Source organism: Trachypithecus francoisi, unplaced genomic scaffold, assembly GCF_009764315.1.
Source record: "Trachypithecus francoisi isolate TF-2019V2 unplaced genomic scaffold, Tfra_2.0 Lachesis_group2, whole genome shotgun sequence".
Classification (NCBI taxonomy): Eukaryota; Metazoa; Chordata; class Mammalia; order Primates; family Cercopithecidae; genus Trachypithecus; species Trachypithecus francoisi.
Genome location: NW_022681465.1, coordinates 79,496,820 through 79,568,908, shown reverse-complemented (window position 1 = coordinate 79,568,908; position 72,089 = coordinate 79,496,820). Strand labels below are relative to the sequence as shown.

The 72,089-nt window shown below is 36.6% G+C and overlaps 1 protein-coding gene across 1 annotated transcript; it reads left to right on the top strand.

The window, feature by feature from the left end:
• Positions 1-43,949: 43,949 nt before the first annotated feature.
• Positions 43,950-52,167, top strand: MRPS30 (mitochondrial ribosomal protein S30). Its single transcript, XM_033179511.1, has 5 exons — positions 43,950-44,598; positions 46,039-46,184; positions 46,926-47,031; positions 48,219-48,395; positions 49,959-52,167. Exons 1-5 carry the CDS (start codon positions 44,016-44,018, stop codon positions 50,246-50,248), a joined length of 1,302 nt encoding a protein of 433 aa, XP_033035402.1. The 5' UTR covers positions 43,950-44,015; the 3' UTR covers positions 50,249-52,167.
• Positions 52,168-72,089: the final 19,922 nt, after the last annotated feature.

The following is a 72,089-nucleotide window of genomic DNA, read 5'->3' as shown; positions in this document are numbered from 1 at the left end:
TTACTATACGTCTTCAAAAAGCATTTAAAACAAGGACAAAGTTGGTCCCCATCCATGAAGTGCTCTATCTGATAGTTTTAAATAGGTTTGATCTTGACAGTTCCATATTTATTCATTAACTGAGAAAGAATTACAAATATTTATTGTTAACCCACTACATTTTAGGTCTTTTATCTAGTTCCTATGGCCATAATGATAAATAGAAAGAAATAATCAAAACTACAAAGTTATTAGTACAATAATAGAAAAATATGAAGAAAGCGCTGATGTTGCAGGGCAGAATCTTATGTGAACCAATGAACCAGTCCTAAGATATTTACATTGTCCAAAATTGAGTGTAATCTCCTGAATTTACTTAGTTTGACCAATGGGGTATATGCAAGCATAATTCAAGCGGAGACTTGATGCACACTTGCTCATTGGAGCTTGTTGTTTAGGAACTCTTACTCTTGAGATCCAGACACCATGTGAAGAAGTGCAAGCTAGTCATGCGGAGAAACCCAAATAGAGAGGGAAAGAGTTTCCATACTATTAAGACATAGCACTTGGGTAAACACATAGACAAAAGACTGTCTCTACGATATCTATTAGCATGACTTCTGATCCTGCTAAAGAGCTAAACATGGAGCAAGCTGTCTTGAATGCTCCAGCTCCAGCAACGATCTGACCACAAGCAAGAGCAGCACAAGAATGGTGCAGCTTAGCCCCTGCCAACCTACACAATTGTGAGCAAATAAAATGGTGGATGTTTTAACCCACTAAGTTTTTGAACTGTTTGCTATGCAACAATAGATAACTGAAATAGAAATTAGTATCTGAAAGTAGGATACCACTGTAATAATAACCGAATACAGGGGTAGTGGCTTTGGGACCGGGCAGTAAGGAGATTGTTGAAAGAAGCTTGAAGTGCAGGAAGGAGATTGCTATTAAAAGGTGGAGGGGATTAGAGTTGTATATTGGTAGAACAATTGGGAGGCTATCACTTGCAGTAAATTGAAAGTGACTGTCAATCTGTAGTCTAGAAAAGGTAATTTTCAAGAAGAATATTGCAGATATAAATGGTCTTTTTAAAGTCTTTCAAAAGAGAAGTGAACTAAAGAGGGAAATGTTCAGTTTTTGAACATAATTTAAAGGAATTTTTTACAAATGAGAACTTGTTGGGTTGAAAAGCAAAACTGTTTTTCATTCCCAGGCTTTCCAGTTGGTAAAAGGTTTTCAAGGTAAAAACAGGTCTCAGTGCATGTATGAAGCACAAGGTAATGACAGTAAACCACGACTTCAGAATAGTAAAAAGTCAAGGAAGGGTACAGCTATAAGACCTCTTTCAGAGAACTGAGAAAAATTTAAGATGGTGCTTTATAAACTTCTCAGTCATACAAAAAACTTATAGGATATTAAGTGTATGTGTTTTATATTCATAATTTGATACTCAGGAAACCCACAAAGCTTTGAAAGGAATTATATTAGTTTATACTAAAAGGAACGAAGACATTTAAAGCAAAAAAAAAAAAAAATTTCTAAATCCTACAGGCCAAACATAGTCTTAGAAAACTATTCACATGCAAATGCAGGATATGATCATAGAAAATAAAGACTCCAGAGGGTGGAACAAAGAGCTGCAAAACAAAACAAACAAACAAAGAAAACCACTCTCAGAGAGTAACACTGAGTTGTAACGAACTCACTATTTTTGCCCCGTGAACAATAAAGAGGGCTAGATTCCAGAATTTCAACATTAGTGACTGTCATGTGCCTCTCACCACCCGATCGATCATTTTTAAAGATGATATTCCATTGTGGTTCATCTGTCCCTATCTCACCATTGTAAATCCCTATTTGAACCTCAGTGTACAATATGAGTAATAGATAACTTTAGTTCACAGATCTTCAGATCAGGGATAACTGCACCAGAGGAGTCTTATCCATTATTCGAATGTCATTTCAGCAATGACATTCTGGACTCTGTGCCTGAGACTAATGCCATAAAGGAATGAAGCTTTAGCAGTCTTCTGCGAGGGGCAAGTAAGTATATTTTATATATACACATTCTTGTGAACAGTGAAAAATGAGACAAGTTAGCCTACATGGTCTCATTGATGCTGTTAGAAGACATAAAACTCATGGGTGAGAGCTGAAAGATAGATTATTATTCCTAAGAATAGAAGTAGTCAGAGCATTTGCATTTTTGTGCTAGTTGCACAAGTCTCACTTCTCATAGGGTGAGGTGAAGAGGGCCACATTCCACCTGCACATGCAGCAGGTTGTGTTTACAGGAGAGGAAACCCAAGCCTAGGGAACCTAAAGCTTTCATCATTGGCAGGATGCTTGCTTGACCTTGCTCTGGATACAGACATCAATTTTATTATACCGGCCTTTTGCTCCAGATAGATACACTATACTTGCTTCAGAGAGTATTTATTATACAGGTACTCTCATAAAAGTATACAAAATCAATGTGCAAAAATCACAAGCATTCTTATACACCAGTAACAGACAAACAGAGAGCCAAATCATGAATGAAATCCCATTCACAGTAGCTTCAAAGAGAATAAAATACTTAGGAATCCAACTTACAAGGGATGTAAAGGACCTTTTCAAGGAGAACTACAAACTACTGCTCAGTGAAATAAAAGAGGACACAAACAAATGGAAGAACATACCATGCTCACGGATAGGAAGAATCAGTATTGTGAAAATGGCCATACTGCCCAAGGTAACTTATAGATTCAATTTCATCCCCATTAAGCTACCAATGACTTTCTTCACAGAATTGGAAAAAAACTGCTTTAAAGTTCACATGGAACCAAAAAAGACCCTGCATTGCCAAGACAATCCTAAGTCAAAAGAACAAAGCTGGAGGCATCACGCTACCTGACTTCAAACTATACTACAAGGCTACAGTAACCAAAACAGCATGGTACTGGTACCAAAACAGAGATATAGACCACTGGAACAGAACAGAGCCCTCAGAAATAATAACACACATCTACAGACATCTGATCTTTGATAAATCTGACAAAAACAAGAAATGGGGAAAGGATTCCCTATTTAATAAATGGTGCTGGGAAAATTGGCTAGCCATAAGTAGAAAGCTGAAACTAGGTCCTTTCCTTACTCCTTACATGAAAATTAATTCAAGATGGATTAGAGACTTAAATGTTAGACCTAAAACCATAAAAACCCTACAAGAAAACCTAGGTAATGCCATTCAGGACATAGGCATGGGCAAGGACTTCATGTCTAAAACACTAAAAGCAATGGCAACAAAAGCCAAAATTGACAAATGGGATCTAATTAAAGTAAAGAGCTTCTGCACAGCAAAAGAAACTACCATCAGAGTGAACAGGCAACCTACAGAATGGGAGAAAATTTTTGCAATCTACTCATCTGACAAAGGGCTAATATTCAGAACCTATAAAGAACTCAATCAAATTTAGAAGAAAAAAACCAACAACCTCATCAACAAGTGGGCAAAGGATATGAACAGACACTTCTCAAAAGAAGACATTCATACAGCCAACAGACACATGAAAAAATGCTCATCATCACTGGCCATCAAAGAAATACAAATCAAAACCACAATGAGATACCATCTCACACCAGTTAGAATGGCAATCATTAAAAAATCAGGAAACAACAGGTGCCGGAGAGGATGTGGAGAAATAGGAACACTTTTACACTGTTGGTGGGATTGTAGATTAGTTCAACCATTGTAGAACACAGTGTGGTGATTCCTCAAGGATCTAGAGCTGGAAATACCATTTGACCCAGCCATCCCATCACTGAGGATATACCCAAAGGGTTATAAGTCATGCTGCTATAAAGACACATGCACACGTATGTTTATTGCGGCACTATTCACAATAGCAAAGACTTGGAATCAACCCACATGTCCATCAGTGACAGACTGGATTAAGAAAATGTGGCACATATACACCATGGAATACTATGCAGCCATAAAAAAGGATGTGTTCGTGTCCTTTGTAGGGACATGGATGCAGCTGGAAACCATCATTCTCAGCAAACTATCGCAAGAACAGAAAACCAAATACCGCATGTTCTCACTCATGAGTGGGAATTGAACCATGAGATCATTTGGACACAGGAAGGGGAGCATCACACACCGTGTCCTATTGTGGGAAGGGGTTGGGGTAGGGATAGCATTAGGAGATATACCTAATGTAAATGACAAGTTAATGGGTGCAGCACACCAACATGGCACATGTATACCTATGTAACAAACCTGCACGTTGTGCACATGTACCCTAGAACTTAAAGCATAATAACAAAAAAAAAAAAAAAAAAGAAGAAAGAAAGAGTCCAGAACAAAGTCAGCTGGTGCATCTACTTGTAAGAAGTACACAAATGCAAGACACTCATGGGGATTATCTCCAAGCAATTACTTTCACTTATTAGCAAAGATTTCTGTTTGTTTGTTTTAGTACTAGACATATTTCTTTTTATTTTAAAAACTTTAATCTCAATTCATTTCAAAAATGATCCCCTTCCCTTATCTACCACAAGCTAAAACATTGCCTCCTCAGCTCTTGGAGTAAGGTGGCAGAGAAACCTCATCTTCTTCCCTTTCCTGGCATTTAGTTTCCACAGTAGGGACTATGTGGAGAAATGAGGGTGGAGGACAAGTATCTGTGGTGGAGAGATTCTCTGACCTCACTCTGGTTTAAATTGGTCTCACTTTTTCTCCTAGTGTCCTATTCATATGATGCTTAAGTGCTACACAGACTTATTTTTTTCACCTTGCCACAGACTTTTTGCCTCCTCCAAAGTATAGTCCTGACTCCCTTTGACAAGTCAAAGGTACAAAATCCCCAATCCTTTCTCTAATATATACATCTAATCACTTGACCTCTATGACCTCTTGAGCAGCTCTGCAGCTCATTCCACACCACTGACCTCCATGGTATCCTTTCTTGCACATTCCCATAACCCTAAGTGGCCTTATTTTATTCCCAGACACATTACACTATGACCCTTTGAAAACTTGAAGGCATATCCCATTCCACTAGACCTCCAGGCCTCAGAAATCTCTATACAAGGAAAAGCACAAATATCTGTGTTCAATTTCAGAGGTTATTTGTCGAGTTATCCTAATTTTTCTGATACCCTAATAAAAGCAACTGAAGAGAAGAGCATAACATACTCTGAGATTTCAGATGTTTATTCTGAGGATTCTCTCACTAAAATCTTCCCTAGCGTTGGCCTGAGTTGAGATTTTAGTCTCTGCATCTCAGCAAGTGTCTAATTGGGAAAGACAAGACACCAGGCATCTCTTTCTGCAGGAATTCCCCAGTCTCTATGAAAGATTTACTTACAGTGCCTACCTTGATTTTGGAGAGGAAAAGCAACATTGCTCATATATATTTATCAACTGAGGGGTGGCAGTAAGACTGCTTCCAATGCCTCTTGGCAAGCCCTGCAGCACTGTGGCTAGATCCTACTCTAGGCTCCTTGGAGACATCTTTCTGAACCTGCAAAGTAGGGTGCTAATGACCCTTTGTTTTCAGCTTTATCTTTTCCCTACAATTTTTAAACAGAAAGAAAAGTCATAATCAATATTTTGACTGAAAAGACAATTCACAATATAAATTACATTATGATAATCTATTCCTATTGTGTTAATGTTGTATCATATTTTTGTTGATATTGTTATAACTTACCCCAAATATTTATTGGAAAAGTGGATTACAAAAAATTCCACCCATAAAACAGACATCTGTGTATATAGCATGCATACATTATTTCTGACCTCCTAAGTTTTCTTGTTTATCTGAGCTGCTTCTGGATTGGAGATTCACACGAGAATCATAATTACAATAGTAGACCCAAGGTGGAAAACTGAGGATGAGCTAGAATACTATGTATTCCAAGTATATTTTAGATATCTAGTGATTTTTTTTTTTTTTTTTGGTTCTCTTTAGAAGTCCTTTATTTTCCCAGGCTTTATCAATTCTTTACTCAATTTGTTGCCATAATGATGTGAAGCTTTTTCAACTCTCCTCAAACCCAGCTCAAATCCAATATTAATCACATATTGCTTCCTTCACTTATACCTCAAGATCTTTATTTTTAGTGTAAATAAGGACTACCTATGACCTTTGCTGAAATTCACATTCACAAATCTCTGGCATATAAATTTTATTAGCTCAAGAATTTAAAATTTTTAGCAAAACTTTTGCATAATTTGAATGTAAGTAATACATTGGGCCCTCTATTTCCCCACCTATATAAGGGGTGGCATTCTTCAAAGTATTATAAATACTTTGGAAGCAGCATAATCTATTAGATGAATGTACTGGTTTTAGAGTCAACCAGGTGTACATTCATTAAGTCTTTCTTCATTTTTGAAGGAAGATAGACATTTGTTGACAGCTAAGGGCAATAAAAAGTATAAATGCCTTAAATATGATAAACAGAGTGTCCAACACTTCTGCAAAGAGTGAGATAGTAAATATTTTCAGCCTTTCAGTAAATATTTGATCAGGCACAACTACCCAACTCTGTTGTAGCATCAAAGCAGTCACAGAGAATACATCAGCAAATGACACCAGCTGTGTTCCAATAAAAATTAATTTACAAAATCATGTGCTGAGCTAGATTTGGCCCACAAGCTATAGCTTGTTCACTCATCTAAAAGAACATGAAAATGATAAAATCACATTTATGAATGCATTAATTATAAAATATAATTCGGCTATCATTTTGTAATTCTTTAAATAAGTTTTCCTAAAAGAAAGAAAATGAAAACAAGACTTGATTATGGGGTTATAGATTAAGCACTACTGTGCCAGATTTTGTATCTCTAATTGCTACACATCTGTCCATATGATGTGGTGGCAGTTACTTTAAAAATGAGATTTGAGTGCATTACTTTCTGTCTGTAGTGATTGAATTATAAACCTATACTCTTTGGCATGTAGCTTTCAGTGCTTTCCTATAGTTTGTGGAACAAATTTTCCAACCCCTTGATTTTTTTTTTTTTTATGTGACTTTCTTTGACCAATGGAATAATAGCAGATGTGACATGAACAGAAGTTTATAAAGCTACAACATGATTGGCCCTGTACTTTTGAACCTATGGTAGGACAAGAAGGATTTGCTTAGACTAGCCTGCTGGTCCCAAAGGAGGATATGAAACATGTGAGGCAGAGCCATCCCCAAGTGAACTCAACTGGTTCCAGAGTATGAATGAGAAGACCAGTAGAACTATCCCAGCAAGACTGACTTGGACAAACTTCCACCAGTCTGAAGATCTGTTGGATAACTGATTCAGTGTTTTAAGCCACTGAGTTTTGGGATACTTTTTAATGCAGCATTATTTTGGTCAGAGTGAAGTGGTTAAAGAGTTAATATTCTTATGTATATTACACACAGTCAGACCGATACACACGTGTGCACATACACACAGAGAAATATAGGTCTAATGGCTTAGAATTTACACTTTAATTTCCTTCTATTACTTGACATATTTTTTATTTTTCAGTTTTCATTGCTGGTTTCAGGAAATGATGCTAGAGAGGTAGGCCAGAACCAAACAGAATAGGATATGCCAATATAGAACACAGTAGACATAAGAAGCCACTGAAGGATTTTAACCAACATCTCATATTTATACTATAGTTTAAAGTTGTCATATTTTCAATCAGATATGAATAAGTAGAGTTTTATTTTTCATAAAAGAATTATTTGTACGTATAGCTTCGTATCTGCTAATGGATAAAATAACTTAAACTTGGTCCTGCCAGGCAACCCATTTTCTTCCAGTTTAAAACTTAGTCTTTTTCAGGTTAGCTAGGCCAATTCCAGGTGATCCTCCTACCTTCTTTCTCCCATTTCCACACCACCCTTCTTTATCATCTCTCCCTGGAAGGTATCTGACCCTAAAGAAAAACTCGTAAGAGTGAGGATTGGAGAGACCTCTGTTCCACTAGTTGCTTTCTGGGCCTTTTCTGGTCTCCACTGTTGATGTATCCATCCCTTCTGGCCTTTGGGTGCACTGAGGCATCTTGCTATTTCCTATGGTTATGCCATAGCTCCTAGTCAAAAGGCTCATGTTCTTTTCTTTTCTTCTTTTTCATTTTTTCTTTTTTGACAGAGTCTTGCTCTGTCACCCAGACTAGAGTGCAGTGGCGTGATCTCAGCTCACCTCAACCTCTGCCTCCAGGATTCAAGTGACCCCAGCCTCCCGAGTACCTGGGATTACAGGTGCCCACCACTGTGCCCAGCTAATTTTTGTATTTTTAGTAGAGATGGAGTTTCACTATCTTAGCCAGGCTGGTCTTGAACTCCTGACCTTATGATCCACCAGCCTTGGCTTCCCAAAGTTCTGGGATTACAGGCGTGAGCCACCACACCGGGCCAAGGCCCATGTTCTTAATACTTTCCTAGTCTTACTCGCATGTGTCTTTGGATCTGCTTTATCACATTTACATACCCTTGGCAAATAGGAACTTATGAATGTTTCCCATTCACATGTATGCTGTAGGGAACTAGAACCAAGGGTTATCTTGAGCCCATTCTCTCTCCTTAAACACACTGCATACATACAGGTGTTCTTTGAGATGGTACTTTCCTAAAGGTCAAAAGTAAAGGGAAATACAAACTTCTGCTTTCAGCTGGTATGAAAGGTAAGAAGACAGAATCTAAGGTAATGCCTCTCAAACTTTAACTACTATGAATCATTTAGCAATCTCTTTAAAAGGGAGACTTTTATTTAGTAGGTCTGATTTGGGGCCCAAAATTCTTCATTTTAAACAAGTTTCCAGGTAATGCTAATACTGCCAGTCCATGGACCACACAATGAGAAACAAGGATCTCAAATTCTAAAGCACCTGAAGACTAACTAGAAAGCAAAGTTAATGTAGAAGAAAGGGCTTAGGATAGCTTACCATCCTCTCAATTGGCCTTGCCAACTCTTTAGTACTGTTTGACTTTCTTCCGCGGAAATCCTGAAACCCACCAAATTTACTTTCAAAGTTCACAATCATCACTCTGTGTTGTAGCTACTTTCTGTTACCCTAAATTGTTTAAAACAGTTTTCTGTGCCTAATTCTTTTGGTACTGCTTTTGCCTAATCCAGCTGAGCACAGAAGATTCTCAATAAATACACGATGAAGAGTCTGTGCTCTCAAATTAAAAGCTATGGAAAATATTCCAGTATCTTTATCAAATATCTTCATAAGTTTAAACACAACAACAAAATGTCATCAACTAGTTTACTTGTACTGATAATGTAGAGTGAACAACCTGGTCACCCACTTTCTGGTTGCTAAATTTAAAAAAAGGAGAGAAAGAAATTTACATCTACTTTGGAAAACTGAAAATATTATTGATATTTACCTTTCCCTCTCTTTTCTTCTCCATCCCCATCCTGTACTTCTTGCCCTATAATATCCATTGGCTAAGTGTTGAAGCACTAAAACTAAAATATTATAATCAATCTAAGATAGAATTTTGCTATGTGTTTATAAGATTGTAATTCATCTCACATGTTTACATACTATTCCTCTTAAATGATTAATAATACAAAGTAATATATATAATGTGTATTATATATTGTATTCATCTGTTTTTACATTGCTGATGAAGACATACCCTGGACTGGGATGAAAAAGAGTTTTAATGGATTTATAGTTCCAGATGGCTTGGGAGGCCTCACAATCATGGTGGGAGGCATGGAGGAGCAAGTCATGTCTTACATGTAGGGCAGCAGACAAAAAGAGGGCATATGCAGGGAAACTCCCCTTTTTAAAACCATCAGATCTCAAGAGACTTATTCACTCTCATGAGAGCAGCATGGCAAATAACTGCCCTGATGATTTAATTACCTCCTACCAGGTCCCTCCCACAATATGTGGGGATTCACAATGAGATTTTGATAGGGACACAGCCAAACCATATCATATATTATGGAAAGTTTTCTAACATAATGCTTCTAGAAGCCTTTTTCAAAACACAAAAATAATTATTATAGCATAAGCTGTCTGTACAACATTCAAACAACCAGTTGGTGATGTTATAAAATCAAATGAGAGAGGAGGAACTGATCCAAGCAGCAGGAACACATATCCAAAATAAATTTTGCAACAGAGCATGTTGAGATCATTGTTTTAATTTTTGAAGGACATTATTATCTTTAAACTATTATTTTCCAAGCTCATATATGGTCATTTTGAAGGTTGCCTGAATGTTACATTTGATTTTAAGGTCTAATCCAAATTGAAATATAGAATGTGCTTTGTTTTCTATAAAAATGTCAATGACTATCTCTTAAATTAGTCAAGGAAAGACAGATTACCAAAATTCAAACTTACTTGGATTATTTTTAAGTGATTCCAGGCAATACATATATAGAAGCCATGGAAAGTTTTGGCTTCAAATCACAAAACTGATATAAAGGGGGGTTATGGAAAATATTTGGTCACCTTAATTATAGGTTTAAATGCCACAAACACTATAATAATAGTTTTAATTTACTTTTTTTGATTGCTAAACAACTAAGCCAACTTTACAAACATTAAATTCAATAAACTCGATATCTCTTTAAAGCAGTGTTTCTTTCTCTCCCTGGGCATCATTTACTAATAGGTAAAAACAGAGTAATAAATAAATGGTTTCCCAAAGGCAGGTAAAGCCAGACCAGTTCTGAAAACAGTAACCAAAATTTCCCCCATTTTCTTGCTTTTACTCTCTATAACTGTTAATTATAATAAAACATATGGAAATGTTTTCCTTAAATGATATTCTTGCTCTGTTATTGTATTTTCATTAATATTTTTACTGTATTTAATTTATTAATATGTGGATGAAACAGTTTGGCATCTCTTTTCCACCACTCAATGTTATTTTCAACAGATTGTTTTCTATTTTGTGGCAGTGTTCTGGAAACCACCTACTCATTCATGTTTGATGTGGTCAGACCACTGTGGTGAACTGAAGACTGAAGACCACCGTTACTATTTGTTTAGTGTTTACATTTTGTTTAACAGGGGTTTCCTATTTGGGACTACTTTAGGAGATGCATTTCAGATAACTATGACAGGAAAACAGTTGAGAAAAGTCTACATGATGCAACCCTAGACTGGAATTCTTAATCTTGTCTTCCACTGAAGAAACATGTTTTCACTACATTTATGTCTTTCTCTCCACTATTTCTTAGGTATAGAAATATTTTTAAGGTAGACAAAAGAATGTATGTGTTTAGTCCTTAGATATTTTATTTACTGATTTCGTAAGTTGTGAAAATATTTTGCCTGAAAGCTCAGTTATATTATTCTTAGATTTCATTTGTTGGCAGCCACTATTTATTTTTTAAAAAAATATTTTACATAGAAAAAGGTGCTGTGGCTGTATCCTGAAACCTCAGGTGTTTCTCCCATTAGACTTATCTATTTTGTTTGTGACATGATAGCTTAGCAGGACACAGTAGACCATTAGGAAAATAAGCAAATTCTTATCTGGTAGTCATTAATTAGAATCACTCATTCTCATTTTTCTCTGGCCTGGAAGTGGGTTCATTTCTCATTCTGGAAAATATCTTGATAGAGAAGTAAGTGCTGGTGAAAAGTGAATATGTGGCAGACAGACTGGAACAGAGAAGGGACTACAACTACGTTTGTCTATGTAATCATTGACGAGGGTGAACAAAGACAGGGTCAATGACTAGCTGCTGGCATTGTCATATTTCAGGGCTTAAGTTTTGATGTAGAAATAGCAAACTATGAAACACGTTCATCGTCAATCTCTTCTGCCTTTTTGAAGGGACTTCTAAGCCCTGTCAGCTAATAGCTTTAGATAACAGAGTTTTAATATACCGTATTGATAACAACTATTATTGTTATCAATAACAAGGACCTTTTAGTCCTTTATCAATATCAAGGACCTTTTATTCCTTTTACTGAAAATGTCCTATAACATGCATCATTGCTGATGTTAAGTAGCTTTTGAGTAATAAAACTGACAGAGGAGTGGTTTACAGTAGTTTCTGTTTAGTCCTGTGAATCAGAAAAAAATAAGAATAACATGTTCTTTTTATAAAGTCAGTATCATTGAAATTAAATTAAATTACAGAAAACCTAAAACTTAAGAAAACTTAACAAATGTTTGCTACTTATAAATGCACTTTAAGTATTACTTGTCAAGCTTTAATAATGAGCAGATTCCTTTTATTTTTCTATTTTTTATTTTTTTTTTTTGAGACGGAGTCTCGCTCTGTCGCCCAAGCTGGAGTGCAGTGGCCAGATCTCCGCTCACTGCAAGCTCCGCCTCCCGGGTTCACGCCATTCTCCTGCCTCAGCCTCCCGAGTAGCTGGGACTACAGGCACCCGCCACCTCGCCCGGCTAGATTTTGTATTTTTTAGTAGAGACGGGGTTTCACCGTGTTAGCCAGGATGGTCTCGATCTCCTGACCTTGTGATCCGCCCACCTCGGCCTCCCAAAGTGCTGGGATTACAGGCTTGAGCCACCGCGCCCGGCCAGATTCCTTTTAAAGGGGAAAAAAATGCTCTCACAGACCAGTGAATAAGAGATTCATGAATCCAAATTTGAGATTCCTCAATTTAAGAAAACATCTTTGAGGTGTAAATTATCAATGAGAAAGAAAATATTTTGGCTTTAAATATAACAAAACAAAGTTTTTAAAGATTAAGATCAAAACAAAATCAGAGAAAAGTCCTATGGATCATGTAGATCCCTAAATAAGGGCTCTAACCTGAATTTCTGGATAAAAACCTGACAAGATACTTGGGAGCATCTGATTTATTTAATAAATTGCTGAAAGAATTTAAACATTTTCTAAAATTGCCTCTATTAAAGTTGGTAATGTCACAAAGCCTGTAAGTGAATATGACTCAATCTGCATTTTGGAGAACTCAGTAATACACATAATTTGTAAAAACATGTTTATGTAGTAATTATGACATGTTCCAGCATCATCATTTTGACAGAGATCAGTGGGAGCAAATCATTAGATTATCAATGTAGAGGAAATGGTCACTGAACCACAGCCAAATTTTATTGGGACAAAGTATTATAAGACATGGGCCCAAATGATTACTTTTTGTGGAAAGATTAATAAGTGTGGATATTGGCCATGGGAGTAGAGTCAATGACTCTTTAGTTTAATAACAGAGTAACGAGAAATTCATCATCTGAATTCTTGCTGAGCTAGTTACTTAAATGCGCCCATGGGAATGAAATGAGGTAATCGTGAAAGCCTTTTGAAATCCCCCAAATTGTCCTCATTTAGAAGAAAAAGTCCAGAGACCCTAATTTCAATTAACTGTTTTCTAAAATACTGAAGGAAGAAGGTGTGGTTTGTTATATGGTGGTTTTTATTTTTCTCTAGCAAGTCTCAGTTTTCTGAGAGCCCCAAATTAAAAAAGAAATTCCAAGTTTAGTGTAAGAGGCAGTGAGGAGAGAAGCAAATGGATAGTTACCTCCTTCTCTCATAAGTCTATGCACAAACCAGAACCAAATTCTATTACCACCACATTAAAGAAAAGAGGAAGAGTTGTTGGCCATGCTAATAGAGCTTCTATCAGACATTAACCCTGTGTGTGGTGGTTCCAGAAGCCAGTTCTCTAATTCTTGACAATTTTTTCATAAGCACCGACTAAGGATCACAGAAGGGGTCAGATATTCTGATATCACTGTGAATTCGTCACTCAGTTTATTTAAACATATCTCAGTTCTATGTAAACAGAAAGTACAAACATATTTGCAACCTGTTTATTATTCATCATATTTGCTATATTTTATGAAATGCCCTTTGTGGACCAGGTGCTATGCTAAAAGCCTTATATATCTCATCATAATTAAACATTACAAATAATGCTAAGAGCAGCTATACAGCCAAATATGTTCAATGTAGCACATGAAAGATACAAGATTTAAAACCCATCTGTTTCTTATTCCTACGTTCTAAGCCACTTCATTATACTACTCTTCCATTGTTTTTGCTTCTATATAGCCATTTAAGACTAGGTGATATATTCCAAAGGAGTTTGTTGACTCATAGGTTCATTTAGATTGTAGGTTTTAAATCTAGATGGTAATTCACACATTTGGGATTTCAATACCGGTCGCAACTGGTCTGCTTCAGTTGTTAATGTTTAAAAATCCAGCAAATATGATTTTTCCTTTTCCTGTGCTATGAATAATCAAGTGGACAGTTTCCATGTGAATAAGAACTCATTGTATGAATAGTATATACAATAACTATATTATGTTTAATATATTGTATATTATTATATAAATAGTATACTATTTATATAATGAGTACTATTGATACAATGAATATATACTGGAAAAATAAATATATAAATATATATGCTATAAAATATAGTGTATATGTGCGTGTGTGTATATATATATATATATCATACACTTCTTGGCTTGTGTGGTGTCTGACCTGTCTTATTATAAGAGAAAATGAAACCAAGAGGACAAATTTATTTATTTACTTATTTTGAGACGGGGTGTTGTTCTCTTGCCAGGCTGGAGTGCAGTGGCGCGATCTCAGCTCACTGCAAACTCCACCTCCAGGGTTCAAGCGATTCTCCTGCTTCAGCCGTTCAAGTAGCTGGGACTACAAGCATGCACCACCATGCCAAGCTAATTTTTGTATTTTTTAGTAGAGACAGGGTTTCACCATGTTGGCTTGGATGGTCTTGATCTCTTGACCTTGTGATCTGCCTGCCTCAGCCTCCTAAAGTGCTGGGAATACAGGCATGAGCCACCGCTCCTGGGCAACACATTTATTTTGTTACTTAATCAGCCATAAACTAGAGGTCATAGCGTTGCAGTTCAGTATAAGGCTGGAGAGTTAGATTTTGGCCACACACACAAACACACACATATCAGACATGTATAAATGCACACACTCATCAGACCAGTGGGAATCTGGGTCACAGTATTTCATGGACAAAAGGTTTGGAAGATTTGATTAATAAAGTAGGCAATGACATTAGACTACAAAAATTATTCTGGAAATCAATGATCTCAATGTATTCTTGATTCCTCCAACTATCTGTTGTATCAAATTCCAGTTTGAGCATCATATTTTAAGACTACTGTAAGCCTCTGACATCAGAGGACAGTAGCAAGATGATGGGGACCTAAAATTAGTACTAATATTAAGATGGCGAAAAACTGAAGGTGAGTTTAAGAAAATGAAAACAATGCTTAGTTAAATGACAATTTTCAACAAGTATTTGAAAGGTTGTTATGCAGAAGCAGGAAAGAACTTATCTCTATGTGGTTCTCAAGGGCAGAACTAAGACCAATGGCTAAAAGCTACAGAGAACGAGACATCAAGTTTAACTGAGGAAAAACTGTCTAGTGATTAATACTTTTCCATAGTTAAACAGGTGACCTTAAATTCTCACAGAATGGGAAACATGAAAAGTACCCTAGAACTCTTTTAGTCTTGTTTCTTAATTTTACGGATGAGGAAATGGAGGTTTGGCAATAAGTGATTTGATGAAGGTGATGAAAACTAATTGTGGATCCAGAGTTATAACTCTTTCTCTCCTCTTGTACAAACTAATGTTTTGGATTTTTTTCCTGTTGTTAATACTCCATGCCATCTCCAAAGCAGTGAACTTGTCATTGTTTTTCATTCATTCAGAAAATGCTTAATAACTAATCACATGCAGCACAATAGAGGATTTGTAAAAACATGATAACTTTGGGCAGATTTTCTTGAAGGAGACTTACTCAATTTTTCAATTAGAGATGACTAACACAGAGACTGGCATGCAGCTATTGTTAAATCAACTGAACAAGACTGAATAAAATGGAGGATGATTCAATACACTCCTCAAATCCTTCCAACTCTCAGCCTAATAGCATATGAACTAGGAAACAGAATTGGTTCAGAACAGAGGTCTAAGTGTGAGACTATGGTATACGCAGAGTCAATAGAAATAGACTCTAGAGAAAGCAGGAGGAGTAAAAAGCAAAATTATAACAGAGTAAGAGTTATGGGATCTGCTGTGGAAATCAAAACTTATATTAAGGAAGGTTTAAATATAGGCATGCTGGAAAGTAGGGGGTTAACAATAGACTTCTTTCTAAGTCACATGCAAAGTAATTTTTTAAATATTGTAGTGAAAAGGTAACAAAATCCAATTTAACACATTCATTCCTAAGCTATTATTTGGGGGTAAGACCAATTCTACTCCTTAAAGCATCTTCTCTGACACTCTTTTTCATCTTATATTAAATCTTTTCTGGAGGAAATGTTCGTTAGTTCAAATAAAGCTATTGTTCCTGGTTAAAAGAGTAATGCCAACTCGGAGTGGTTTTGTGGGTTTATTCTCCACTTGAGACTAGAGGCTTCAACTTCGTTAGCAAATCATATTGTTTTAAATTAAATTTCCAAATAAAGATACTTGGGTGTGAATTCAACTGAAAATATTTTGCAAAACTAAAAAAAAAAAAAAAAAAAATTCCAAACTCCAAAAACATTCCAGCGGTTTTGAAAAACTGAAACATGTTGAGGGTTAGTTATTGCCAAGGATTTTAAAATAATGGTTTCTAACCACACCTGCCCCGCAAAACCCAGCTGCGGTTCAAGGCACACTTCCCTCCCATACATAGGTTCACAGTGACATCTTGTGGTCAGTTTTTACTTAAACATACAGGCAAAGTACAGAAATACATACTTTCATCATTACAAAAATACCCAATTTCTCCTTGCTCTTCCAAATATTTCTATGGTACTTATCCACTATGCAAACACTCTTTTATATTTTTTATTTTTGTGGGTACGTACTAGGTGCATATATTTATGGGGTACATGAGATATTTTGGTAAATGCATGCGATGCGTAATAATCACATTGTGGAAAATTGGTGGATAGCCATCTCCTCAAGCATTTATCTTTTGTGTAGAGACAATCCAATTACACTCTTTTAGTTGTTTCAAAATGTACAATTTAATTATTATTGACCATAGTCCTCCTGTTGTACTATCAAATACTAGGTCTTTTTCATTGTTTCTATTTTTTTGTTGTTGTTGTTCTCATTAAACATCCTCACCTCCTCCCATTCCCCCCTACGCTTCCTAGCCTCCAGTAACCATCCTTCCTTCCGTTCTCTATCTCCATGAGTTAAATTGTTTTGATTTTTAAATCTTATGAATGAGTGAGATCACACAATGTTGCTTGTCTTTCTGTGCCTGATTTATTTTACTTAAATAATGACCTCCAGTTTCATCCATGTTATTGCAAATAATCAAATCTAGTTATTTTTCACGACTGTACGTATGTACCACATTTTCTTTATCCGTTTATCTGTTGGTGGACACTTAGGTTGCTCCAAATCTTGGCTATTGTGAACAATACTGCAACAAACATGAGAGTGCAGATATCTCTTCGATATTCTGATTTCATTTCTTTTGGGTATACACTCAGCAGTAGGATGGTTGAATTGGATAGTAGTCCTATTTTTAGTTTTTTGAGGAACCTCCAAACTGTTCTCCATAGGAGTTGTAGTAACTTACGTTCACACCAACAGTGTACAAGCCTTCCCTTTTCTCCACGTCCTTGTCAACATTTGATATCATTGCCTGTCTTTTGGATAAATGCCATTTTAACTGAGGTCAGATGATATCTCATTGCAGTTTTGATTTACATTTCATTGACAATCAGTGATGTTGAGCAACTTTTTATATGCTTTTCTGACATTTGTATATCTTCTTTTGAGAAATGTCTACTCAAATCCTTTGTCCATTTATTTACTTTATTTATTTATTTATTTATTTATTTATTTATTTATTTTTGAGACAGAGTCTCACTCTGTCGCCCAGGCTGGAGTGCAGTGGCCGGATCTCAGCTCACTGCAAGCTCCCTCTCCTGGGTTTACGCCATTCTCCTGCCCCAGCCTCCGGAGTAGCTGGGACTACAGGCGTCGCCACCTCGCCCGGCTAGCTTTTTGTATTTTTTAGTAGACACGGGGTTTCACCGTGTTAGCCAGGATGGTCTCGATCTCCTGACCTTGTGATCCCCCCGTCTCGGCCTCCCAAAGTGCTGGGATTACAGGCTTGAGCCACCGCGCCCGGCCTATTTATATTTTTTATTTTTATTTTTATTTTTTGAGACAGAGTCTCTCTGTAGCCCAGGCTGGGGTGCGGTGGCGCGATCTCAGCTCACTGCAAGCTCCGCCTCCCGGGTTCACGCCATTCTTCTGCCTCAGCCTCCAGAGTAGCTGGGACTACAGGCACCCGCCACCACACCCTGCTAATTTTTTGTATATTTAGTGGAGAGGGGGTTTCACCATGTTAGCCAGGATGGTCTCAATCTCCCGACCTCATGATCTGCCAGCCTCAGCCTCCCAGACTGCTGGGATTACAGGCGTGAGCCACTGTGCCTGGCCAATCCTTTGTCCATTTTAAATCCATTGTTAGATTTTTTTTCCTGTAGAGTTGTTTGAGCTCCTTATATATACCGGTTACTAATCCCTTGTGGGTTGAGTAGCTTGCAGATATTTTTTCCAATTCTTTGGGTTGCCTCTGTGTTTTGTTGACAGTTTCATTTGCTGCGTAGAAACTTTTTAACTTGATGTGATCCCATTTGTCCATTTTGACTTTGGTTGCCTGTGCTTGTGGGCAAGAAATTTTTGCCCAGAAGAATATCCTACAATGTTTACTCATAGTATTTTCATAGTGAGAGGTCTTAGATTGAAGTGTTTAATCCATTTGATTTGATTTTTGTGTATAGTGAGAGATACGGTCTAGCTTCATTCTCCTGCATGTGGATCTGCCCTACAGGATATCCCTTCATGATCCTAAGTGGTATATACTGAGTGTTATAAGTGAAAACTTTCCACAAATATGAAATTAATATGTGAGTGTTGAAGGAGAGTGGGAAAATCATGTCTGTTAAACTTGTTAAGATGAATGAAACTAAAAATCTTCATTTTCCTGATGCTTTCATCTTTCTTAGCCTTACCACTGACATTGCAGAGTACTAGGTAAACATAATAAACATAATAACAGTTAACATTTGTTGAACAGTCATGACACACCTGTTACCCCTCTAAGCACTTTGAAATGGTATTACTGCATTTAAACATAACAACACCCCCATCAAGCAGTTATGTCGTTATTTCCATTTTAAACATGAGTAAAGGGGACACAGAAAGGTAAAATGACTTTCCCAAGATGGCAAACTAATCATTGGTAGAACTATGATTTGCCCAAGGCAATCTGACTCCACTGGATGCACTTATCCACTAATCTGAAAAAGAGGTGCTGCTGGATCAGAACACATGGGTCTTTATCCTCTAGCTAACCTACATTGCAGAATGAATCATCATCTTAGTTTTTATTCCTAGTGTTCTCTGATAATCTTAAAGGCCACAATCATAAAAATTCCACCTCTCTTTTTATAGGAAGTCACTGTAGTCATAGTGATATTTTCTAATTAACTCAACATGCAACTAATTTAAGAACTTGAATGCAACAGACTGATTTCAAATTTCAAGAATGAATAAAGAAGATACACTAGTTTTTCTTGTAGATCTCCAGGTGCTATAAATTCTAAGGATCTTTCTCATCAATTTCTTGAACTAGAAATTAAAGTCTCTTCTCTTTTGTGATGCACTAAAGTTCAATTTCTCTATATAAATGCAATTTGAGGTATTAATAATTGGAAAATAATGTACAAAAGCCAATCAGAGTGTTGAGGGCTGCCTGTGTGTGTACATATATGTATGTGTTTGTGTATGTGTGAACTTATAAATACACACCCATAGACCCTGTTTTTATGCAACCCAAACCCCATTGTGCATTATTCTAATAACTCAATCTGTAAACCTTACCCTCTGATCTTCTCTTGATGTTTTGCATACCCTTTTGCATACCCTTCTGGGATATCCCTGGCTCTTCTACTTCATTGCTGGAAAAAAATTAAGCATTCTCTAGATTTCTGTCAGTAAATTTAAGTTTCTGCACTTGGCTACCCCCTTAGCAATATCTAAGCAGAGTTTAACATAGAAATTTAGAGCAAAAACGTTTTAATACAGGAAATTATTTTGCTGTACAATATAGGCAGACAGTTTGTCTTCAGAAATTCAGAAATGCAGCTTTTAGAGGGAGGTCAGCATCATTGGTTTCAGCTACCTGCAATACAGAAGGAAATAATTTATTTCATAGGGAAAAACATGAAAAAAACTCTTATCTCACACCACACACAGAAATGAATTCCAGCTGAACTAAAGACTAAAATGTGAAAAAAAACCCAAAATTATTAAAATTTTGGAAGATAATGTATCATAATGTCATATTTGTGAAATATTTCTTTAACCAGATTTTTTTAAATGAGCAAAATACAAATATGATCACATTGAAGTTTAAGAACTTCTCTTTATCAAATGTAATACTGAAGAAAGTGAAAAGTGAAGCCACAAACTGGGCAACGTATTTGCAAACTATTCAAAAAAAAAAAAAAAAAAAAAAGATGAACAAATCCTGAATAGGCACTTCACAGCAGAGGAAATAAAAATGACCAATAATTGTATTAAAATAAGCTCAAATTCATTAGTAGGCATGGAAATGCAAATTAGAACCACGAAAAGATGTCATTTTACCCAATGAATGAAAACTTAAAAGTCTGACAATAACAAGTGTTACTGATAATAAATTGCTAGTAAGTGAAAGAACTGTTCAAAATTGATATATAATAGTTAAACTAAAACACTGTTAGAAAACAGTTTGTCATCTCACTAGAGTTGAGGATGATTCAGCCATCTTTATTCCAGACACTCCACTTCTAGCATACACTACAGAGAAGTGTATATTTAAGGAGGGCTGTTTAAAATAGGTCAAAATGAGAAGCAATGCAAATGTTAAACAATAGGAGGATTATCTACTGAGATATATCCATGGAATGTAATACTATATAACATAAAAATCATCAAACCACAGCTACAAAATTCAACATGGATATATCTCATAAAGTTGAATGACCAAACACATTACAGAAGAAAATACAAAGCATGCCTTCATTTATATAAAGTTCAAGAACATGCAAAACTAAACAATTGAGAAGCCATAAAAGTTGTTCGCTGTGAAAATCCAAGGTTGTCCTTCAGAGAGGGTAGATATTTAGGAATATCCACTCATGACAAAACTACAGAGACAAAATAATAATAAACATAAAATGCAAGACAGTGGTTACCTCCGGTGGAGAAAAGGAGGTATAGGATTGGACTCACAGTGGAGGAGGAACTCCTGAAAGCAACTGGTGATGTCCTATTTCTTGAGCTGGAAAGTAGGAATACGATTGTTTATTTTGTTTAATTCTTAAATTTTACAAAAATTTATCAATATTATATGTATTCAATATTAAATTACAAAATTTAAAATTTAAAAGGACTCGCTGGTTCCATTTCCTCACCTGCATAACCTGGCCTCTCCTACTATTCTTCACTACCATCTGAGTTATCTTTCTTGTATGCAAACATTTATCTGTTTATAGTTTTACAGTGGTTGTCCATCTCTTACAGGAGTGTATGTAGCATACAAGGCTCTGCATAAAGATACAGTCATTAAAATATCATTAATTTTCCAGTTTATCCTCTCCAAATTTGAACTTGGGCACAGACTATTAAACTCAGTGTAGAAGATCAGCACAACCAGAACTCGACTTTGGAATCTGTACATGATCAGGAATATTCAGCAAGTAATTGTCCACTTGATGGAATAATATATAATGCATGTATTCAGATTCTGGTGAAGCATTACTTTTCTTCCACATTTCTTACTTCTAAATCAAGTTTTGTTCTGATTTTTAAAAGAAATAGGCTGACAGGCATGGTGGCTCATGCCTGTAATCCCAGCACTTTGGGAGGCTGAGACAGGTGGATCACCTGAGGTCCGGAGTTTGAGAGCAGCCTGGCCAACATGGTGAAACCCCATCTCTACTAAAAATACACAAAATAAGCTGGGTGTTACGGCAGATGCCTGTAATCCCAGCTACTTGGGAGGCTAAGGCAGAAGAATCGCTTGAACCCAGGAGGCGGTGGTTGCAGTGAGCTGAGATCATGGCACTACACTCCAGCCTGGGCAATGAGAGTGAAATTTTGTCAAAAGAAAAGAAAAGAGCAATCTGTAACCAGTAAAGATAAATTAGAAATTACAAGGAGAAAAAATACCAATAATCCCATCATTTCCTTACAACTTTTGTTAATATTTTATTGCACTTCTTTCCTGTTTTTTTTCTGTGTCATTATGTGTGTATGTCTTATCATGTAGTTTATACATTTTTTTGATCTTGGGTTTTAAACTCATCTTTATTTCAAAACTATTTTACTATTTTTTTTTTTTTTTTTTTTTTTTTTTTTTTTTTTTTTTTTGAGACGGACTCTCACTCTGTCTCCGGGGCTGGAGTGCAGTGGCCGGATCTCAGCTCACTGCAAGCTCCGCCTCCCGGGTTCACGCCATTCTCCTGCCTCAGCCTCCCGAGTAGCTGAGACTACAGGCGCCTGTCACCTCGCCCGGCTAGTTTTTTGTATTTTTAGTAGAGACGGGGTTTCACAGTGTTAGCCAGGATGGTCTCGATCTCCTGACCTCGTGATCCGCCCGTCTTGGCCTCCCAAAGTGCTGGGATTACAGGCTTGAGCCACCGCGCCTGGCCTTATTTTACTATTTTAAAAATGTTATTTTAGTGGTTTTATAGTAGTCTTAATTTAAATATACTACAACTTATTTTATCAGTCCTCTACTATTAGATAGATAAATGTGTGTGTATATATATATACCCCTCATAATAATTATACAAAATTGTGCCTAGAGGAAGGGGAAGAGGAAGAGTGGTGACTCAAATGCAAGGGAGAAAGAAGTTTAGAGGAACAAGGTTTCTTTCACTAATTGTGAAGAGAGAGAGAAAACTTCTGGACAGAGGACCAGGAAGCTGGATGGAAGAAACTCACCAACCAAGTGGTAGTAGAAAAACGACTGCCCCCACCTGCAGGTCAACAACCCTGGGTATTTTAAACTCTCGTGACTGGGAAGTAGGGACTTAGATCTGCTGGAGATTAGGTGGAAGTGATGGTGCCATGATCGGTGAGCTTCTAGTCCTTGACCTGGGCAAAACTAAACTTTTTCCAGAGACTGGGAAAGCAACCCACCATCAACACTAAAAGTTGTGTGTGTCTTGGATGCCATAAGGCATTCTATTATCCATGCCATGTAAATATGCAGAGACACCTTTGCATCAAATAACATAGCCCTTCTAATAAAAAAACAAAACAAAACACAGTTGTGTTTGTGTGTGTGTGTATGTGTGTGTGTGTGTGTATTTAATATGTTAAATTATATTGAGTCACTCTGATTGAATTATAAATTTTTTCCTCAGGGTCAGTACTAATGACCATTTTAATAGACTGAACTATATCACCAAAATACTCCCCAGAAAGGTGGTAACAATTTACTTTCCAATATCATACTTTTGATGCCTCTTCATAAATTATTTGAGACTATTTTAACTACTTGAGTTATTTTAGAAAAATATTAATTTTAGGCCAACTTATTTCAACATAAATTTGAAGGAACTATGTTGAATAATGAGAGGAAAATTATTGTTTTTCTCCTATGTCATCTTACAGACAAGTTTTCATTAAACTGGGTTGACTTTACTTGCCAAAGACATTTGATATATCAAATGCAGCCATATGTTCTAAATATAACAGATTACTGCCATGTGCATGAGTTAAGGAACATTGTATTGTGTAAGTTGAAAGAACATTTAAAATATATGGTTAAATTTCAAATAATTTATGTTGCATACATGTTCATATTTTAAAGACAGGGAAATAGGATAATACATAGCTTGGTATTTGAGGTATAATCAGTTTGATGGTACACCTAAGCCATATTGAAATCTGGTCATATCTCCAAAAGAGTATATTTAAATTCATTGGTAACTCCTCAAAAAGTCTTTACTGGGGAGGAGGAAGCAGAAGCTACATATGGATAGAGAGAATAGGATGTCAGGAAACTCATCAGTCTAATATTAAAGGAAGCGTTGTGTGCATGAGTTCTTGGTGCTTCACTTATAAACTGTGAATAGATAATGAGTGGACAAGCATTTCTACTGATCCTAGTTTTATTCTGTTTGTTATGATTTCTGGCATTAATTTTGACTTTTAAATATATTTTATTGAAATATTATGTTGATTACGGAGTTTTTTAAAACCCTCCTTAAGTTTTGCACTAGTGGCAAGTAAGACACTCAAATTACTCCTCAGTAGACATGCCCCTGGCTACCTTTTTCTTCCTTTCTTTGTCCAGAAGTTTAGCATAGTCATGTGGCTGCTGGAAGTCAGAATTTCTTACTATATCTTCCAAGGCAAACCCTTACCCATGGGCTCTTTTTTATGCTTCAAAAGGCCTCCCTCTTTCTTATCTCACAAACATCAAAAGAACTCTTAAATATATTCTATTCCTAGGTGTTCTTCTCCTAGCTGGTTGTAGACAATATAATAGACAATATATTGCACATGAATGTTGAAGGGTCATTATATTACTATTGCTAGGGTAAATTTATGTGTTAAAAAGAATTTACCTAGAGATAAACTCTCTTCTTATCTATTTTGACAAAAATATATATGCTTCTAGTGGTATGAAGATAGCTGTGAACAAGACATACAAGATTCCCATTCTCATGGGATTTACCTTATGGAAGATATACAAGCATAAAGATTTGATTAGGATTGATGACATCTCATGCACTTTAGCAAATAATGAGGAAGGAATAATAACAAAAATACTGGTAACATAGTCAGGACCTATAAATAATCTTGAAAAGATAGGCTTGTCTGATCCGGGTAAGATGGCAGAAAATGAGATAAATGTGAACTGTTGAATTTGAGTTTTAATGATAATACAGAGAAGGGTCTGTAGCTTAGTCATAACTCATACACGTTGGGACATAGAAACTCAGTATAAATTGACAGTTTGAAATGATCCCACTCCTAATTCAGATAATATGTAATATGGAGGTGAGTGTTCCCAGGGTTATTGTTTCAGGGATATAAAACCATTCTTAGATTTGATGATTTGCTTGGACTCACAGAACTCAGAAAAGTGGTGATATTCATGGTTATAGTTTATTACAGTAAGTTAATACACATTAACATCAGTAAAGAAAAAATGTGCATAGGGTAGAATTCTGGAGAAAACAGGTGCTACCTTCCAGTTGTCCTCTTCTATTGGAGTTACATGGACAATGCTTACTTCTCCCAGCAATAATATGTGACAATACATACAAAGTGTTGCCAACTAAGGAAGCTCACTTGAACATTTGTGTACAGAGTTTTCTTAGGGGTTGGTCACATAGGCACAGAGTGCTTGCCTGATGGACTTTAGCTACTTGTTCTCTAGTCTTTCCAGATGTCAAGCTGATAATATGTGATCCAAAGCCCCAGGTATACAATGATACTCTCATCAAGCAGGATATACCACGAGACTAGAATTTAACCCCCAGGGTCAGTTATTTTATTTATTTATTCATTTATTTATTTTTGTAATGAACAGAATTTTTTTTTTTTTTTTGAGACGGAGTCCTGCTCTGTCGCCCCGGCTGGAGTGCAGTGGCCGGATCTCAGCTCACTGCACGCTCCGCCTCCTGGGTTTACGTCATTCTCCTGCCTCAGCCTCCCGAGTAGCTGGGACTACAGGCACCCGCCACCTCTCCTGGTTAGCTTTTTGTATTTTTTAGTAGAGACGGGGTTTCACCGTGTTAGCCAGGATGGTCTCGAACTCCTGACCTCGTGATACGCCCGTCTCAGCCTCCCAAAGTGCTGGGATTACAGGCTTGAGCCGCCGCACCCGGCTTGAACAGAATTTTAACACTCTGAGTCTGGTGAGTTAATCCTTTACTGCACAGTTGCTTAATTTAGCAGGACTGTCATTCTTGGTATTCCTGTGATGTCTCTTTGCATGATTGTAAATGGCTGAAACAATTCCAAGCATTACATGAAGATATAACAACTATTGTTGAAGATGATGGGGTACCTCCCTTTATCAAACTAGAAAATCTACCCAAGAAGCTTCAAGAAAAATTGCCCTCAACCATTGTAACTCAGGCTAATCATGATATACCCCATGGACTGAGGGGACTGTTACCTTTCCAGAGCACACTGGAGAGTAAATGCCTGAACACAATTCAGGTTCTACTAGTTAGGAAGAAGAGGGCAAAAGAATGGTCACTGGATTCCAAAACTATCTGCCACAACCAATCCATGTTTTCACAGGAATCAAAACTGAATAAGTCAGAAGTTATAGGAATATCCAGCTCAATTTGGTATAATGAAAAACACTGGATTCACACACTACTTCTTATGTATTCTAAATGTAGCACCTATTACATTGTATTCAAATTATCTTTTCATGAAATGGTATTTAGAGCTATGCTTTGAGGTTCTCAAGAACAGGGACAAGTCATATTTCTATGCCTAACACTTAACATACATTAACCATTAAATAAATCATTGATGAGAATATAAATGAATTAACAGAGTAGTCCGAAAAATAAATAGGGATACTCTGGCAGTAGGTGACTTCTTCATCATTCACTTGATAAGATACAAGAAAGAAGCCAGGTATTAAAATGGGTGCTGATACAAAATAACCTTTACATATGCTTCTAATACTAGATATTTTAAAAATGGAATTGCTAGATCATGAGAATAAATTGGTTTCTAGTGCTAATAATGTACTTCCTTTTCTTGTATTACCACCCCCAAATAATAATATTAATGAAAACATAATGCTTAAAGAGCATCTTATTTAATGACTCTGTGAGAAATCAGGACAGGAACCAAGAGATCGTTCTGAAACTTCACACAAGAAAGAATTCAGGACAAGAGCATATGGTAAAGTGAAAGCAAGTTTATTAAGAAAGTAAAGGAATAAAAGAATGGCTACTCCATAGGCATAGCAGTGGCATGGACTGTTTGACCAAGAATACTTATATTTATTGATTGATTACATGCTAAGCAAGGGGTGAATTATTCATGAGTTTTCTGGGAAAGGGTTGGACAACTCCAAGAACTTGGGGTTCTCCCCTTTTTAAGCCATATAGGGTAATTACCTGACATAGTCATGGCATTTGTAAACCTTTATGGTGCTTGTGGGAGTGTCTTTCAGCATACCAATGCATTATAATTAGCATATAATGAGCAGTCAGGAAGATCACAGGTCACCATCTTGGTTTTGGTGGGTTTGGGCTGGCCTCTCTACCACAACCTATTTTATCATCAAGATCTTTGTGACCTGTATCTTGTGTTGACCTCCTATCTCATCCTGTGACTAAGAATGCCTAATCTCCTGTGAATGCAGCCCAGTAGGTCTCAGTCTTATTTTACCCAACCCCTATTCAAGATGGAGTCACTCTGGTTTAAACACTTCTGACAGAGCCAGGAACATAACCCAAATAACCTGATTCCAGAGTTCTTACCCCTAACCACTACACTTTACAGTATTGACTCACTCTTTCTTGCCCATGTTCTTTACTTCCTTTCCCTGGGCCATCAAACATTCTTCCTGAAATCTTAAAAACATAATCTCTATTTTTTATTTTATTTTTATTTTTTGAGACATAGTCTCGCTCTTGTCACTGAGGCTGGAGTCCAGTGGCATGATCTAGGCTCACTGAGACCTCCGTCTTCTGGGTTCAAGCAATTCTCCTGCCTCAGCCTCCCAAGTAGCTGGGATTATAGGCACCTGCCACCATGCCAGGCTAATTTTTGTATTTTTAGTAGAGACAGGGTTTCACCATGTTGGCCAGGCTGGTCTCTAACTCCTGACCTCCGATGATCCACCTGTCTCGGCCTCCCAAAGTGTTGGGATTACAGGCGTGAACCACCACACCTGGCCTATCTCTACTCTTAAAAGATAATTATACATAAAAAGTCTTTCAAAAATCTCCACTTCACATAACTGCTAGATTAACTCACACACTCCATTATTCTATAAGACCTACAAAACTGTAGGAGAGAAAAACATAGTTTTCTCTAGCCCTTATAATTCTTGAGACTTCTCTATAACAAAAGACAGATTAACAAAATGTGAAAGGAGAATAAATCTTGGGACCCTAAAATCTCTAGGTTAAAGGGAAAAGTCTAGCTGGGAACTGCTTAGAGCAAACCTGTCTCCTATTCTACTCAAAGCCATCTCTCTGGTCACTGAGATAAATGCATATCTATTACCTCCTTTGGTGAGGCTAATCAGAAACTCAAAAGAATGCAACCATTTGTCTCTTATGTATCTATGGCCTGCAAGGCCCCTCCCTGCTTCAACTTGGCCCACCTTTTCAGATCAAAATGTTCATCTTATATATGTTGACTGATGTCTCATGTCTCCCTAAAGTGTATAAAACCAAGAAGTGCTCTCATTACCAGAAAGGGATCTCGATCCACACCCCAAGAGAGGGCTCCTAGTTCTTGCACAAGAAAGAATTCAGTGTGAGTCCATAGTGGAAAGCAAAAGCAAGTTTATTAAGAAAGTAAAGTAGTGAAAGAATGGCTACTCCATAGACAGAGTAGGGCATTCTCAAAAGTAACAGGAAGATATGGCGAGATGAGCTCTGCTACAAGAATTTGTGATAAAGGATTTATTTTCTTAATTACTATATTTTGCAAGAATTGATATTATCTTTAAAGCAAAATTAAAAATGCTTCTGTTCTCAAGATTCAGGATATCAGGACATTCCTAAGTCTGGGTCTCTTTAGTGAATGTTATCAATCTGTTCCCTTTACCATGAATATCTAGAGGCTGGGAATACCTAACTATCTGGGAATGCAGCCCAGCAAGTTCCAGCCTCATTTTCCCAGCCCTTACTCAAGATGGAGTCACTCTGGTTCAAACGCCTCTGACACTCTGGTCACTGTGGGCATATTTCATCAGGATCATCTGAAGCTGCTTCACAGGCATGCATCCTCAACTTTGGCAAAATAAACTTTCTAAATCAACTGAGACCTGTCTCAGATATTCAGGGTTCACAAAGAGAAAAACAAATAAGTTTTTGTTTAAACATATATTGCAGATATATATGAGAGAAAACTCAGAGAAATGAGTCCATTTCTAAGTAAGTCACAAATAAAGGGTTTAAACTTCATGCTTAGATTTCATTTGCTAAAACAAAGAAAGAAGGGTGTGGGAAAAAAACCCACAAAAACCCATCTATGGACAGATGGCCAGGAAGAGCACAGATGGCCAGGAAAAGCACATTTGTTATGTAGATTTAAGTCTAATCCCTCTCCATTCATTCATTCCCCTCTTCCTGTTGCAGAGAAAGGGAGGCATTCTTACAAGTGTAATTTCCTTTATAGATGTAAATTTCTCTTACAAAAGGGTAACTTTTCAAAGTTAGTCCTGTGCCTACAGTTTCTCAAAATAACCAGTTCAAAATAATCAATGTGCCAAAGAGGCATATTTTGGGGTCATATTTTGGCCTCCTGCAGTCATGTTTTGGGGTAGTATATCCTGAGACCCAATAGTATAATGTAGAGCAAACACAAAGTACCTCTGCTTCCACTACCCAGATGTGCTTATCAATATCTTCTCAAACGTGTTATATCAACATTATTTATTATTGAAGAATGTAGTTAAGCTAAAATAACCTAAAATGATAAAGAATGAGTATAAAAAGAAAGAAAAGCATCTTTAAAATTATGTAAACTAAGCTTTAAAAAACCTGAGGCGTGTGGGTTGTCCCAAAACAATTACTGTTGAATTAGATGGGTCTCAGATTGTGATGAAATATGGGAGCAGGAGGAGAGAAAGGAATAAGAGTCTTAAAAAAATCTATATTCATATTATTTTGTGCTGCCAAGTCTGTGCCGCAGACTCTGGCTGAGCGGTAGATGAAAGAATTACACTGACCCAGGCATTTTACCTGACAACTTGGCTAGGGGACTGTACCCCTATGCACCGGTGAAGAGAGTGTAGTGCAGCCACCGAGACAGTCCAGCCCCAATAAGCTAGTACCACTCACATTTATTTAGTACAGATTTAATGAAAAAGGCTTGGAGCAAACACAATTTGTGGGTAATAACCATAGTCACTACACTCCCCAGGAGAGGGCAGTCCTGCATGCAAATGATCAAAGGCTGGTTTCTGGAGACAGGAGTAAACAAATTTACATTCCTTTACATTCTCTTGTTATCTACTCTTTGCTCTCAGGCTCCGGATAAGAGAATTGGGCTGCCTTCAGGCAAATTTTCTTTTGAAGCTTTTGCAAAACCTCCTGGCCTTCCAAGAAGGTTTGTGTCTTTCCCTATAACTTTTATAACTTTTCCCACCACCCTGACCAATCTCCTACAGTTTCGTAGATGTAGGTCTAGTTTCACATTAAATGAACCAAAAATGGAAATCATAGATGGTAAATTATGGGAGTGGTTTATTAAAAAAAAAAAAAAAAAAAAAACCTGGGGATCTTATTTAGGAAGCCATATTTATAGAGGAGGGCTTGGTACTACATCAAAAACTGGCAGTAGTTCCTATAATTTTCATTTATTATTTAATATAATTTTAATTTATTTATGTAACTACCTTTAAAATCAAGAGCTATTACAAATTCCAATGGTTGGTGATAAAGGTATTTATGTTCTAGAGACATCTGCATTTCAACAGGAATTTCTGGAGACAGAAAAGTAAGGACTTTTCTCACAGAAGAATTTTAAAAACTAGGGAAAAGGGATGGGACCATTATAGGTCTGGAGCTTTTTGTCATACTGAAACACACCGAACACACATCCACAGAGTTGTGAATCTGAATGCTTTCTCTAGAAGATATTTAACGTGACAACAAGAGCATAATCATTCCTTGTGAGAGGCCAGCTCTGTTTATCTCACAGGGTCCTGGCAAACGCCTGTTTTCTCACTGAGAGAGTACAGAGTTGTGATCAGTGCAGTGGGTCCTAGCAACCAGAGATCATGCCAAATGTTTGAAAGACAGCTTATTTTATTAAAAAGACATGCTTTGTCTAGAATTCCTTCTGGGATAAATCTACTTAACGGAATATAATACAAGCTAGAAATGTTTCAAAATGTCAAATTGTTGTTAAAATTTATTCGAGTGGAATATTCATGAGAAAATATGCCCTTTAATTAATGTTATATTGGCTGAATATTTCCTATCCTAAATTTTTCTACCCCTTTCTATTATCTTTAACTGAATTATGACATGCATGAATAAATGGCAGGGAAAAAAAGGATAAAACTTTTTCTAATCTTTTATTTCTCAAAGATTCAATTCCCTGTATTTCCCACCATTATCTGCTTCACAGCAGAGTATCTAAATATCTATGCTTCTTGTTAAAAGTAATAGGAAGATTAATGTGTACACAAAGACAACAAGGTCTAAAAGGCTCTTTCAAATGTTCAGCTCAATTAACACTTGAAATTCTACCAGAAAAGTAAAAATGTATGTGGGAGGAAAAACAAGTAGGTAGAATATTTGTTAAGCTAGAAAATCACTTGACAATTGAAATATTACACTTGGAGAAAAGGAATCAACTCAAATTGAGAAACAGGAGATTTTAGTGTTTTGTTTTTTCTAAGACCACCAGATCGGGCGCAAAGGAACCAGCGACTAGGCAAGGGTAGGAGCAAAACTGCAAGTTTATTTTGGTCACCTAGCTTCAGGGGAAGAAGGTGGGTAAGGAGAGGTCTGTTGGCCTCCGGCAAATGAGGCCCACAGAGTTCTCAGTGCTGCCCTCGGACGGAGTTCCGACAGTCCCGACCGCAGTGGGGAAGCTGGGAAGTCCGCGCGTGGCACTCGTCCGGAGCGGCTTTTCTGGGAGTGGGAGGGCGATAGGCGGGGGGCGTTCCGCAGGTGCGACCAGGTAAATCTTGGTCTCTTCAGATTGACGTCACCTGGCGCATGCCCAGTTGGTCTGCACCTTCCCGGGCGTCGGCTGCATTTTCGCGCGCGGGGGAAAAGTTGGGGGGGATGAAGAACCCAGAAGTGCGCCATCTTGCCTCCGTTGGTCCAAACATTTAGGTGTTGTTTCTTAAGCTTCCTTTAGCATAGGCCAGAAAAATAATACAATATAGCAAATAAAATTGGTCAATATGTGAGTGTCATTAATACAGATTGCCTTTAAAGTGGAAGAGAGTTGTGAATCTGAATGCTCTCCATTAGACAATATTCAGTGTGACATCAATGACTTTATCCTGAATTGTACATTGACAAAGTGGGACATGGTTTACGTTATAAAAGTGAAAAAAGTCGATGGGAGCTAAAAGAAGGATATAATTCTTCTGACACAAGTTCCGACATCATTGTGCTGCTGGTCAGAGGCAATGTACTTATGGTAGCCAGAACTAAAAGGACAGTTGGAAAGAGCATTTTATCTATACACCCAAAAAATATACCAAAGCAAAATTTGAGACCAATATTTACTAAAAATCAGTATGCAGTTGATGTTGAACCATATGCAATCTAGTAAAGTGATATATAGCCATACTGAGCCTATACATTTATTTTAGAGTTATTAATTCCTGAAACATCAAATGTATACATAGTCACATACAAATTGAGATAGTAGTTTGTTAGGACTTGTTTCTCAAGAACAGGTCGCAAAGATGACACTGATAAAACAGGATATGGTAAAGAAACTGGCAGAAACCAGTCAGAATCAACCGTGCTCATTTTACTCCTGGCATGCTAATAGAAACACCCAAAAGTGCCATGACAGTTTGCAGATGCTATGGCAATTCCCAGAAATTACCCTAGATAGTCTAAAAAGGGCAGGAACCCTTGATTCTGGGAACTCCCTACCCCTTTCCTGAAAAACTCGTATTTGACCCCTTGTTTAGAATATGATCAAAAATAACCATTAAAAATAGACAACTAGCAGTTCTTAGGGCGACTCTGCCTATGGGGTAACTGCCATTTTATTCCTTCACGTTTTAATAGACTGGTTTTCGCTTTACTCTTGAATTCTTTCCTGCTCGAATCCAAGAACCTGCATGGCCTCCCAGCCTGACTCTAATTTTGGGGTTTATCCTGTGACAAGCTGACCTCCTCTTGTTAATTCAAAGTCAACTATAATCTATTTAAACCTGCATCTACTACATACCTCTAATCGTGTAATAATTGGAATGTTTCTCTTGAATTTTATCATGCATAATCTAGTTGCACTATTCTTTTGTGAATTCTATGACATTTAAAAAAAATTTAAGAACCACTGATGTAGATGGAATAAATAAAAATCTATTTTTTTTAAAGTGAAGGATCTTCTGTAGCAGAACAGGAAACTAGAATTGTGACTTTGAATTCATAAACCTTTTGTGCAGCAAAAGACTCCAAAAAAAGTAAAAAGATAAATTATAGATTACACAAAATATCTGCAACCTTTATGACATTTACAAGGTTAACAAAACTAATAGTAACAATAGACAAAGAACTTCAAGGAAAAAGACCCCAAAAATGCAAATGCCAACAAACACGTTAAAATTAGTCCTCAAACCCCAGGCCACAGACTAGTAGCAGTCTGTGACCTGTTAGGAACCAGTCCACACAGCAGGAGGTGACTGGTGGGTAAGCAAGCATTATTGCCTGAGCTCTGCCTCCTGATCCTTGTCGGATCAGCCAAGGCATTAGATTCCCGTAGGAGTGTGAACCTTATTGTGAACTGTGCATGTGAGGGGTTGCACACTTCTTATGAGAATCTAATGCCTGAAGATCTGAGGTGGAATAGTTTCATCACAAAACCATCCGCAACCCCCACCTCAGACCATGGAAAAATTATCTTCCGTAAAACTGGTCCCTTGTGCCAAAAAGGTTTGGGACTGCTGCATTAAAAGATACTCAATCTCACTTGTAGTCTGATAAATAAAAGTTAAAACAATTATCCAATATATTAAGTTTGGCTGAAATTATATAAGATTTTTAAAAAACTGCTAGTAGTATTGGTGAGAATGTAAGAAAATGTGCACTTTGTGTAATGTGGTAGGAACATAAGTTGTTGGTAATATGTCTAAAAATAAGGGCATATAACCTACACCACACAAGTTCCACTGTTGAGAGTTCAGCCCACAAAATAAAAGCATCAGCACTTAACATGTTTTTCTTTTTTTTGTTTTTTTTTTTGGTTTTTTTTTGAGATGGAGTTTCATTTTGTTGCCCAGGCTGGAGTGCAGTGGCACAATCTCAGCTCACTGAAACCTCCACCTCCTGGGTTCAAGTGATTCTCTTGCCTCAGACTCCCGAGTAGCTGAGACAACAATTGTGCACTACCACGCCTGGCTAATTTTGTGTATTTTTAGTAGGGATAGGGTTTTACCAGGTTGGCCAGACTGGTCTCGAACTCCTGACCTCAAGTGATCTGCCTGCCTCACCCTCCCAAAATGCTGGGATTACAGGCATGAGCTATTGCGCAGTCTTAAAAATGTTTTTTATAGCATTAATCATATTGTTAAATAAATAAATGAATAAAAAGGTAATATAATTAACATGAATGTCCATCTAGAAAAATGTCTAAATACCTGGTGGTATTTTGATATGCAGCTATCAAAAGAAGTTAGTTAGATTTTTATCTATTGACCTGGAAGACTATCTGCAATATGTATGAGATTCTATCTTGATTTAAAACAAATTCTCTCCAAACAACAACAAAAAAAAGTGTTTGGCACCCACATAAAATATCCATAGCTTTATGAGCTTTGTGGGAAACACTGACCATATCTGTCTGCTACTCTGAAGCCAAGAGTAAGGGGGAAAGACTGCAGAAAAACAGAACAGTAACAGAGCAATGAACCTGAATTCTCGATTTTTTTTCTTCACACAAAACAAGTCTAGAAACAAGTACTTTGGGTAGAGCATGGCTTAAAGACGACTTGAGTATCTCAGATACACCTATCTTTCTGCTTCACCATTCTGAACGGGATGTTTGTCCTGATGGATTATGGTGTCTTGCATTTGTGTTCCAGAAAGAAAAGTAAAAGGGTGAGGGGCAAAGAGCCTCCACTTGTGCGGTTTGTCTTTTTATTCAGGACAGAGTGCCCTCTCCAGGGACTCAGTAAGACAAAAGGTGGGGAAATGGGTGATTTGATTGATCAGCTACTTCTATTGTTATAAAATTACAATGCATGCCAGTGGGTAATCAATGCACATACTAGAAATAAAAAAAATATGACTCAAAACCTACAATAGGAAGGGTGCAGTGACTCTTGACTAACTCCAGGGCTTTGAGAGGTCAAGGTGGAAGATCACTTGAGGCCAGGAGTTCAAGACCAGTCTGAGCAATATAATGAGACCTACCTCTGCAAAAAATAAATAATTAGAAAGGCATGATGGTTTGTGCCTATAGTTCTAGCTACTCAGGAAGCTGAGGTGGGAGGATTGCTTCAGCCCAGGAGTTCAAGGCTGCAGTGAGCTATGATTGCACCACTGCACTCCAGCCTGGGCATATAAAAATATTTGATTCTTTGATGATTTATGTAAAATAATTTTTATAAAGAATTCAGATATATATATACACACACACACACATACACACATATATCATATGTATTGTATATATTCCTAATTTTCTATATATCTTCTCTCTTCATCTCTCCTTCTGTTTCCAGATAGATAATAGATAGACAGATACACAGTATATAACTATTTATGTTTTATTTTCAGCGAGAGTCCCAAAACACTAGGTGCCAATCAGTTCCATATTTCCAAGGAAGGTGCCAGACTACCCACAAAATAATTGCAAATGAGTTTTTAAATCATGGTTTATGAGACATGGTTTTGTATTTCTTGACTCTCCCCTGCCTCAAAAGACATGAGACTGAAAAAGAATACTGAGAGCCTATGCCAACCAAACCTCATTACTGAGAGGACAGAAGGAATATTTTTCCAACATCTCAAGCCTAGCTAGGAAAAAGCGCCTTCCAATAGCACCTCTTGAAGGAGCTTGGTATGGGTTTCCTGAGGACTGGGGACACAATGGACTGGTGTGACATTCACAACGTGAAACAAGAAGATGTCAGTGACAACCTAATGAATGGGAAAGAAGCCTAAGCAGAGAAACAGAGGAAGCCCATTCTAGCCTTTTCGTATAGCAAGCAACCTGTGTTAAGTAAGAGTGGAGAGAAGGTAGAAATTTAAAGTTGACAGCATTTTTTTTTTTTTATTGCACTGAACTGCACATGCAATTACTGAACTGAGATGTTTCCATGACTAGAAGATGGACGTAAGATCAACTGGTAAAGTGACAAGATTTGCTCGAGATTTTTTCCAAATATAAGAAAGAAACAGTTCTTCAGAGCAGTTTTGAATAAGCAGTCAGTAAAAAGAATAAAGCTTGTATTTGTTAAATAGTATCTCACGTGTCCTTTTGAGGGTGTACATACATGTAAATATTCTTACATAGGAATAGAATTCTGTAGAAAGATATACCAGAGAATAGTAACAGTAATTGCCTATGGAGAAGGAAAAGAAGGGATAAGATGGAAGAGGGATCTTCACTGTCCATTCTTTGGACTCCAAATTATTTACTTTGGGCATTTATTATTTAGGAAAAATTGATTAGGTCGCTGGCATTCTGCAGCAGCTCTGATTTATCTTTATAAACATCAATTATAAATTATGTAATCATGTTGAAAAGTAGCGAGTTCTGATCAATAGAATACCAATAAAAGGAGCTATTTAGAAAGTTTGAAGATCCTGAATTTGCATTTTCTTTGAAACCTGAAGTGTTATCTACTTTTTAATCAAACTTATCTAGGGGATTGAAAACTGGGAAAAAAAATTATCATTTCACGGATTTATTTTGTGGTTGAAATTTTCCGTCTTGAATACAGCTGACACATAGACTTTGACAAAACAAGAGTTTTATTTCTACTCACTTATACTATTCCTTAACTACTACCAGTACCACCACCAAAGACAAATACAGACAGACAGATAGTTTTCAGGTTTACAGGAGGATACTTTACAGGTTGTTTATCCTTGACTTACTCTTACTTAAATTAACAATTAACTTGAAAGTTCCGTGCTCTGTTATAATCATGATACAAAATATCAGTCAGTAAGAAAACTACCCCATGTTTTTCCTACAAACTTTTGCAAAGCACTGGGTTACAAAGGTTGCTCTGAAATTATATGAATTAATAAATTTTGCAGCTTTTTTTCCCGTAGACATATTAAATTTAATTCATGGGAAATTTTCTGCAACATTATACTATTGACATGTACTGGAGAAACTGATCGCAATTACTGTTTTTAATTTAATGAATTACTCTTTCCATGACTATATTTTGTTGTTATTTTATTTAGGTTTATAGGATACTAATGCCTCAAGTTTGTTCACCCACAGTGGCGGACTCTATCTTGATTATCAAAATTAAAATGTTCTTACATTTTAGAGTCAAAATAATGCATAAAATAATTTACTGATATGGCAGTCAACTTCCTCCACTCATTCACAGAATCTATGTCCTTTTGAGTTGACTTTAATTTCCTCTGGAATAAGGTCAATCTCTGTTTATGAGAATTCCACTGTGCTCTCCAGTGTTCCAGGGATCAGCAAACTAATAACCCTGCCTAAACATTGCTAATGTTGTCCTATTATCCCCATATCACCAAGATTTTTTTCTGCTTCCCTTATGTTGCTTATTTATGGGAAAGGAAAAATTAACGACAAGTCAAAATAATATACAAGAAATTATGAAATATTTTCCTTTATAGCAAGTGCTTATAAATTAATTTCATATTTTCCCAATTTTAATTATTACTGAATTGTGCATACAATCTTAAGATGCTGACTCATGATCTTTCAAGAGTTTTTGCATCCCTTCAAGATCCAAGGTTCTAGGTTACAAAACCACTGGTATAAAAAACATAGGCTTCATGGTCTAAGATCATGGTTTCATGCTGGTCTGGCATTTAGGAGGTTGAGCTAATGTCTCAACCTCTTAGGGCCGCATTTTCTCATCTATAAAATTAGGGCCATATACCCTGATTTAAAGTATGTTGCTGACAGAATTAAAACCAGTGGGACATATAAAGTGTTGGTGTTCAGTAAATGTTATTTTGCATCATTTTACACGTGCACCTCATTAAATCCCCATAGCAAACTTGTAAAGTCAGTACTATTAGTCTCCTAATTAAGAAAAGAGAAAGTGGCAGAGCCTGGCAAGATCTCAGTTGAGTTCATTGAGCTTTCAAATCAGTACAGAGACTAGTTTAGGAAACACAAAGAATATACTTCCATGGATAGATACAGGTTGTTACATGTTGAATCTGTGGGAAAATAATATTCATCTTCATTTTTTCATATCTAACTATAAACGTAAACTACATTAAACATTCATAATCCTATCAGATTGTATGCCCTCTTTTATAACAGTAGTTTATAGTTTGCAACACTCCCTCTAATATCCTGAAATAAAATCTTCAGATAACGGACTGAAACCCATAAATTCAAAAAGTATATCTTTATATGATACTCCACTGTAATATAAATTTTAAAATGTAATTATTAATTTGTAGTTCAAGATAAAATGCTCAGGTTCCCCTATTTGTAGAATCACTGGGATTGTGACAGCTACCGATGCAGACCTACTGAAGCCTACTTAACCTGAAGCATACAATATTTCTCCCTAAATCCAAGAACGCTACTTCATTTGCTTTTATTTTTTAATTAAAATTTTATTTTAAGATAATTATAGATTAACAAGCTTTTTCAAGAATAATACAGCTAAATCTCCTGCACCTTTCAACCAATTTCCAGGAACATCTTGCAGACCTATAGCAAAGTAATACACCAGGATTGACATTGATACAGTTAAGATAGAGAACATTTCCATTACCACGAGAATCCCTTATGTTGCTCTTTTATAGGAATTTTCACTTCCTTCCCATCTCACCTACTCCTTAATCTCTACCAACTACTAATCTGTGTTCCACTTCTATAACTTTGTTACCTTAAGAATGTTATATAAATGAAATCTTACCATACATAACCTGTTGGTATTGGCTTTTTGCGAGGCCAGTGTAATTCTCTGGAGATTTATCCAGGTCTACTGCATGAATTGTAACCACACAACTGTTCAAGAACATCTGCTTGTTTGTTTCCGATGTTGAGCTATAATGAATAAGGCTGTATCATGAAAAGGTTTTTGCTTGAAAATAAATTTTCATTTACCTGGGAAAAATGTCCCAAGAGTGCAATTGCTGGTTAAAACTTACCAAGTTTTACTTTTATGGATCATGCTTTTGATATCAACTCTAAGAATTCTTTGCCTACTCCTATATCCTGCAGTTTTTTTCTCTTATTTTTTGGTAATAATTGTATGCTTTCATTGAAATTTGTAGTCATTTTAATTTAATTTTTCCAAAAGGTGTAAGAGATAGATTGAAGTTTATTTATTTATTGACCAATGGATGTCCTATTGCCCCAACACAATTTGCCAAAAAGGTTATCTTTCTCCATTGATTACTGTAGCTATACATTAAGGCTTGAAATCAAGTAGACCGATCCTCCTACTTTATTCTTTTTCAAAATTGTTTTAGCTAATCTTCATCTCTTGATGTGTAAGAGTTTTATGACTTTGCAGACCAAAAAAAGAGGGAGAGAGGGAAGATAATATTTACTTTGAAAGGTGGTTGTGACTATGTGGTTATGTAGATTTAAATACATATGAAGTTCTTAATACAGTAGCTGGCATATAATGTAGACTTAGCTTCCTTCCTATTAGTTCCGAACCAACTATCAGAAACCCTTCAAAAACAAATCAAGCACAAAACTGCACCTTTCTTTCCCAAAAATATTATGCTCTCAGTTTTACATAAATTTGTTATACATACAACTGGGTAAGATATCTGCGTTACGTAGGAAATATATGCAAAAGAAACAATGCTCAAAAAGAACCAGCTGCAACTCCCACTACATCTGTTGGTAGGAAATAGTTTCTGTTTCCTTCTCACCTCATCAATTTGATATTTAAAAACTCTGTAAAAACTACAGTTGATTGGGAAAGTTTAATCTTATTCAAACATCAACAGAATTGTCTGATGCCTAACTAAAATTGATCAAGACAGACATTCAATACCAAAAAATACTGTGGTTACAAATATTATCCCACTCATCAGAACCTGTTTCTGAGTAAGGTAATTGTGATCGCTGGAAAAGTGTTCCATTCCACCTTAACTGTACTGGCTTCCTTGCTATTCTTCCCAGTTTCCAGGTATGCTAGAGGAGGATCAGGGCCTTTATTCAGGCTGGAATCTTCCTCCCTCCCATCAGACGTGTCTCCCACCACATGGCTCTATCCTTTATCCCCTTCAGGTGTTATTCAAATGTCATCTTCTCAGCAAGGCCTTGTGTGATTAGTTTATTGAAACTATTCCACTCAACTCCTATGTCTAACACTATTCAGTCTCCTTTCCTGCTTCATTTTTCTTCTTGGCTCCTAGTACTATTTAACTTGGAATATGTATATGTGACATATTTGGCTAGATTACTTCACCCATTAGCATGTAAACTCCATGAAGGCCTTTATTTTATTGCAGTATTTTCTGCACCTAGAACAGTATTGGTATATAGCAGTCACTTAAATATCTGTTGAATGAATGATGTAGAGAGGGTTCAAAAAGCATTGGAGAATGTCATGGCTTGACTGTTTTGAATTGTAATACTTTAAATCAAAGATCAATGGAAACATTAACAGGAAAGATCTTAACATCAATTTTCTTCCAGGAGAATTTAAACATAAACATATACAAATAGATAAGCATATGCTTTACAAATTCTCCCATTCCCTTCACTAAACCTCAACCCACTCTCTCTGCCACTCTCCCCTAAAAAAATGAGAGATTAATGAAAAAGTAAACACACTGTGTCCATGGGCCTTTTTCTCTCATCCGACTGCTCAGATCCCAAATTTTAGAGGCTTTCTCGAATCATCTTTTTCTCATTGCTTCCCACTGTCTCCACTGCTATTATCCTTTTAAGCCACAATCAGTTCTTGCCTAAAATATGGCCAATTGTCTGCTAACTGGTTTCCCTCTTCCAAATTTGACCTGCCACAATCTTTATTTCCAAATCAGCTACAATGCAATGGACTGGATTGTCTCCCCACTAAATTCATATGCTGAAACCCTAATCCTTAAGGTGAGATAGGGACATTATGGAAGTAACTCAGATTTAATGAGGTCACAAGGCAAGGGCCCTTATGAGAAGAGACATCAAAGAGGTTGTTTTCTCTTCACTCTATGAGGACACAAGGAGAAGGTAGCTGTCTGCAAGTCAGGAAGAAAACCCTCACCAGATTCTGATCATATTGGCATGCTCATCTTGGACTTCTAGCTTCCAGAACTATAAGAAAATAAATGTCTGTTGTTCAAGTCACCCAGTATGTAGCATTTTGTTGTGGAAGCCCAAGCCAACTAATATGCTGAGAAATTCTTCTAAAAACCTAAGTCACACCATGACGGTCTTCTGAGTAGAACCCTCCAGTGGCTCTCCAGTCTTAATCCTAGCAATTGCCTTCAGGAGCCTTTAGTTTCTGGCTCTTTTCCTTTCTAGTCCCATTTCCTACTACGTTCCCCACCCATCATTCCTTTCAACCACACTGGCCAATTACCTAATTCTTGAACGCATCAGGCATGTTTCCATCTCATGGCCCTATACTAGCTGCTCTTTCTAGAACAGCATTCACTGATACTGGTATGGTTCACTCCTCATTTCCTTCAAACCTTTGCTAGATGAATGTTATCCTTTCAATAAGCATTGCAAACAACACTCCTCACTTGCCCCCACCCCCACCAAATACACTGCTCTGATGATCTTCACTTCTCCAGCTGTTTTTTTTCCCCCTGTGTGCTTATCCCCTTCTAACACATCATATAATTTACTACTATGATTATATTTTATTGTCTGTCTCCCTGTTAGAGTGCAAACTTTTGTTTGCTTGGTTCATTAACTATCCTGAGCACTTGGATCACTGTCTAACATATAAAAGACACTCAATAAAATCCATTAAGTAAAACTGACTGAGAAGCCAGCAGCCTGGGTTCTAATCCCAATACTGCCCCTACCACGCTATATTACTTTGGCTTTATGTCTGTTTCCTTGTGTGTAACATAAAATCTTTGGATCATATTAGATAGCCTTCTTTCCATGGCTCTGACTCAGTCCTTTCTCATCGATAGGCTGTTTTGTTCATTGCTAGTCTTACTTGACCTTTCCTCTGGCCCAGATTGCTCCACCCTTCATTAAGTATACTTTCTTTCCCACAGCCTCATTCCTTGGTTCATAATGTTGATAATCAGCAAGTATTGAATCAATTGAAGTTATTTTGATTCACTCACAAAAAACCATAAAGGCACTTTCTGACAGGATTATGTCTTTTGGTGTTAATTGGTCTCTAGCTCTAATTTCTAATCCTAAAATCTATGCTGTAAGAATTTAAAAAATATCAACCTAGGATTTCTATGATACATTCTCAAGCAGCGTATTTATTACTTATTTACATGAAAAACTGTCACTTCGATTTAGATAACATTGAGTACCTCACTTTTACTCTTTAAATATTGAATATCGGTTTTAAAGTTCTCAAGTCTTCATGTCCTCCTTTTGTTAATAACGTAGAACGGATATTTTAGATTCCATTAGCAACTTCTCACTGAAGATATTATTAATGAAACTGAAGTATTGTATTTTACTACTTTTTTTTTTTTTTTTGAGACGGAGTCTTGCTCTGCCACCCAGGCTGGAGTCCAGTGGCCGGATCTCAGCTCACTGCAAGCTCCGCCTCTCGGGTTTACACCATTCTCCTGCCTCAGCCTCCCGAGTAGCTGGGACTACAGGCGCCCGCCTCGTCGCCCGGCTAGTTTTTTGTATTTTTAGAGACAGGGTTTCACCATATTAGCCAGGATGGTCTCGATCTCCTGACCTCGTGATCCGCCCATCTCGGCCTCCCAAAGTGCTGGGATTACAGGCTTGAGCCACCGCGCCCGGCCCGTATTTTACTTCTAAAGGTCAATTTAATAGACTTGCAGTTTCAAAGTTAAACCGTACCATCTGTTTTGACTTAAAAATACAGTTATAAATTCTTTTTAGCAACAAGACATTTGGGTTTTAATACTCTGAAGAATTATTACAATAAATCCAAATTAATATTCTAGTTCCTAATTATAGAAGAGTGAATCAATAAATTAGATTACCCCAAATAAGATGAGATTTTGGTGATTTTTTTTTTTAGCATATATTTACTGAGCACCCTAATGCACAGGTATTGATTTGTTGCCTAATATTAAAAATTAAATCAGTCCCTTTTTAAGAGGCTCACAGATTAGTAAGAACAACTCGTGTTGAATTTATAATGGTTTTAACACAAGACAAAATTTAAACACAATTCTTTAATAGTTTTATTTCCTTTTTATGTCTTCCCCAGTTAAATCCAAGTAAAAATACGCCCCCTTTTCAAAATAAATATCATTAAACAAATTATCTGTATTTAAGCACAGATAAATATATGGAATTATTTTCCCAAAGATTAGTAGTAGGTCACGAGTGATGCTTGCATAATTTTTAAATATAATCAAGTATACTGAAAAACATGCTAGTAATGTATTTTCAAAAATAAATTCCTATTCCTAGAACTAAAACTGAAAAGAAGTGTTGTGAGACACACAAATGAAGCCAATACGTTTTACCAAGGGCTTGCCATTTTTCTGCAGTATGTTCCCAAACAGTTCCTGGAAAGGGAGGTTGCCCTATAGGGTCCTAAAAGTAACCTACGTGGCAGCATCTCCTCCCAGCGTAAGGCCTAAGCACACAAGCTCTTCCTTCCATCTACAAACGCAGGAAACCGCGACTGGAGAACTTTATGATTGGCTAAACCATGAATGACGCAACATAATCCACGCCCACTGAGACTCTGCCTTTCCTAGACTGGCTCAGATTACGCTTTCCTATTGGCCCCTACAGCAAGAGAGGGACAATTGTTTAAGTCGACCTCTGGATCCGGAACCGCGGGTAAAGATGGCGGCGGCCAGGTGTTGGAGGCCTATGCTCCGCCGTCCGAGCCTTTCATTGCACACCGCGGCTCATGCCGCCGCCACGGCTACAGAAACGACCTGCCAAGATGTCGCAGCGACCCCCGTCGCGCGGTACCCGCCGATTGTGGCCTCCATGACAGCCGACAGCAAGGCGGCACGGCTGCGGCGAATCGAACGCTGGCAGGCGACGGTGCACGCTGCAGAGTCGGTAGACGAGAAGCTGCGAATTCTCACCAAGATGCAGTTTATGAAGTACATGGTTTACCCGCAGACGTTCGCGCTGAACGCTGACCGCTGGTACCAGTACTTCACCAAGACCGTGTTCCTGTCGGGTCTGCCGCCGCCCCCCGCGGAGCCCGAACCCGAACCCGCGCTGGACCTCGCGGCGCTGCGTGCCCTCGCCTGCGACTGCCTACTGCAGGAGCACTTTTACCTGGGGCGTAAACGGCGCGTGCATCGTTACGAGGAGAGCGAGGTCATATCTTTGCCCTTCCTGGATCAGCTGGTGGCGACCCTCGTGGGCCTCCTCAGCCCACACAACCCGGCCCTGGCCGCCGCCGCCCTCGGTGAGCCTTGGATCCCCCAGGGCGGAAGGGAGAGATGGGGATTGTACTGGGTTACTCCGTCGCAGATTTACCCCTCGTCATTTCTTTCTCTCTGCTTCGTTCTTGTTTTCCTAGTCCTTTCGTTCCTATCTGGGGTAACCTAGTTTTGTAACAGTCACTGCGTTAGGAATCTAGAGACTACGTGTTTGTAGCTGTGCTAACACCTACCAGCTCTTCAACTCTAGTAGCCTGAGCTCTCCAGGATTCCAGTCCTGGACTCTACTTTGTGAGTGTTAAGCCAAATGGAAGAGCAGTGGTGATGAAGAGAAACGCCACTTAAGAGAGTGGGGCGGGCCAGGTTTCCTTTTTGCTGTTCCACTAGAAAGCTGTGTGACGGTGTGTCACACGGCTGAGTAGTATTCTTTGTAGCTTAATTTTAAATTTAGTGTGCCTTTTCTTTTTCTTTAGTAATTTCTTTTTTGCTTAATTTTTCGCATTTTACGGTAGTGGTTCTTCGTCGTAGAATTGTGAAGATTAAATGAAATATTAACTAAGATACCTAACGTTTACTATTTATGTACTAGGCCCTGTTCTAAATTTTATATGTGCCAACTTATTAATCCTCACAATAACCGTTCACAATAGGTAGCAATGCTTTGGTAAATGCAAACAAAAGACCAAAACGTAACAAACTGAGGCATAGAAACGTTAAATGGGTTAGCCTGAGGACCCTATAGCTAATAGATTGGCGCAGGGTGGGGAATCAAACTTCAAACCCCCATTCCAAGTTCCTAGTAAACAATCAGCAGCTTCTGTGTAACTGCTCAGGGCGGACATGAAAAGTAATTAACATATAGATAATTTTAAAAATTACTGTTTTTGACGCGTTCATCATTTTATATCTTCTACGAAGTGGATGTCTTAATATTGAAGTAATGTTAGGACTGTAGATGTGTGCTCAACCTAGCCTTGCTGTATACATGTTTTTTCCCTTCCCCAGTTGAGAAAGAAGTCTTGAGGAAAGCGTCATGAACTTAGACTACTCCTGATGGATGGCCTAGAAAATCTATTTAACTTTGTCAAGACCTAGGTTCCTCTTCTATAAAATGGAGATAATGAAAAGTATACATACCTTTGGGAGTTATTGTGAAAATTGAATTGGTAGTTCATAAAATAGTCCTATTTTTGTTTATGGTGAATGATACTCTTGTTAGTCTTATTTTCTTTTATTACTCCTAATGACAAATCTCTTTGGTTAATGTTCAGAGTAATGATGGCACAAATAGACAATAAATGTTTGAATGTTATATTTAAGTCATAATAGTTAAATTGTCACATAACCCAGACTCTTACCTCCAGCATTCTTATCATTTGCTAAGTTAGTACTCTTTAGTATTCTAATAGTAACCAAATTTTATTTAGATGATCAGATGAAAAAAATTTTGAATATCTTTTTGATAGATTATAGATGTCCAGTTCATTTTTACTGGGTGCGTGGTGAAGAAATTATTCCTCGTGGTCATCGAAAAGGTCGAATTGATAACTTGCGATACCAGATAGATGATAAACCAAACAACCAGATTCGAATATCCAAGCAACTCGCAGAGGTAAGGATTTGTTGTGATTATGTATCTGTTGATATCTCACGTAGGATCTGTCATAGGCAGGTTAAGTAATAGTAGAATAAAATGTTTCAGATGGATCTCTTGCCTTTCAGGTTTCCTTTTTGAAGACATCACATCTCAAAAATCTTTTTAGCTTTTTTAATCTGCTATGGTATACTCCAAAAGGTCAGATAATCATTTTAACAAAAACAGGTTAAGGTGTCATTTTGCCGGACCATACAGATCTATGTTTCTCTTAATATAAACATTCTGAAATAGTTTATGATTGTAATTTACTAGAGTGCACTAGCTAGTCATAAATCAAGGAAGTTTAACACTTATCAGCTTGGCCATTTTACATATTTACAGTTCTTTTGGAAGAAAGTATATTTTGAGTATTGTCTATGCTTTCGTGTCAGTGTTGACATACTTTTTCTGTAAAGATCTGGATAGTTAATATTTTAGGCTGTACAGGCTGTAAATCTCTGTTGCCAGTGTTCAGCTCTGCTCTTACGGTGCAGAGTGCCATACACAGTTTATAAATGAGTTTGTGTGGGCTGTCTTCCAGTAAAACTTTACCTGTAAAAACAGGTGGCTTGCTGGATTTAGCCCATCATTCAATGATAGTATTATCACATCATTTTGTGAAACCACCTCATTTTAAGATTTTTAAATTTAATGAGTGTGAGTAAAATGCATACTAATGTTGCTGTGAATTTAGTATGTCTTTTCTTTTTCTTTAAGTTTGTGCCATTGGATTATTCTGTTCCTATAGAAATCCCCACTATAAAATGTAAACCAGACAAACTTCCATTATTCAAACGGCAGTATGAAAACCGTATATTTGTTGGTAAGTTTCTCTTTTGACATATTGTACTATAAATGTGTTCAAAGTGTCCTATGCGAATTTGGAGTATTGACTACAATGAGGAATTAATTCTTGATTACCGAGAGGTTTACATAGTCCGTGAGCAATGTAATTCATAATCTCAAAATGTCCTATGCGAATTTGGAGTATTGACTACAATGAGGAATTAATTCTTGATTACCGATAGGTTTACATAGTCCATGAGCAATATAATTCATAATCTCAGGTTACTTCAACATGCATAAACACTGGAAAGAAAATATTGTTTAAGTTTGTTATTTGAAATATTACTTGTTTCTACCGAAATAGCAGTATTTAACTTTTTAGAAAATAGGCTTTGTTGACTTATTAGATAGAAAAATAAATTTGTGTTTTTTTAAAAGTAAAAACTTTTAGAACTGGACTTGAGATAGCAGTTGGCTTTTTTAAGTGTTCTATTTGCGCCATGCATGGTGATAAGATCAGGAATTCACAAATTCATAATGCCTGATGTTTGCCCTCCCTCGTGCAGCTTATTTTGTCATTTTTTCTTCCTTTGTTAATTTCTACCCAATGTGAAGAAGTCTTAAGAAGGTTTTATACTAGCCCTCCAGACCTATTTTATCAGCCTCTTCTCAGTCACTGTGGTCTTAGGGAGTGACCTGCAAGGAACTCCTTGTTGAAAAGACTTTACCACTAAAATCAAGAATGTCAGCATTTCATGAAATGTTGCTACTTTTTTTTTTTTTACTTAGAAAAGTAGTGTAAAAATAATTTTTAAAAATTAGGAACAAAGTGTGTAATTATTTCATTAAATAAGTTTTTAGAGTCTTGAAGTAGTTGTATCCTCTTGGTTAATATGACAAGGAGACAACCATAGCTAATCATGACTAAAGGATTTGAGAAAACAGATAATAGAAATTTTGAATAACTTTTGTATATATTCTTTCAACTTCTTCCTTGTTTTGATGGGCTTTATGATAGCTAGCAGATTGGGAAATTATGCTTTTCTGTGAAAGTTAATTTTATTATGATCCATACGATATATAAGTATATTAATATTCCTACTTATGTATTTAGAGTACTGAGAATATGATGTATAAAGAAGGAAAAAACGGCGCAAATACTAAAACGTGCTCCAGATGTTCTACATGTTTGTTTCATCTGAAATGTTTTTCTTTGCTCTTCAGGCTCAAAAACTGCAGATCCTTGCTGTTACGGTCACACCCAGTTTCATCTGTTACCTGACAAATTAAGAAGGGAAAGACTTTTGAGACAAAACTGTGCTGATCAGATAGAAGTTGTTTTTAGAGCTAATGGTATTGCAAGCCTTTTTGCTTGGACTGGAGCACAAGCTATGTATCAAGGTAAAAACTAATTTTATAGCATTTTCTTTGAAGATATTTGTAACATTCTAAGAATATAATGGTTAAAATTGTTTTCTTTGGGTTGAAACATAGGTTGAATCTTAACATCTTTAAACTTTTACATTGGCCCAAATTATACTTGTTTTAAAATCCGTGTTTAAATACTATACAGTTGAAATCTGACACTGAGGTAATTGTCTTTATCTTTTACTTTGACCATCTCCTGTGTGAATGTACTTTTGCACGCATTTTAAAGACTGTAGCCAACTAAGTCAACCCTTTCTAGATGATAATAGCTTTCAGAAGGTAGAAAAGGTAATGATTTTGTGTATTAAACATTTATATTAAATCAATGGCTATCCTATGTAATTTCTTTAAAGGTTATATCCAGGATTTGAATTAGGAGATTGTTCATTCAGTAAACAGTAACTGCTTTTTTATATGCTATACTCTGTTCAAGATGCAGTGTTGAATGAAACAGATCCTGCTTTCTTAGAGCTTATATTATAGTGGGGTGGGGGGGCGGTGGTAAAAGATAATAAACGTGTAATATTTATAACTAGTGGTAATACTGTGGGCAAAATACTTTAGCATAAAGAGTAGAATGATTTATAGGGGGGCAGGTATAAATGAGGTATGGAGAAGAATTTATTTTTTAAAAGTCATTCAGGTGAGGTCTCTAAAAATGACTTATCCTAAGACCTGAATGACGAGGAGCTGCCTGTGCACAAATCTGGAGGAAGACACTTCCAGGCAAAAGGAGCAGCAAGTAAAAAAGTCCCTGAGGTGGGAACAGGCCTGAAATATTTAGGAACAACATGAAGGGTAATGAAGAGTGGGACAAGGAGAATGATGTAGAAGGACATAGCAGAAGCCAAAGGCTATATGTTACAGGACTATTAGAGCTCATTGTGGGGCGTTTGGATTGTATTCTAAAACCTGAAGTAATGTAATACATGTTCTTTTTTTTTAACGTATATATGTATTTTAACCTTATACTCAAAATTGACTTAGATTTCTATAACAGAATTGAATAGAGAAAGTGGGAGTAGGAGTAGACGGAATTAGACAAAGAAAGAAGTAACTTTCTTGAAGATGGTAGAATGGCACTTTATTTTTGAAAGATAAAGTACTTCTTTTTACAATAAAATTAATTCCTCATGTTAACAGTGTTACTCATTTGCTATCTCCATTAAAGATGACGTAAGATACGTGTGGAGAAATAAAGTTACTGCTTGGTAGTTGGGTAATGACATAGTACCAGATGTAGAAGGCATCTGCATAAATAGAGCTTGCTGCTCTTAGATGAAGCAAATAAGGCTGACGTTGTTGAAAAAGATTAATCATGAGATTGAGGATACTAGAAGGGAGGAAAATATTATTTGTGCAGAAATGAAATATAGGGTTAGAATGGAGATAATAAGGAAACTTTGAGGTCTTCAGGGATTTTGTTACATAAAGTATCTAAGTTGTAGGAGGTATTTGATAATTTGTCTAATGTGTTTGTTTTGTTTGGGTAAGATATATTCTGTATGTAAATTTCAGCATAACTTTCTTCTACAGGATTCTGGAGTGAAGCAGATGTTACTCGACCTTTTGTCTCCCAGGCTGTGATCACAGATGGAAAATACTTTTCCTTTTTCTGCTACCAGCTAAATACTTTGGCACTGACTACACAAGCTGATCAAAATAACCCTCGTAAAAATATATGTTGGGGTACACAAAGTAAGCCTCTTTATGAAACAATTGAGGATAATGATGTGAAAGGTTTTAATGATGATGTTCTACTTCAGATAGTTCACTTTCTACTGAATAGACCAAAAGAAGAAAAAGCACAGCTGTTGGAAAACTGAAAAAACATACTTGATTGAGAACTTTGGGAATATTTAAATTTTACTGAAGGAACAGTAATGAGATTTGTAACTGTCAACTATTAAATACATAATTTTTGAGATAAATATTTCTTATGTCAGCCTGTTATTAGATCTCTTACTCTGCTGAAATTCATCACTGAAAGATTTAATTTTAGTTACCTTTTATTGATTTAAAAGTAATTGCATTTGTGTATTGCTAACTGATAAGACAAATTGAGTTATTGAACTATTAAATGCACATTTTAATATAAATGCAGAAATCCCAAATAAAATACTAACATACTGAATTCAATAATTAAAAGAACCCACTGCAGCTGGGTGCAATGACTCACGCCTGTAATCCCAATACTTTGGGAGGCCAAGGTGGGTGGATCACTTGAGTCCAGGAGTTTGAGACCAGCCTGGGCAACATGGCAAAACCCCATCTCTACTAAAAATACAAAAATTAGCCTGGCCTGGTGGTGCATACCTGTAATCCCAGCTACTCCGGAGGCTGAGGCGCAAGAATCGCTGGAACCCAGGAGGCAGAGTTTGCAGTGAACCGAGATTGTGCCACTGCACTCCAGCCTGGGCGACAGAGCAAGACTGTCTCAAAACAAACAGAAGAACCTACTACAGCAGAGTAGAATTAATCAATTCAGTAATGGACTAATGTTAGGAAGTAATGCTAATACAGAACATTAGTTGCTCAAAGGAGAAAGAAGGCTTTGATAGAATTCTCAATCTTGGTTTTAAAAGAAAAGATAGATATTAATAGGACAGTATAATGGTGAAACATAAGGGATAACCTCATTGAAATCAAATTACTCTAAGCTTTGAACTTTACATGCTTTATTTGCTAATCCATTCCAAGTGCCTAGATTCATAGAAGTAAGAAATCAATAAATGTTGATTGAATGGATGTGAATTAATGAATTTAAGGTAGTCAACCTTTTTAGTTTAAGATCTGGTATATCTTCTTATTTACTTGCTTTTTTTTTTTTTTGAAACAGAGTTTTTGCTCTTGTTGCCCAGGCTAAAGTGCAATGGCACAGTCTCGGCTCACTATCACCTCCGCGTCCTGGGTTTAAGCGATTCTTCTACCTCAGCCTCCCAAGTAGCTGGGATTAATTACAGGCATGCACCACCATGCCTGGATAATTTTTTTTTGTATTTAATAGAGACGGGGTTTCACCATGTTGGTTAGGCTGGTCTTGAACTCCTGACCTCAGGTGATCCACCCACCTCGGCCTCCCAAAGTGCTGGGATTACAGGTGTGAGCCACTGTACCCGCCGTATTTACATCTTTTATTTCTCAGCAAAGTTTAGAGTTTCTTTTTTCTCCATGCATTTACTATGTATGCCTACATTTCTGTGTAGTTGGAAATGGATTTTCTTTCCAATTTTATACTTCTTTATAGTTTTTAAAAGTGGCTTTATATAGGTGATACTGATAGCTATATACTTATTTTGTAAAAGACCAATTTAAGTTGTTCATTAAAGCCAGTACTTTTTCAGCTGATTCTCATGAGGTGTATATAACCAATCTGATTTGGGTTCTTCTGGAACTGCTGATAATGGATAGCCATTAGTCCCTACATAGCAAAATCCACTGGACAGTTTTCTGTATTGTACTCAGTAAGGTCTGACACATTTTGCATGGTTGACCACTCCTTCGTTCTTAAAGTAATCTTTTTATTGCCTTCAGTGAAACATGTTGGTTTGCCTTCTATCTCATTGGCTATTCTGTCATATTTCTCTTTGCTGTTCTTCCTCTCACTTTTCTTCAAATATTGATGTACTTTTTTTTCTTTTCTAGACTCCATTTTTATTTAACCACACTCTCCCTAGATGATTTTATCAAATTCCATGGATTTAAATATATTTGTAAGCACATTCAAATTTAGTTTGGTTTCAACTTTGTGTTTTGTATCTGAATGATAAGCATCAGCATTGTAACTAAACAGACTGTGTGATTAAGATTATGGACAATTTTTCCCTCTAATTATCTAATTTTCATAATTACCCCCCAGAATGTGAGAACATTATTTTTATAATCAGAAAGTATTTTAAGAAACTAGTTGAGTGGACTCTAATATGGAACCATCAACATGTATCAAATTCCACTTAATTATAAGCAAATTCATTATGAAATTGTATTTGAAAAAGCATTTCATGATTACATTTGTTATTTAAGAAAATGTTATTTAAAGAAATTTACGTAAGTTTCATTATACATGTATTTTAGCCTACTCATCTCTGGAAATGGAAAACTTAGATACTAGGCAAGAGGGCTTTAGATTTTTTAATGAGATATTTTAATAGACCAGTACCTAGGTCTTAATATTTGGGTTTTTCAAAAATTTACGTCAAAATCCTAATCCCCATGACTATAGTATTAGGAGGTAAGGCCTTTTGGAAGGTGACTGGAGCAGGGCAGCACCTTCATGAATGGAATTAGTGCCCTTATAAAATAGACCCAAGGGAACTTTTTCATCCCTTACACCCTGTGAGAACATGGTGAGAAGGCACCATCTGTGAGCCAGAGAATAGATCCTCACCAAACACTGAATCTGCTGGTGCCTTGATCTTGGACTTCCTAGCCTCCAGAACTGTGAGAAACAAATATCTGCTGTTTATAAGCTGTTCAGTTAATGGAATTTTGTTATTGTAGCCCAAATATACTAAGACAACCAATATAGTTAAAATTACTATGCCTATTGCACTTTATGTTAAGTTCTAGTGTACATTGTGTAATGCTTACATTAAATAAAAGGTAAGGTTAATTTACATAAAACATGTTTAGGATAATTGTAAAAATTATTAGAGAAATTGGTAAAATTGTGGCTTTGGATAGAGGCAGGAGAAAGAAAAGAGCAAGGCACTAGTGAGAAAAATTGCATGGAGAATATTGAGAATAGATACAAAGAGACCTACAGGTTTACAACATTAATATTGGCCAATACTTGATTGGACAGTTTGAATTTTTCAACCTGAAAGGGCTTTGTTCCCCAAAGTTTGGTAAGGAGATTTTATAAAGACAAACAATAGCAATAAAAAATAATCAGGGAAGATTAAGAGATTTCATAAGGAGCAAGAAAATATTTCAAAGGTATAGATATGATTACTATTTTGGTGAATAATAAGCACATAGTAGACTGAAATTCAGCAGCAGCTACTGTGCAAATAAACATATCTGTGATTATGGCTTATAACGGGTTGGAGACCCAGGCTGTAAGCCATTCTTTTTAGTACAGATTAATCTCCATTTCTCAATCACAGTTCTGTTCTTTTCCTCTGTGGGAAATACTGAATTCTGTTTCAGATTTTGATTGTCTTTTGTTCTCTTTGTCATACAACAGAATTGCACATTTCACTTTGTAACATTTTTATAAATAGCGTTTGACACTTGAAACTTGCTTTTGAGTCTTCTATAATAGTTTGTGCAGAAGTCTAAGGTTTAATATTATGATGGCCTTATTCATACTGTAGAAATATATACTGCAGCAATATGCACCCAAGTGGTCAATAGGCTTTATAAATGAACTAGCTAGATTTTTAATTTTCATTTTAATTCTTGGTTTGAATTACTAAAAGCCATCTTGACCTTAGATAAATGAAAGCTTACATGAAGTTTAGCCACTTACAAAGTATTTCTTTGTGTCTCCAGTTCATGTGAAACCAGACTTTTATTTACAGTATTTATGTTATGAGCACTTTTATTAGGATCTTTTTAAGACTTTTAAGAGTTTTCTCTCAGTCATTATTAATAGTACTAATAAACAAGGTGAACAGGATTTAAAACTGAAAGGAGCATCAGAGATAATTGAGCTTTGTTTATGCCATTCATTGTTACCCTATGCAATGTCTTTTGTTTGTTTTTTAATTAATTGCCAATATTTAACAAGAGGATCATAGAACATTCATTATTCCAGGTTCTCTTGAAAAACTGGAAGATCTGGCAACTCCGGGTTTATGTTCTTGCACGTTAACAATATACAGGGACTGGAATTACCTGCTCTGAGTCCCTTTAGATGTGCATACTCTCTCCAATTGGCCACAGTTCCCACCACTTCTCATTTCTCCTCTCTTGGCCCACATCATTGGGCCTGTCTCACTAATTTCTATTAAATATTTTGTTACTGAGGCCATTAGTTTATGACCCATGAGGCCAAGACAGCTGTTAAGAACTTGCATTATTAGTAGCAAAATTATACCTTTATGATTACTTACTAGATTTTAAAAATCTCACTTTTCTAATAAGAGGTATTATGATAATCACAAGTTCAAAAGAATTCAAGTTCATTTGAGATAATTAAAACCTCTAGTCTTTGGGTTGGAGGGTGATAAAGTTATCTGGCGAAATACATGAACCTCTGGTACCTTCGTCTTCTGCTAAATGAATCCTGATTTGTTTTGTTTAGGCAGTTTACTTATGAAGTTGGGAGAATTTTTTTTTTTTTTTTTTTTTTTTTTTTTTTTTTTTTTTATCTTTAAAGTACTGAGTCTGGCTCTGTTTCCCAGGCTCAAGTACTGTGGATTTTGGCTCACTGCAGCCTCCACCTCCTGGGTTCAAGCAGTTCTCCTGCCTCAGCCTCCCGAGTAGTTGGGAGCCATCATGTCTGGCTAATTTTTGTATTTTTAGTAAATGGGTTTTCACCATGTTGGCCAGGCTGATCGTGAACTCCTGACCTCAAGTGAGCCGCCTACCTGGCCTCCCAAAGTGCTGGGATTATAGGTGTGAGCTACTGTGCCCGGCCTGAGGTTGGGAGAAATTTTGTCCGTTTCTCTAGAACCAAAATTGGCAACCAGAAAGTATTTGGACGTTACACAAAGTATTTAGTTTCCCTTTCTAGACTAAATTGGGTTGTTTATAGCACCCCTCTCTCCATTTGAGAAAAATGGTTAGGATGCTTGTGCAGGGATGAGGCTTTATTAGAATAGAGAAGGTGCCCAAATAGTGGTTCAAACACAGGCTGGCTAATAAGCTGTGAGGTGACTTACCAAAGAACAGACAACAGCAACAAAAACTCTTGAACTTCTGCTTTCAACTTCTACTTTATGCTAGATTATTTGGTTCAATCTTCCTGGTTTAACACCTGATTACAGATCCCAACAAACATCTGCTTGAATGTGTTGGAAAGGTGATGATTCATTGCCAGGCTGATGTATTAAATAAAATGGAAATCCCCAAAGTTGAACTTGCTGTTGGGCCTGCTTTTGCTCTGGAGGAGGGATTTGTTAGCCAAGGAAGAGGCTGAAAACGTGTAGTGTTTTAATACCTTGGGAGACTAGAAGGACGAAAGTTAAAAGTATAGGACCTCCAAGGTTGTGACTCTGGTAGAATTTTTTGGTTAGAGATCCTGAAGGACAGCATCCTAGGGATAATGGTGAAACAGAAGTAGACCATTCACATCGAGTGTAGTTTAAAATCAAATCATCAAGGTGGCTTAGTAAATTATGAGATTTTGGAAGTGGACTAAGGTGACCTTAGGTTTCTAATGCCCCTAGGAACCTGAAAGATATAAGCCTGGAGGAAGAATATTTTCCTAGGCCTCAAATTATTTGGGTACTTTTTCAAATACGGTATCTCCACATATCCTGGATACAGGAGGAGAAAGACGGAATGAAAACTGGCAGAAACAGTAGACCCAAAGGGGCACCAAATAATTGCATTGTGAGATAGACTTTAAGACTGTATTCAAGGAGATGAAAGATGGAAAATTTCCATATAGAATTGGAAACTATAAAAAAGTCACTTCAGATTTGTGGGAAAAAAAAAAAAGCCAAATATAAATTTGAAAACTAGAAAAACTAAACCGTAAAAAATAAGAACTCCAAATGTGTTAGTTATCTATTGCTGTGCAACATATTGCTCAAACTTATTGACTTAACATACTTTTATTATCTCAGTTTTTGTTGGTCAGGAATCCAACCATGGCTTAAGTGGGTTCCCTGCTTTAGGCTGCAATCAAAGCATTGGTTGGGGTAGTCTCTTCTGGAGGCTGAGCTGGGGAAGGATCTGCTTCAGATTTATGTACTTGCTAGCAGGTTCTTGGACTGAGGACCTCAGTAGCTTCCTGGCTGTTGGATGAAAGCATTCTTCAGTTCCTTGTCCCATGGACCTCTCCATTAGGGCAATTTACAACCTGGCAGCTTGCCAGAGGGAACCTATAGAGCCCGTAGAGTGAATCTGCTAACAAGACAACTGAAGAGAGAATTAACCAACCTGAAAATGAGAAAAAAAGTTTGCGTCCTTTGTAGGGACATGGATGCAGCTGGAAACCATCATTCTTAGCAAACTATCACAAGAACAGAAAACCAAACACCGCATGTTCTCACTCATAGGTGGGAACTGAACAATGAGACCACTTGGACTCGGGAAGGGGAACATCACACATCGGGGCCTATCATGGGGAGGGGGGAGGGGGGAGGGATTGCATTGGGAGTTATATCTGATATAAATGATGAATTGATGGGTGCTGACGAGTTGATGGGTGCAGCACACCAACATGGCACAAGTATACATATGTAACAAATCTGCACGTTATGCACATGTACCCTAGAACTTAAAGTATAATAAATAAATAAATAAATAAATAAATAAATAAATAAAATATATATATATATATATATTTAGAATTAATGTCTTTGGAAACTTTGACACCATTACTCTGCCATCACCAGTAAGGGGGAATTGAAATATACCCATGCTGAGAAACAATGGAAGTAGTGTGGAGAAAAGGATAAATAAGGATATATTTTAATTGAATGTAGGAGCTTAGAAGTAAGGACAGTATTAGGGAAGGAAATGGGTTATTAAACTAGACATTTAGGAATCCTCTTCATACTTATTCAGGACACCAGTGAGTACCCAATCTATACTGTTTTTACTGATTTTTGCACAATTTGCTGCTCAGCAGATATTTTCAATGCGGATTCGTAATATGTCAGTGGATAACCAGTGGAAATGTATGTCAATAACTATTGCACATAATATCTTGTTTTTATATTTTGCACAGAATTTTCAAGGTGCTGATGTCATACTTATTTCTGAGCACTGTAAAATTTTCTTTGAGAAATAGATGTTTATTTTTAAATTGCATCGTCTCATGGGAGGATAACATTTGTAAATATACTTCATATTGGTGGTGTTCCCTCTGCTTTCTTTTTCCTGACTCAGAAACACAGAGTGCTTTTGACTGCTCTGTGTCGGGGCCATGTTTTCTGCAGACTTGAACCCAAGCCACGCCCTTTAGTGTTCCCAGGCACGGATAAACTTGTTTAGGCTTCCTGAAACACTGAAACATCAAACATGTTGTTAAACACAAATACTAGCCCCAACCCTGAACCCAATTCCTTAAGCTCCCATATAAACTCCTTGTCTGATTCCCCATATGGTTCCCCTATGGTTCCACAGGTTAGAACGTCTCATTTCTCCCTGTCAATCATGAGGACTAATGCAGCACACAATGTATATAGTACTAATAAAGGCTTTGGACTTATCACTCGGTGTTTAGTGTTTCCTTCTTCGAAATCCTGACTGGTCCCATCTTTGGTTGGTTTGGGGCAGTCCCTTGTGGGAACTCTCCTGCTATTCTGTCTGGTTTTGGGCCTTACTGCAGCTGCGGTTTTGGGCGGCTGGAACAAGCATATATTTCAATAAATACATTTTTTGAATGTTCAGAAAACAACATGACACAACTGCAGGTCGAGAGCCAGTTTTAGTTTGTCCCATAAGCTTTCTGTCTTTGTTCAGTTTAGTTATAATGGAGGAAACCTCTTTAATGTTGGCAGGATTTCTTTAGAAAAAAACCATTGCTGTATCTGAAAGACCAGTTTCAACTGGCAAAATTGGACAAAAGCAGCAATTTGAAAAACCAAGCTACCTATAAGTTGACAAAGTCCTCTATAAACTAAGTCATTATATTTCTCCTTTCAAATAAACCATTGTAAATTTAATGTTCATATCAGTTGCATATTAGTTTCCAGCTGGATTCATGCTGAATAAAGTCCAGAAACTTTCGTTGTGATTCAAATAGATGCACAGGAAGCTGGGAAGGAAAAGAAAAGCATATGGTGAGTAAATTTCTTAATGCCAGGTATTACATTAACATTAAAGCAGCCAACATTCAGCATTCCTATTCATTTGGAACTCGATGAGAACATTCAGTTACTTATCACTGACTACTTAAGGGGACATATGCCTATTTATTTACAATGCTCTGTAGAAGCATCCAGTAACATTTATGAATTTATTTGTATATATCAAATAGTATCTTATGTTCTAATGAATTTTGTCCATTTCAGGTGGAGAATGGATTATTTAATTCTGAAAACTAGATTTTCATATAATTTTGTTTTTAATTTTGTTTTCATTTTTAAAATGTAAGATTTTTGTTATTGCTGTAAAATACATGATCATTACAGAAAATCTGAAAAAACAGTAGAGAAGATAATCTCATACTGTTAACGTTTTGGTTTTATCTTTTATCTATGGATTTTTGTTGATATTTTATGTTTTTCAGGTCATACTATAGATAAAAGTTTTTACATTTGTGTTTCATAATCACTTTTCCCCATTATACATTTCAGTATTCCATAAGTAGTCTTTATGTGTATTTTGTAGGTAATTGAATATAAAATTATTGCAAAATTAAACACTAAAAAAGTACATGAAATTTTCATAATAAGTTCACACTCATTACAGGAGGAAAAAGAATCACAACTTTTTTCTATTATTAAAAAAATGCAAGCATGATAATTACATAAGATTAGCTCATGTGGGTGTAAATATATTTAATGTTGGAATAGTTCACAAGTACACAGATGATTAAATCCTGACTTCCAATATATTTGCAAGATTTCCATATCTCACCACCTGGGTGTGATTCATAATCAGATAAATAAAGGATCTGTGTATTTGGAAAGTCTTAAAAGAAGTAAAAAATATCTATATAATTATCCGCTGGTAAAGTGTACTTTGTTTCAACCCTTGGTACCTAGAGTGTTTTTTTTTTGTTTTTTTTTTTTTTTTTTGAGACGGATTCTTTGCTCTGTCACCCAGGCTGGAGTGCAGTGGCACAATCTCAGCTCACTGCAAGCTCTGCCTCCTGGGTTCATGCCATTCTCCTGCCTCAGCCTCCCACAGGGGCCCACTACCACGCCCGGCTAATTTTTTGTATTTTTAGTGGAGACAGGGTTTCACCGTGTTAGCCAGGATGGTCTCAATCTCCTGACCTTGTGATCCACCCGTCTCGGCCTCCCAAAGTGCTGGGATTACAGGCGTGAGCCACCGCGTCCGGCCGGTACCTAGAGTTTTAAATGCCATTTGAAAGAACAATTCTAGAAAAGTTCTATCAGTCTAATTCTCATGCTACCTGAAAATATAAAGAAGTTTAAAATCAGTTTGACAGTTGAATCTGAAAGTCTAGACTGAAGTCGTGCTTTAGTCATTAGCTAAGTGACTTAGGACCAATAAATTTTTCTTGATTTTAGTTTCTTCATTGAATATATTGAGTGGATTGGACAAGAAGATACTCTAAATCCCTCCTAACATGATGAATCATTCCTTCTAAGCTTCACACTGCAGATGTAATTTGCTGTTAACACTATTTTTTTAGCTTTCTTTTTTAAAACTCCTGTTTCCAAATGACAAAATAATAATATTCTTAAAGAGCTAGAGAATTAATGGGGGTTAGCTTGCCCTTTCGCTGAATTTCCTCAGTTGCGATACTTTTCTTTCATACTGTTTTTCACCACAACAATATCCCCTGAGGCTAGACTCATACACTTTTAGAATAAAAGGAAATTTCATTATCAAGCGGAACGAATGATTCAATGCTCAAATGTCCTCCCAAACACTTGCACCAAATATTCAGTTCCCTCTGTGCTTGAAAGTTAAAGATTTATTACCTCCCAAAACTGCTACTTTCCCAGTTTGAACTATACTGATTATTAGACAATGCTTACTGTGAGTTGAAATCTGTTTTTTGGTAGCTTCTACTCCTTCATTTTAGCTATACCTCTTAAGTATTTAGGAATCTTCTCCATTACTTTTTATCAGGTCGAAGTACATATTTTAGGGTCTTCTGTTCTTGAGGTTTGTTTTTCTTTTTTTCTTTTCCTGTTGGAGGTTTGACACCTATATTTTTCTCTGACATTTTGGGAATTTGCTTCCCAACGTCAAAAATATAATGCTTAACTTTTCCCGATTTGGCCAACATCAACTTTAAGATTCTGTGGTTATCTTTCACCAAGAGATTTGTCAATTTTACTGTCCCAATCATTTCCTTTTTACTGATTAGAATTAGGCTTTTGTGTAGCTGTTCACCTAATTACTCCCTCTACCTTGTGAAAAAGAACAGGGACATTAACATTTGCTGGGTACCTACTACATGCCAAGCACTTAATTGCAGGCAGTAATGTCATTTAATCTTCAAAACAACTCTCCAAAGGAAGTGTCACTGTCCTTGTTTGATTTCTTGCTTCCCAAATGGAAGGTCCTTTGTATTAATAGTATCTGTCAAATTTCATACAATACTTAAATACGTTCTTGATATGTACTTCAATATAACCAACAGGATGAAGGCAGTATTTGATAAAGTAAAAAATATGATGAATATTTTTAGTGATTTAGAAGTTACTTGAGGAAATCATGCTGTTTATGCTTTTCCTTTTTAGCTATGTCTTTGTGAATTTGCTATTTGTGTGTGAATATATATGTTTCGATAATGAAATAACCATATAAAATGGATAATCATATGAAAATTCATTTATAATTCAATGGATTTCCAGGGATTTTAGATTGTTTATGAAGGTGGTGGTGGTGGTTGTTTTCTTTTGGAGAGTGGGGAGATTGGCATACAGTTTTAATTTGTTTATGTGGAAGCTGGAAGTCTGACTGACCTTGAAGAAAGAAAGAGAAGGACAAAGAAAGGGAGGGAGGTACCCCTAAGTGGGAACCTACCAGGACATTCAAAGCAAGAGCAGTAAGTTCTGAATATGCTGGAACAACCTGGGTGATATGCATGGATATGAGCTGTGGAGGCTGAGTGTTTTAATGATAACTTAGGGAAAGGAGGCATGGCCATGGTATAAAACTCTCAAATCCCAACCCCTAATCCAACTTTAAAAGCTGAGTCTTCTAAAGGGTTCTTGTAACCATGAAAGGACCATAAGAAAGGCAATTCACAGAAAATGAGGCCATGTGGCCAAGAAACATAAGAAAAACAATAAAAGCCTTTAGTCTCAATAGCAATAGAGTGGATGCAAATGAATGTAATGAGTTACCATGTCGTTCTTACTGGATTGGAAAAAAAATTAGAATGTTTAAATAACATGTATCATCCAAGATGCAGGGAAATGGGAGCTCTTGTACCCTGCAGGCAGGCATTTAAATTGGTGCAATCACTTTGGATTGCTGCTTTGTTGTATCTGGTGCAACTGAAGATGAACATGCCTTGTGACACAGCAACCTGACTTCTAGGTCAATACCCTAATTATATTCTTGCTGTGGTGCACAAGAAGGTATGTAAGCGGTTATTCCCTGAGCACTATTTAGAATAGGGCCAAACTGGAAATCCTGTAAATATCTATCAATGAAGGAATAGATAAATTGTAATATGTTCATATAAAATATGGGCATAAATGAATGGAATTTATAAATATACTAACATGAATGAATCTTGAAAACAGAGTTGGGAGGTAAAAGCAAGCTGTTGAAGAACATGGTCAGTATACTCTCACTTATGTAAGTTAAAAACTCCAAAGAACATTATCTATATTGGCAATGGCATAGACATGTGTGGTAAAATATAAAAATAGTAACTAAAAGCTCTATATGCTTCAGGATATTGTTAGTATGATAAGGCAGGAAGTGGATAGCATTGAGGTGAGACAGTGGTTGTGTTTGGTGGTTATGTTTTGTTACTTTAGTTACATTAGTAACTTAAAAAAAAAAAAAAAGGATCCAGAATAATTATAATAAAATAATAGTATTTTAACACTAGATGATTGGTGTATTAGATTTCGTCCACTATTTTCTAAGTTTGTTATGAACGCTTAAAATTTATATATATGTAGTAAAATTAATGTAAATTAGTACAAATAAAAATAAATGGCATGTGATATATGGCAGTAGCTATGTGTGTGTATGAAAAACAAAGGCAGGCACGGCAAGTTTCTGGGTAGCATAAGCATGGAGCAATCCTAGGAATATGAAATTGACCTAAATATACAAGCTTGCTTGAGATTCCACAGTTCCAGATGATTGATGATCTAATACAGTTTTCTGGTTTTATTGATAAAGTAATAGAAACAAGAAGGGTTAAGTGACTTTCTCCAAGTTGCACGTACATTAATGGCAGAGCTTGGTCTAGAATCCAAGTGTTCTGAGTCCTGTCCAGTGTTCTTCCTACATTGCCACAAATGAGTCCTTCATGTATAGCTCATGACTTGCATAAGGTAGGTAATTTTATAAGCTGTTCTTTACAGATTCCCTTTTATTTTATATTCTACTAGGTCTATCTATAGCAAAAGGCATTTAGAAGTGGTGTTAATATTAGCATGCCCAAAGTAACTCTGAGATGATATCATTTACTTCCATATGGGAATTTTCCAGTTAGTATCAAGCTTGAGATTCAAGTGGAAATTCGCTTTCAGGAATTTTTGCAATATAAAATGTATTATGTATTGACCTAGTTCTGTGTACCAAGCCAGGCTCAAAGTAGTAGTACAAGTATGTTGCTATTACACTCAAAAATAAGTTATCTAAAAGTTCTGCTGTTGTCTGTATTAACTACCTGATCTTTTGGATTAAAAGATTGATAGACAGTATTGTTTTTTTCTAACTGTAGTTAGGAAAAAAGGAAGTGTTCAAATGCATTTATTACAATCCAGATCATCTTATCTCTTCTTGACAACCTAGATAAATGGATTTGTGACTAGCAAAATGGAACATTTTTAGTGCTGTCAGATATTTTGTAGAACCACATAAATTTTGTGGAGAATAGGTTATATTTTTAGTAAGGGAATTATTTCCTCTGGAAAAAAGCACTGAACATGGAAGCATTAAAACAGGTGACAAGGAATGGAGGTCATTTATTGTACCCATCCTTTCTGTCCTATATAATCACTAAGCATTCCTAGGGGATAGAGTACAAATCTGGGTATTGGGAATTAGATTGTTGCTATTTTGATAATTCCACCTATATCAGTTATTTACAATATGTTATTTCTGCATCTAAAAAAATGATTTTAATACTAAATAATTCAGAGATACAGAGAAGTTATTAATTAATGCTTATGAAATATAGTATTTACAAGTCTTGAGTATTAATGTTTCATAATTTAAAATGGTAAGATGTCTGCAATGGAGAGATATTGGACATGGGGGAAAGAAACAAAACATTTAAGCAGGAACTGGCTTTAGTAGGTAATTGGGATCAGTATTGATCAGTATTGAACCTATACAATGGAAGAGTGACATAGCTTGAATGATATGATTTGGAGGATACAAAGGCCTCTTGAAGGAATAGTTATTTCTGTTCCATAATGTCTGGAGTCTCAGCCTGTAAAACTCAAATACTGGGAGTGACTCCATACCTAGGGGCTGGGATCATGTGGAGCCATCTTCACTCACAGGTCTGGCAATTGATACTGGCTGTTGGCTGGAATCTTGGCTGGGGCTACTTGACCAGAAAACATACATGTGTCCTCTTCATATGTCCTGGGCTTTCTTAGAGGATGGTGGTATTAGGGTAGTTGGACTTTTTACATGGTGGCTTAAAACTCCAAAAGCCAATGCGTAAAAAGATCTAATGGGGGTTGCAAGCCATTTTCTAACTTTGCCTCAGAAGTTTCATAGTATCTTCTCCATTGTAATCGATTGGTCGAAGCAATTATAAGCCCACCAAGATCCAAGAGAGGGGGTATAGACCCCACTTCTTGATGGCAAGAATATCAAAGAATTTTGGATGCATGTTTAAACCAACATAAGCTACGTGGGTTGAAAGTCACCAAAATCAGAAATGCGCTGTCTGTGAAAATCACTGCCTGTGAAAGGAACTTAGCTCTAACTAAACCACGGCTGCTGCTGGCAATCCAAGTGTTGTTCTAGAGATTTATCTGAAGTTCTGGCTCTTGTTTCAGGAAGCCCTCCTGAAACATTGATACCATTACATTAGCAGGGACAATAAGGACCCCCACCTTAGGCTCATTACAGGCTTTCTGTTACCTCCTAAAAGAGAGCAGCAAAAATTAGGGGCTTCCTGCGAGCTTACTTGCTTGTCGTCACATCAATCTACTAAAATATTCAATGTCAAACTACTCAATTATCGATGTATGAAAAAAATTTTCAGGTGTAAACATTACTTTTAGTACAATTTTAAGGAATCTCCTTCCTTAACATAAGTCTTCTTATATAATGTGGTCTTCTAGGAGTACTATTTGTGCTTATATGTATACCAGCGCCTTCATGCTTGGCAGTAGGAGAAGGGAAGTTGGGACGGAAAAGAGTAGTGATAAGAGAAGATATAAAACTGTTTTTAGTTTTATATTAAATCCACAAAGACTAAATTTGATGAAGGTGGTGGAGTGTTTGGAAACATCCCAGATGTAATGGTTTTTCAGAGGATGGTTTTCATATTCTTTATATTCAAGTTTACTTTTTCCTAATAATAAAAAATATAAAGGAGTCAAATATTTTTAGATGCCTACGGATTTTGAGAATCTTATCTCACTCCAGGTTTATTTCTGAACTCTATTATTATTTTCACGTATATGAGGCAAATACAATTAAAATTTAAACATAAAATATAGTGTTGCTACTTTTGCTGTAGCACATAAAGTAAGCATAAATGAGTCTCAGTTACACAAACATACCAATAATCATCCATCCAGGAAAGTAATTTAAAACAAATTATAGTCAAACAACTGATACTTTTTTAAACTTTTGATATAAAATATGAATTAGATTATAAAAAATCAAGAAAATATTATTACAAACTAGGTATATAAGTGTGTATCTGGAATGAAAATTTGTAGAACTAAAAAGCCACAAAATTCTTTTAGTCTTAGAAATAATAATCTTAAAATTCTTTTAGTAAATTACAAAGCTTCTGTTGTCAAAAAGTACTATAGTCTGATTGGGAATTACATTTTCTGTGATCTGTGACATAGACCTCTCCACATGTGCTAACTTTTCCTGAAATGCAAATGAGCAATGTTTATGAAAATAACTTATTTTATTAATATTTGATATTATAAAATTCATTATTTCTCAATTTCTTGAATTTGAACAAAAATATATAAAACAACATATCAGCATGGGATCATGGAATTTTCTGCTACTAAAATATTTATTTAAGTAGTCATGTTCGCTGGGGATATGCTTTACTTTTAATCAGTGATAATCTGTGGATAGAGAAGTCAGAGTTAGCTGAGGATTCATTTCAAACTGTAGCCTCCAAAGGTTTGAAACTGCACCATCACAGAGCTTGTCTACAAGATTGAAAATCCTGCTGTTCTAAGCTTTTGATACCTGGTAACAGTATGGCACATTTCTGAGATGTTTTAGAAGAGGAAAAATGTTTTACGAACCATTGCTTTTAACAAACCCTCATATATTAAAATCTAGATTTACATTACAGACAGATAGGGGTAATAGCTTTGTTAAGATATTCCAAACATTTTGCATGTTATTACAAGGCTTCAATGGACGTGTGTACCTGAACAATTTTTCAGCCTCTCTCTTCAGCCAGAATTTGCTCCTGAGATGCAAACTCATATCTCCACACATCTCTACCTGAACATCCCAAATATGCTCATAATCAACATGCCCCAAACTGCATTCATCAGCTTCTTGTCCTTTTCAATATTCCCAAACTAAGGGTTGGCACTGCTACTTGCATAGTCTTTCATCTAGACACCTGGGAGTCATTCTTAACTTTCATTCTTCCCTTCCATATCCAGTCAGTCACCAAGTCTTGCAGATTCCTAAAGATGTTTCCAACCCACCATTCATTACTTCCCTTACCAATACTTACCTTATTTCAGATCCCCATCATGGCTCCCCTGGACAATTCCTGGGGTCTTCTAAGGTTCCTTACTGACAGTCATTACCCTCTAGTCAGCCTTCAAAATGCAATCAGAAAGATTCTTCTGGCGTACAAACTTTTTCCCCCTGAATGAAATCCGTGCTTCTAACCAAGCCATGCAAGACTTCTTGTTTTCTTTCTAGCCTAAAGTCTTGTCATTCTTTACCTCCTGTGATTTAGCAATCATGATGGAATTGACTTTCACTAAATCACCAAATTAGCTTTTAGCTTCTTTCCTTTTATGTTTGCTTGTTTGTTTACCTGCATAGAAAATTGGTTCAAGGCATAGCTTCAGTTTTCCTTGATCTGTGAACCTTTCCCTGGCTCTTCCACATAAATTGAGGCTCTCCTTCTATTTATCCCATTATTTACTCACTGTATTGCACTTCATTTTTCCTAGGTTCCTTGAGAGTATGGATTGTGTTTGTTCTTTGTTCAATTGGTAGCACATTTATAAAATGCCTGGTACATAGTAGTGCTCAATAAATATCTGGCTAATGAATTAATATATCCCCTCAATTAGAACACTAGACACAAACAATTAAAATATACTTTACTGTGCAATAATTCAAACTTTGGAGTTACAAATATATTGAATCTCCTACTGGCTTCACTCATAATCAGTAAAAATAATTTTAAAATGTAATTTTGTCTGATTTAAATATATTGATCTTCCGGGGGAAAATGCAGTTTGGAATTGTAGCAGATTATCACATAGTTGTAGGAAATCATAGACATCAGCACATTTATTATCTTTACTGTCTATTGTGTGTCTTTTTCCCCTACAATCAGCAGAATGCTTTGTATTTCATATTTGTTCTCTCTTGCAAGGCACTGTGTGTGGGTGTTCTGATGTGTAATTTGCCCATGCAAGAAGAAAAATGACTGCTAGAGGAAAATGTAGGCGGTATCTGTTCTTACCTTTGGAAAAAAAAAATTGTTATATAACTGGTCCCAAACTCTGAAAAAATTTTCTATCTTAAGACCTTTTTTTTCCCCTTCACATGATTGTGACTGCAATTGATATAAGATTTCTAGAATCCTCTTCATTCATTCAGTGTTTATTGAATATTTAGTACTTGCCAGATATTGTCCTGGATGATGGCATTAGCAAAATGAATAAGACAGAATCCCTGTCCACACCATGATTGTAGCCTAGGAAGAAAGGCCAGTGAGGAGACAATAGAATAATAGATATTATAGTATTATAGTAGGTAGCCTGAACAAAGCTAAACTATTACCTGGCCCATCTCAAAAGTATGTTGTCTCACAGGGTGTGGCATGCAGGAGGAATTCAATCCAAAAGTGAAAATCAATTTTTCTGTATTTTCTTCAAAAATACCGACAATTATTAGTGCATAATGCACTGCAAAATATCCTAAAAATCTGCTGTGCACACCCACCTCCCATAGTCAATCATCACAGTAAGGGCCCTGCCTGGGATCTTGCACCTAGTTATTCGTTTATTTGCCCCCTCTCCCTTTCTCATTAATTGTCTCTCCCTCTCCAAAACGTCCTAAGAAAATTCAGACCACTCTTGACCTTTTGTATTTCTCCTTTTCCTCCTTCTTTTCCAAATCTTCCCCCCTCCCCCAAGCATAGAATTTGCCTGTCTTCATGTAAGTAATATAGTTTTGTGGGGGTTTTGTTGGCTCTGCCATTTCATACCTACCTATGTCAAAATCCTGACTAGTAAAATGACCAATATAATGAATTACTCAAAGTCAAGCAAGGATAGGGAAGTGAAGGAAACTTTGAATATTTATGCTTTATTATTTTCCCCATCCTACTAAGAAATTCTGACAGCCCATCATATCTTCCTTCCAAAACTGGGATTCAATGAGTAAATATAACACTTTCCAGTTGACATAAAGTAAAGAGGAACCATAAGTATTAAGCTCTCAGCTGGGTGCAGTGGCTGATGCCTGTAATCCTAGCACTTTGGAAGGCTGAGGTGGGTGGATCACCTGAGGTCAGGAGTTCGAGACCATCCTGGCCAACATGGCGAAACCCCATCTCTACTAAAAATACAAAAATTAGACAGTGTGGTGGTGCCCACCTCTAATCCCAGCTACTCGAGAGGCCGAGACAGGAGAATTGCTTGAACTCAGGAGGCAGAGGTTGCAGTGAGCCAAGTTTGTGACACTGCACTCCGGCCTGGGCAACAGAGCAAAACTCCATCTCAAAGAAAAAAAAAAATTTAAACTCTCTAGACCTAAATATGCTTATGAAAAACACATTTTGCTGCTAAAAAAGGAATGGAACAATAACAAAAAAAGAGAATTATAGATAACTTGTTAGAACAATTTGTCTTGGGAAATTCTGAAATGAAAACCTTTAGTCCTTGACTAATGAGGTTTCCATCTTCGGAAAATATACCAAATTCAAAATAGGCTGGAGTCGAGTTGTGATGTGCATTTGGGTCAGTATGAAAGTCTTGTGCTGATAATTTGCTCCTCTCCTAAACATGGAAACATTTTATTAAGTCTATCCAAAGGACTTTTGCAATTTTCTAGTCCAATCTCTTCCACAAAGTGTTTGATAAACAGCCATTGGCCCTCTTCAGGGTCAATCTGGAGGAGTGGGGAAAGGTGGGAAGTGTACGGGAGGGTTTCCCATGAAGAAAGCACCTGACCTATGTCTTAGACACAAAGTAGAGTGCCAGTAGATGGAGAAAGGAAGGAAGGACATCCCTGGCTAGTTAAATAGCATGACATATTGAGAGAGATGATTGAAACATATACCGTGTTTGCTGAAAATCCAGTAATTTTATATTGTGGGGACAAAACGTTTAGGAAAAGATATAATGGGGGATAAAGATTGGACATATATTTTGGGAAAATGGTGAATTTTCTAGAGGCCACCACAAGGAGTTTGAAGTTTATTCTGAAGGCAATGAAGAGTTCAATCCACCTAATAATGGGAAGCCTCCCACTATTCTTGAAGTTTAAATAAAATTTTCTTTCCTCTGGAGACAGCTGAATGAATGAATGACTAAAGGAATCACTGCCAAAAGTTTATTTTTTTAATGCAAAAATTATTTTATTATTTATTGTTTCCATTTTGCACACTGCTTGGGAAAAGGATCCAGGATGAAATGACCTCTGGAGTCCAGAGGCTCCTTGTGCTGGAGGATGAGTCTTTCAAAGAGGTATTCATCCAATCTGCCTGTGGAGGAGGCTGGCCAAGTGGTCATCCAAAAGTGGCCCACACCCTCCAGGGTGACATCTTTCCAGTGGAATTAGAAGCCCAGAGAAAGGTGTAAGAGACCCGCAGATGCTGGGGACCTGGCGGTTAACAGTAATGACCTACACCCTGAGTCAGAGTAATGTGTTGGATGCGATGCTCATGGTTGGTTGGTAACAAGGAGCTGATACATATAAACACACACCCCATAGACCCATTAAAACAACAGCAACAAGAATTAAAAGGCATTAACTGATCCTGAAAGCTAGGGCTTAGATGCGAAGATGGTCCTGGAGATTGCTACTGGAGAGGAGATTGAAGGGTGGTTAGAGCTGGAGGGGCAGAGTCCCTAGAGTCTGTGGCACGCAAACACTGTTGAAACAAACAGTGGATCCATGGGACCAGTGCGCACCCTGTGCCTTTGCACACTTTTTTACGTGCACATAACCAAGGATGCCTTCAAGATCATGACCCAATCATTAATCAAGAAAAAGGGATACATAAAGTTAGAGCATGATGGTGCTCATCCTACTGGAGACTTCTCCCTTGGTTGCCACAGTCATTGACTAAAAACTTCGTGGGAATAAATTTTCCAATAGCAGAGACTTCCATCACTAGCAGAACCCTCAGCTCATATTTATTTCACTGCATATTTCACTTGATTACTTGAAAGGATATATTTATATGACTACATTTAAAGATAAACAACACTGCGGCAGACACCTCATAATAACATCATAGATTTTTTTCTAATTCACATATATTATTTCTGGTCTTTCCAGATATAAAATAGAATAATTATGGCAAGGATAATTGCCACAACTTTAAAGAAAAGGAAACTGAATTGAAGAGGGGTTAAATGATTTGCTTAAGGCCACATAATAAGCGGAACCCTAGGACATAAACCCAGATGTTTCCAGTTCTAACGTTTTTTCTAAAATGTTACAATAAATCCTAAATATGTTTTGATTAAAATATATATAAATAAAATAAATGTATTTTGATTAAACATTATGAATGTATATTTTGACAAAATTTGATCCATGAGAACAGTGAAAGAATGCTGTGTACAGTATGCAAATACATATTTTTCTTCCAAATCTATATTGATACATCAGTCAAATGCATGTAGAAGACAACGCAACCTATAATGTTAAACACAGCCAGTGTGGAAAGACTACCTAAAAATGCTGGGAAACAGCTACTCGGGAGGCTGAGGCAGGAGAATGGCGTAAACCCGGGAGGTGGAGCTTGCAGTGAGCTGAGATCCGGCCACTGCACTCCAGCTTGGGTGACAGAGCGAGACTCGGCCTCAAAAAAAAAAAAAAAAAAAAAAAAAAGTTGCTGGGAAAATTCTTATTTTACTAGGAAACATACTTTTCACCTCTATTTGTCTTTGGAGACATAGCATAAGAAATTTTGTGAAGCAAAAGATGCAGACACATTTTAAGGAAGCCAAAAGAGTGCTAGGGAAGAAAAATGCCCAAGGAAATATTAGTAAAACAAATGTACTTAATCTCTGAGTGGTTATTTAAATGGAACTCTTCTTCTACTTTGAAGCTTAATAACAGTTCATTGTTTTAAAAAATATATATCTTGACTATGTATAATGGCAGGGTATATATCTTTGTTCAATTTCCCTCACTAAGTTCTGGTGGTTAAATCACCCCCATATTCTTTCCAATAGTATTTCTTGGTTCAATTCCCCTTTCCCCCACAAACAGGGACATTCATAGTGCCATGCATGTAAGAGGTACCCATGAAATATGTGCTACTTATCTGAAGACTGACTTAGCTTTATTATCCTGGCAGCAACTGTGTATGTCATGAAATGGACAGAGAGGAGAAGTAGCAAAGAAACTCCCAGATAAGAAATAGACCTCATAATTAGGCACTGAATAGTTGAGAAATATTTGAAATTAAATATAGTGCCTACAAATATTAAGCTAATTAGTCATGTATTTTTATAACATCCACAATTGTTAACCACAGGCAATTCTTGTTAACCACAGGAAACAAGTGCTCTATGTTATCATCTTCTCATTTTAAGATTAATATTTCCTTTTTCTTCCTTTTTTTCTTCAACACAATAAAGTCTTCATATAAGATGGGGGTAATAATAGAACCTACTTTTTGGTGTAATTTTGAAAATTAAGTGAGATGATCCATTGAAAGTTCATACCATGTTGATAGCAATGTCAGCGTATTTTGTGGTAGATTGTTCATATTGGATCCTTATCTTTACCAGGCACTGGCCTAAGTGCCTTACCTAAATTATCTCTTTTTATCTTGACATGCTTATTTTGGATAGGGTTCATGGTCACAGAGCTAGTTAATGGTAATGACAATATTTGATCCTACGTAGTCTCATTTTGGTTTCTTAATTCTTAGTCACCACATCATAGTGCTTCTTAGTTTGGACATCTGTGACTTGTTCTACTTTCTCTTTGTAAGCAGCAAGTTCAGCTCTGCTGTGTTTTATAACACGATTTTCAGATGTAGCAAAAACTTAGATCCTTTGAATAACTTGAGTGAAGTCCTTCAGCAATAAATCATCA

What these genes read in the sequence shown, in the direction of transcription:
- MRPS30 (XM_033179511.1), top strand. Translation starts at nt 44,016, where the DNA reads ATGGCGGCGGCCAGGTGTTGGAGGCCTATGCTCCGCCGTCCGAGCCTT. An exon ending in CCTGGCCGCCGCCGCCCTCG is followed by an intron (nt 44,599 to 46,038) that starts GTGAGCCTTGGA and finishes TCTTTTTGATAG; the next exon opens with ATTATAGATGTCCAGTTCAT. An exon ending in TGAAAACCGTATATTTGTTG is followed by an intron (nt 47,032 to 48,218) that starts GTAAGTTTCTCT and finishes TTTGCTCTTCAG; the next exon opens with GCTCAAAAACTGCAGATCCT.